Raw genomic sequence first — 60,948 nt, 5'->3', positions numbered from 1 at the left:
TGCACAAGGAGTACGTTTAACAGTATCGGTAAGTGTGCCAAATTTGGTTGAACTCGGTTCAGATTTAGATATAGCTACCATATATATCTTGCGCCCGATTTACACTCAAATGACCACGGGGGCCAGAGTTATACTCCCATTTACGTGAAATTTTGCAGAGATAGCAGAATTATTATTCTAACTATGCATGTCAAATTTAGTCGAAATCGGTTCAGATTATATATAGCTCCATATATATGTACACCAGAGTTGGGAAAATAGGGTAGACTATTTCATATTTTAGACCCATTTTCAATGGGATTTTCCTCCAATTGACTGCATAGTTTCCACGGAGAATATATTTAATATGATATTTAAGTGTGTCAAGTTTGATCTAATTGGGTTCAGAATTAGATAAGCCTCCATATATTCGTTCTTCCGGTTTATACAAATATGGCCAAAATTCCCTGACTTTATACAAAATTCTGTGATGATTTCCCCATATCTTAGTCATATCCTATACACTGTAATGCCAGAATTTCCACGGTTAAGTTTTAAATAAGGCTCCAAGTCGCCCGACTTGACCAAATAATATATCACAAACCACACTTGACCACATATCTTGGCGAGATCTAACCAATATCCTTGTAAAATCGCCACTGATGAGTAGCAAAAATTGTAAATATTACGTGGCACGTGTTCCTTTTTTGGGTCAGAATAGAACCCTGTTGATTTTGGAAGAAATCGGTTCAGATTTAGATATAGCTCCCATGACCCCAGAGGCCAATTTTTTTTCCGATTTAGTTGAAATTTTGCACAGGGTGTTAAATTAGCTTTGTTGCTATGCGTGTCAAATTTGATTGAAATCGGTTCAGATTTAGATATAGCTCCCATATATATATATATATATATATATATATATATATATATATATATATATATATATATATGTTTTTCTGATTTCGACAAAAATGGTCAAAATACCAACATTTTCCTTGTAAAATCGCCACTGCTTTGTCGAAAAGTTGTAAAAATGACTCTAAATTTCCTAAACTTCTAATACATATATATCGAGCGATAAATCATAAATAAACATTTGCGTAGTTTCCTTAACATTGCTTCAGATTTAAATCTATCCCATAATTTTTTTAAAAAACATTAGCCGACTTAAATTCATAAGCGTAGGAAGGCCTCTGGGGAGGGGGCTTAGACCCCCCCAGAAAAATTTTAGCCCCCCCCCCAGAATTTGAAACTCTATTTATGATTTTCCATTTTTCAATAAATGTCAATAGTTTTTTTTTTTAATTTTTATAAAAATTAAACAAGTATATACAATCGCACAAAGTTCCGCTAAAGACTTTCATGAACAATCGAATTACTTGGGTTGTGGTAGCAGTTGCCGATGGCAATGTTTCAAGTCAGATATTTATGAAATAAAGCTGTGGTTGAACTTATGATTGATTTAGTTTAGTCAATTTAATTAAACAAATATAAATTGATATTAAAACTATTTTTTCATAAATTAATATCTTAATAATGCTGCGAAAAAGCGTCGCCAAAAAAGTAGTGAAAATGTTCTTTTTGGTCTAGAAGTAGTGCAAAATTGGCGGAGAGGCAATGAATGTAATATGAGCTTGTCATGGGACAAATGTCCACCGTTTCAACAGCCGTTGCAATGAATTTGCATCACTTCTTAATGTGAGATCCGAATTCAGTGTTTTGAATGTGAATTAAAAAATTTTGTGAAATTTTCCTAAATAAATAATTTTTATATTGTTTTTATGATTTTAATGCATTCTGACTCTTGTTTGAAACGTTTTTCCTCGAACAATTTCCAAAATTATCGATTTTTCTGTAATGGATTTAGCAGTTTTGTGGCAAAACTTGAATAATTTGTACCAATTTATTTATTCTTACTCTTTTCAGTCCAGTTTTATTATTACAAGTTCGGTCCATAAATTTTTAGCTAGGGGGGCTATAGCCCCCCCCTAGGAAAATTGTCTAGCTACGCTAATGCTTAAATTTTGAGTCTATAGATTTTGTAGAAGTCTATCAAATTCTTCCAGATCGAGTGATATTTAAATGTATGTATTTGGGATAAACCTTTAAATATAGCACCCAACATATTTGACGGATGTGCTATGGTATCGAAAATTTATATCTACAAAGTGGTGCAGGGTATAATATAGTCGGCTCCGCCCGACTTTAGACTTTCCTTACTTGTTTTTATTAACATTGTGTTTCATTCCAGGGCGTTAGCCAATTTCAATTTTAATTCTAGAGATTTTGTAGAAGTACAAAAAATTGTCTCCATTATAAGTATTTGTATCTGGAGATGCAAACCTTTATATAGGCCTCCCAGCAAATTTGATGTAGTTGAGATGGTAACAGAAATGTTGGTGTATACGTGGTGGTGAAGGGTATAATATAGTCGGCCCCGCCCGACTTTAGACTTTATAAATAATAACAATAAACACAGGATGAGCGTTTTTCAAATGCAACAACTTTTCAGTTTGAAGGCCGGTATGCACCTCTAGCGAAAAATTTCATTCCCATAAGAAATGCATTGCTATTTATGCTAACGAAATTTTCGGTAGCGTTCGATTTCGTAAGCTGGTACGCACCTCTAATGAAAATAACAGGGTTGTCAAAAGCATATTTTGGAAGCAAACATTTAATTTATTACAATCATTGTGTGCGTAAAAGTATTAAAAGGTCTGTAAATAATAAACAATTTATTTGAGGAATATTTGGAACATATATTAACAATTTTTAAAAGCGATTAGCTGGTTTAAAATTTGTGTTCACAGCCCTGTTTTTTTGTTGTAGACTTAAATAAATTTTTGCTACCGAAAATTTCGCTAGAGGTGTATACCGGCCTTGAGGGTAAATATAATTTTCAACATAAATTCAACTTGACTTGATATAGCTCATCTTCAATACATCTTCAAATTGTTTGCGAATTACTTCCAATTTGCCAAAATGTTGACGAAATCTTTGAAAAGGTGTTGAAGATAATATGAGAAAACTTTGACAAAACACTACCCTAAAATGCAACGAAAAAACCATGTGGTTTTCAATACTTATTTGTGCAACGAAGTTCGTGGTCAATTGCAAGAAATAAAAAAAAATGAAAAATTTTAGACAAATAACCAAATAGTTTATAAAAATAGGTAAGTGAAAATAGGTAAGTGAAAATAAAAAATGAAATAAAACTTTAAGGAAGTCACTAAATGTATATCTATTTGCAGAAAACTAAAATTATGGATTCTACGTTCTTGAAAACATTAAAAAGCTGACCAATGAAAAAATGGTGGACAATTAACTGGAACTGCTTCAAATAGTTTCTAATAATTGGTACGTCAATATGAAAAATTAAATCAACACTTTAAAGAAGTCACTTAATTTAAATCTCTTAGCAGAAAACTAAAATCTTTGGATGCCACATTCTTGCAAACAATTAGAAGCTGACCAATGAAAAATGAGTGGCTTATCGACAAGAAAAAGTTTCCAGAAACATTACAAGTGCAACCAATTAAAATTGTTAAAAACAACAAATTGTTGAAATCAACAACAATGTGCATCACATCGTCAGTTTAATTCATATGCTATTATCAGTTTAAAATGGATATATTGTGACTTCCTTCTGCTGGAAATCAATTCTAACACGCGGTCCAGTACGTTCCTAATTTCAAATTGCCCTCATGTTAATAAATTTTAATGACACCAAAAGGAAGGAAATCGAATTATCAATGTAAAAGTGTTTACTAATAATGTTTAAGATATTTAAAGTTTTGTTGTTTGTTTTTGTTCTAATTTGTTGATATGTTTAATAAGATTATTATTTATCAATTGGTATTGTAGTGTACTATGTAGTGTAGTGTATTATTATATATTTTATTTTGATGAAAATGAATAAATTATACAAAATTCATAGAATTTTGGCTTTGACTTTCAATTTGAAGTGGGGATATCATTCATACAAATTTAGGTTGAAAAGTATTTGCAACGATGTTAATTTTGAATTTGACTCGCATCGAAAATTGTTTGACAAATTATTGAGTAGCGATGCATTTCAATTTGAGGATAACACTTGAGATATTATTGCTAATGTGTTGAATTTTACTGTTGAGGGTAATGTCTGTTTTTTGTTGAGAACGCGATTTTCTCAACAATTTCTCAACTTGAATATTACCCTAATCCTTTGAGAAAATGTTTGAAAAATTGTTGAAATTTAGCATTTTTCAAACGTTTGTGTTTATTGGGTACTTACTTGTTTTTACTAGCATTGTGTTTCACCCCAGTGCATTCATTAGCCATCTTAAATTTAAAGTCTATAGATTTTTAGAATTCTAACAAATTTTGTTCAGATCTGATCAGATTTAAACATATTTATATGGGAACACATTGGACGGATTTGATATGCTATCGAAAATGTGGATCTACAAAGACTTTCCTTACTTGTTCGTATTTATTTAATTTTGAAAAAATATCGGGAGTAACGGAGGGACATTAAGTTTATTGATATATGCCAAGATATTTTCTGTCTGCATATGAAGATTCTAAATTAAAGGGTGATTCTTTTGAGGTTAGGATTTTCATGCATTAGTATTTGACAGATCACGTGGGATTTCAGACATGGTGTCAAAGAGAAAGATGCTCAGTATGCTTTGACATTTCATCATGAATAGACTTACTAACGAGCAACGCTTGCAAATCATTGAATTTTATTACCAAAATCAGTGTTCGGTTCGAAATGTGTTTCGCGCTTTACGTCCGATTTATGGTCTACATAATCGACCAAGTGAGCAAACAATTAATGCGATTGTGACCAAGTTTCGCACTCAGTTTACTTTATTGGACATTAAACCAACCACACGAATGCGTACAGTGCGTACAGAAGAGAATATTGCGTCTGTTTCTGAGAGTGTTGCTGAAGACCGTGAAATGTCGATTCGTCGCCAATTGGGTTTGTGTTATTCGACCACATGGAAGATTTTACGCAAAGATCTTGGTGTAAAACCGTATAAAATACAGCTCGTGCAAGAACTGAAGCCGAACGATCTGCCACAACGTCGAATTTTCAGTGAATGGGCCCTAGAAAAGTTGGCAGAAAATCCGCTTTTTTATCGACAAATTTTGTTCAGCGATGAGGCTCATTTCTGGTTGAATGGCTACGTAAATAAGCAAAATTGCCGCATTTGGAGTGAAGAGCAACCAGAAGCCGTTCAAGAACTGCCCATGCATCCCGAAAAATGCACTGTTTGGTGTGGTTTGTACGCTGGTGGAATCATTGGACCGTATTTTTTCAAAGATGCTGTTGGACGCAACGTTACGGTGAATGGCGATCGCTATCGTTCGATGCTAACAAACTTTTTGTTGCCAAAAATGGAAGAACTGAACTTGGTTGACATGTGGTTTCAACAAGATGGCGCTACATGCCACACAGCTCGCGATTCTATGGCCATTTTGAGGGAAAACTTCGGAGAACAATTCATCTCAAGAAATGGACCGGTAAGTTGGCCACCAAGATCATGCGATTTGACGCCTTTAGACTATTTTTTGTGGGGCTACGTCAAGTCTAAAGTCTACAGAAATAAGCCAGCAACTATTCCAGCTTTGGAAGACAACATTTCCGAAGAAATTCGGGCTATTCCGGCCGAAATGCTCGAAAAAGTTGCCCAAAATTGGACTTTCCGAATGGACCACCTAAGACGCAGCCGCGGTCAACATTGAAATGAAATTATCTTCAAAAAGTAAATGTCATGGACCAATCTAACGTTTCAAATAAAGAACCGATGAGATTTTGCAAATTTTATGCGTTTTTTTTTTTTTAAAAGTTATCAAGCTCTTAACAAATCACCCTTTAGATTAAAACATTTCTCGAGTCAAGATAGACGTATATTGTTAATAATAAACGAATTAAAATAAAAATGTGGTCTCGTCAGGAAAGACAATCTAGGTCTCGAACATAATAATTCCCATGAACTAAACCAAAATTAAAATGTATTTGGTGCCACGGAGAGTTCATTTTTTTTTTTGTGCAAAATATTAAACCTCTTCAAACATTTTCAATCACATTTGATTTAGGAATCAAATATGAGTATTCTGCATAGAGAAAAACGGGTTACACACGTTTAAAAACGCCATAGCTGATAAAATTAAATTTTAGAATAAGTTTAGATTTCTTCGAATTGACTACCTTTGGCATGAATTATGGCCTTCAAACGGCCATGAATTATGACCTTCAAAAGCCACCGCACGCTACACAAAAGTGGCTCTGCGTCATTTTGGCCCTTTCCCTGCAAAGCACCATTTTGAGATGATCACTTTTAATATCTTTAGTGCCAATCTTACTCTCCAAATGCTCCAGGTGCAAAAATCCAATCTGGAGATTTTAGTGGCCATCGTACGGTACTTGTTGACGCGTGCTGATTGCGATATTGCTGAGGCCTGTTGGAATGTCCAGGGTCTGCTGCCGAAATGTTTGTTATCCCACGGCTTTAATACATTTTGACCCCACGGGCGACCATCGACCGTTACGCGTACACAATTACCGCATTAGCAAGTAAAACCAATCATTTTGTTTTTTTCACAAACTGCTCAGTTCGGCAGCTAGCCACTTTCATGCAAACGAGCCATCTCCTTGGTTCTTTTCAGTCTAACTTCAATGGCCTTAGTCCAAGCTCATTTTCCATTTTCGCGATATGTTCAGCTAATGAACAAGTTTTCTACCACATTTCGGATCTTTTCTAGTGTTGTTACCGTTTTTGTTTTGTCGACTTTTTGGACGCGATACAACACTGCCGGTATTGCTATTTGTGTGCTAGTGAGCTCTAACGTTGGTTTCCAGCCAAACACAAAGCAATCACACTATCAATTCCATCACTAACAACTTCGTTTCTGAATGCTTTAACTCAAAATTGTTTTGTAAACTTGTAAACAACGAAATTAACGGCCATAGGAATATCTGTTAGCTACCAGACGAGCACTTTAGAAATGATAGCAACTGAAGTTGGTTGCAATACTTATCAGTCATACCATACCTACATATATACCACACTCCATTAAGATCTGCTAAAAATTGCGGTGTCTGCCTTTTTAAAGTTACCGAAAGAGATAATCAAATATATCCGACTTACCACCACATCAGTCTGGAGGCAGCCTTATTCGCAGAATTCCACGACTTGAACACAAGTAACGCACACATAACGCCACACAAAATGAAATAAAAATCCAACCTTATTATTCCAACTTCAAACATTGTATGCTTTTGTCAATTTGCAAAAAAATCGGATTTTGAGGAAACAAGAAATAATTTTAATACACAGTGAGTTATTCCTATGTCTAGCAAGTAATTTCCGACTGGAGTGTTCTGACCAATTGCGCTAGCATTTATGTAAAACTCTTTAAATTTCTTATGACATGATGTAGTCTTTGGTGCAGTTTTAACGAAATCGTTTTTCGGTTTAATCATGTTTGTTGTCTGTAGATAGATGCTTCTCTTTTATATGAAGAGCGCATATAAACGGGTGGCCCAAAATAAACAAATTTCATAAGGTTAAATAAATTTTATTTATCTAAATAGAAAAAGAACTAGACTTTGGAATCAAATATTATGAAGACGATATCCACGGGGGCGTCATTGGAGCTGGATTCTGTAGATAAGACATAACTACAGCACTAACACTTAGCATGAATGATGAAAGAACCTAAAAGGTAAAATAATTTTATTGAAAATAACAATCGTAATAAAATTATTTCGGGACTATGGCTCTAACCTGCTTGGCATCATCGCTAACGCGAGAACTGGCGAAACTAATGCAACTACAGTATAATGCGAACCAGGCACACCACTTTAACTTCATCATAAGACCACACATGGAAAATATCATACCTTAAAAAGAAATTGTAAATTAATAAATTGGAATGTTAACTACACCATGCATACCCAATATATTCATGTAGTCCGGTGTTAAATCTTCATTTCCAGTACCACTACCATTCTGTCCTTGAGCCTGAGGAGCTTTGTACCGGTGAACCTTTTCCTTGCGTCTAGGATCTACCGTGGTATTCATTTTCAATAAATTATAAAAGTAGTACACTTATTTAATTAAAAAAATAAGGTCAGACGGCACTTGATACCACTGAGAAGATAGCAACGTCACAAACATCCGATAATTCTGTTATCAAACATTACACAGGGTGATTCGAAACACAATTGTACAAAAGCAACCCCATAAACACAAGTATTGGAGGAAAGCTTATATTCAACACGGTTTCAAACTTTTTGCCAATAAAAGTTCTCAGAGCATTTCGCCGTCATTGGTTTTAATTGAAATTAGTTAAAGCGCTTTACAGACTATCAGTTATTCCGGACGACAGTGCTCGTGTCGAACATAACCCATATATTGTGCACATTATAAGTTAAGTCCGAAGGCATAATCGACACTGCTGCATGTTTATGGGATCGATAACACATTTACCGATTATTTAGTCATCGCCGACAAGTCGTATCGATCCGACACACTGTAAGATTCTTTACAAACACCGACATTCCGTCCGGAATAACTGATAGTCTGTAAAGCGTACCTTAGACGGTCGGATAAACACACCGACAGAGGTTCGTCTATTTGTTGTGTGTTCGTTCAAGTTTTGCCCTTACACTGCACGAACAAATGTGATGACAACATGAAAAAATAAGAAGAAGCATAAACAAACAATGAAGTTGTACGAAGATTTATGGGTGAAACCATTTTTTACTGAAAAACTGGAAGAAGATAATAAAAAAATCCTGGTATATGTGTCAAAACAATGATTCCTGAAGTAATCCACATTTAATATATTACAAATTACTTGAATTTCAAAATACTTGTCGCCTGGTTTCCCATTGATTGGAAGTGAAATTTTTCCACGTTTTTGCCACAATACTGGTTTAGATTTATATGTTTCTTTAATTTAAATAAATAAAAAAATAAAACAAATGAAATGAAATGAAATTTTCAACCAGAATTGGCGATCCATCATTAATTTCATTGCATAAATGCCTGTTTTTAATGTAAAAATAAATTTGTCTTTGATAATGTTTGTCGAACATCCCCTTACATTCAATAATTTGTACCACCCAACCAGAAAAAATCAAAGTTGTTTTGATTTTATGCCAACACATCCCCGCGACAGCCGAACACGACCTTATACAATCGGATTTGTCGCCGCAACGTGTTGTGTCGCAGGGTTTATCCGACCGTATAAGGTGCCCTTAAAGCGCATAACCCAATAAACAAGAACATTTGAAAAATACTAAAATTCAATCATTTTTCCAAAGCATTAGGGTAATATTCAAGTTGAGAAATTGTTGAGAAAATCGCGTTCTCTACAAAAAACAGACATTACCCTCAGCAGTAAAATTCAACACATCAGCAATAATTTCTCAATTGTAATCCTCAAATTGAAATGCATCGCTACTCAATAATTTCTCAAACAGTTTTCAATGTGAGACAAATTAAAAAATAACATTGTTGCGAATGTTTTCTAAGCACATTTTGTGTGAAATTCAATCCCAGTTCTAACTAAAAGTCAACGCTAAATTTCTAGGGATTTTGTATAATTTATTAATTTTTTTCGGTGAAGAAATATAATAATATTAAAAATAATATTAATAATATAAAAAATACTATAATACCAATCAAAACATAATTATCTTATTAAACGTATTAATAAATAAAACTAGCAATACAAATTTAAATATCTTAAACATTTTTACATGTATATGCTAATTCGATTTCCTCCATAATGTTGGTGTCACATAACTATTAATTAATTAATTGTTAATTAATATGCTGCAATTTGAAATAATTACTATCGAGAAACTTGCTGGCCTGCGTGTTAGAATAGACGGGATGACGGGATGTAAATTGATGTAATGCACATTTTAATTCAGAAGTTCTTGATATGGGAATTTTTGCTCTTTGTTTTAATTGGTTGCACTTTGAAAGATTTCTGGAAACTTACCTTTGTTGATTCCCTCGCCATTTTTTCATCGGCCAACATCTTCCAAGAATATAGCATCCAATGATTTTAGTTTTCTGCAAAACAATCGAGTTTAGTGATTTCCATTACGTTTTCATTTCACTTTTTATTTTGGCTTACCAATTATAGTTAAATTCCCTGCCAACATTTTTTGAATTTGGGGGCGCTTTTGAGAATCCCCACTACGTCGAAAACAGTCGTATACGATATCCAAAACTCCTCGGAAAAGCGCCGTCACTATTGAGAAGTTGTACCACGCCAAGTTACTATTACAATTATTAGGTGCCCATCTGGATACATTTAGAAAGACACCAATAAGAGCCCCTTCAAAAAATCAGAGAAAGTGCATTTTAAGATAGTTGTAAAAGAATCATTGTGGTCAAGTAAAACACGATTGTTTAGATGATTATTAATTTTATTAAACATTTATAAATTCTCATAAATATAACATTTATACGACTATCACATCACATTTAAGATATTTTTATGCATTAATAAAAGATTGAAGTTGAGTTTCAAGTTGCAAGTTACATGTTGTAGCGTCTATCAGCCAGTGCTTTTATTCCCAATGGAGCCAGCCTGTCTGGAAAAATATTTGAAAAACTAACACTTTATTCCATTCGGAAAGTCAAAAATTGTTCACCAATATACCTTTCACAATTTTAAGCGAAATAACTATGTTTTCAGCACTTCATTATCGTTTTTATTTAAATAAATTATAAGAAGCTAGTTGTGCTTGGTGTTTCACAAAATATAAAATGGCTCTTGTAACAATAGTGATGGCAAACTACTTTCATGCGAATAGTGATGGCAAAATACTATCACAGTTGGCGATTGTTGCACTGTCACTTACGAGTCTGTGGTAGCGATGAGGATGAAATGGAACTTTGAAATGCTGGCAGGGAAGAGCCATGGAAGGATTTAACACGATCTAATTAGGGACTGTGCGCTTTACGTCAGTTTTTCAACTCGAAAAAAACAAAGTACCACAAATGAAAAAATATTTCGGTAGTTTTTCGCATTTTTGGTTTTGTATGGGATTTCGCTGCGGAAACCGAACATAGTACCTACCTTAAGGCGGGTACTCTGTTTGTTGGTGCGAAAAAAATTCCACTCAATCATTGTTTCGCGTTGAAAAATGATAGTGTTGACAATATATTTTGAGGGGGAAAAACAGCCATTTTGGGACTTTTTTGCGTTTATTTCGTCGAAATGTATTGACAACATCGCAGACTGTCACGAAATGATTGTATATGTAATCATTTCGTGACAGTCTGCGATACGCAACTAGTGGCTCGATTTACACACACACGCATACAAAATAAATAATTTGAAAAAGAAGAAGCAGGCGAAGTTATTTTACAAATATCTTTGGAATTAAAAAACTAATTTTACAGAGCTGCATTTTATTTTTTGGAACATAGCAATTAATTCTTGTGATTCCATTCATTGCTACCTCGGTACTATACATGTTGGTTGAAGTGCTAATGCTTGTTTTGGAACATCAATTGCTGTGCCTCCTTTTGTTTAAATTATGTTTTGTGTTTATTATCCCGATGCCCGGTACAAATGAAACGATTGTAAAATATAATTCACCAAATAAAGCTTTTATTTTGTTAACATTTGTGTTTAAATTTCATTATTTATATTCTACCATCCAGGGAGCGGCTAGATATTGTTGCTAGTTTATTATGGAAATACAACTCCATGTTATACTTTGTTTTATCAATCATCAGATTACATTTTTAAATAATAATCAGATCCACTTTTGTGTTATAAATTCACAAAAATCAGTTTAATAAATAAATTATTTCTTAATTCACATTGCAAATGGCGCCATGTTATGAAAATACTGACTACGCGAGTTACGTCAGTTTTTCAACTCGAAAAAAACAAAGTACCACAAATGGAAAAAAAATTTCGCTAGTTTTTCGCATGTTTTGGTTTTGTATGGAGTTTCAACGCGAAAACCGAACAGAGTACCGGCCTTTAATGCGCTTTACAGACTATCAGTTATTCCGGACGACAGTGCCCGTGTCGAACATATCCCATATATTGTGCACATTATAAGTTAAGTCCGAAGGCATAATCGATACTGCTGCATGTTTATGGGATCGATAACACATTTACCGATTATTTAGTCATCGCCGACAAGTCGTATCGATCCGACACACTGTAAGATTCTTTACAAACACCGACATTCCGTCCGGAATAACTGATAGTCTGTAAAGCGCATTAGTTAGTACCGACTTTGAACAACAAATCCGAAAAAGTGAAGGAACTTAGCTATTTTATCTTATCAACTGAGTGAATTTTTAACATTATGAAGCGTCCTGTGTTTGTATTGTTTCGTTTATCTCCTTATCGATATTTCGTACATTTGTTTACATGTGTTATTATTTTGTCTGAGTAAAGCGGTATATTGCACATTGCGGAGACCTACAATTTTCATAATCAGAACGTTATGGAATGCAAAGGATTGGCTCATAATCTGGACGTAGTTCAGCGAACAGATGATGTTCGGCTGAAGCAATTGGCGCCTTTCAGTAAAATGTTAATTTCCGAACACCTAAGAAAGGGCTTACATCAGGCCGGTTTCATATATCCAACGGTAATTCAAGCTACCGCTATTCCTGTGGGAAAGTCTGGAATGGGTAAGAAAGACATAAAAATTAAATAGAATTTACATATATATCTGATACATTATTATCACTTTTACTTTTAGACTTGCTAGTACAATCAAAGTCTGGCACTGGCAAAACGCTAATATTTTGTTCCATTGTTTTGGAGGCCTATACCAGTGAGATTCATGAGCCACAATCTTTAATTGTGGCTCCGACGCGTGAGATTGCCACACAAATAGAAGATACACTGAATAAAATTGGAAAGTTCTGTCCGGGCTTCAAAGCAGTATGCGTTATTGGAGGTATGGATGTTTCTGAAGACCGTAAACGTGTTCAGGGGGCCAAGGCTATTGTGGGAACCCCAGGTAGAATTTTGCATCTGATACAAAATGAAGTCCTCAATACGTCCAAAATAAGATTGTTAGTTTTGGACGAAGCTGATAAAATGTATACCCACACTTTTCGCCAAGATCTGCAACGGATACGTAATGCTTTACCTAATCGGAAGCAAACATTAGCCTGTAGTGCCACATTTGAAGATAATTTAGATCAGGAAATAGCAAAGGTTATGCAGAATCCCCTTCTTATCTCAACGGAAGAAAGATCTACTCTCTTGGTAGGCATCAAACAGTTCGTCTATGAATTACCCGAACAGAAGACTAGTATTTTGGAAATGCAATTGAAATTGGATGCTTTGAGGCACATATTTGGTCGAGTTTCTTTCAAACAATGCTTAATCTTCGCTGGATCCCAATCAAGAGCTGATTCTTATCGTAACTATTTAGAAAAAGATGGATGGCCTTGCGAACTAATATCCGGTGCTCAAAGCCAAAAGATACGCCTAGAGCAATTCCGCAAATTCCGGGAATTCAAAACTCGTATCTTATTGGCTACCGACCTAATGGCTCGTGGGGTAGATTCAGAGCATGTAAATTTAGTAATCAACCTCGAATTGCCCACAGACTCAGTTACATATTTGCACAGAATTGGACGTGCTGGTCGTTTTGGATCGCATGGTATCGCCATTAGCTGTGTGGCATCAGCCAAAGACCAAAAGACGTTTGGAAAGCTCATCACGGATGTAGGAACAGGAATGAAAGTTCTTAAATTTCCTTCAAAAATGGAAGAAGAGAAGGATCAACGTGATATTTGGAATTTCACACGTTTTGAGGATGATATTCAATATTTTGGTTTGTATCATGCTGAACCAATGCCAAAGGCTCCCTTAGCATCGCAGGACAATATATCGCTGACACCATCGTTGTCAGAAAATAAAGAAAATCTTTCGAATAATGCCACATCGCTACAACAGTCTTCGATCGATACCAACACATTCCTTATAAACTCCAAAGACAGTGCAGTAAATATGCCTCAATTCACAGAATCATCCCAGGACCCCAATAATATTCCCTTGAATGAAGTTCCAGTGACAATACCAGCAAATACTAACACACCTTGTGAGACCAACATTGATGCATCAACACATCAACTCATAACCTCCAATACAATAGACGATGCAAGTAGTATTGCTGCCGATAGCTTACGCAGTAGTCAACAAGACATATCCCGCTATCAGTCAGTATTAATGCAGAAGTCTGCTATACCCACTCTTGTGGAGTTCTTAGTTGATCGTCAATCGTCGCAGGACACACCAACGAAACGCAATCAAGATTTATTTGATGCCTACACAGAAGAAGTATTGAATAACACAAAGGAAACTTCAGAGGTAATGCGAAAAGATTTGGTTTGAAATTAATTTATAGTAAAAATTCCCTAAGAAATTATATGGAAACAATGTTTTTCTTCCTCCAAAGTAAAATAATGGACAGCCTTCAATGTATTATAAAATGGGGTACATTTTTGTTTGTTTTTTTTTTTTTAATTTTAAATTTTGTTTTAAGTTGGCAAAGTTTCTGAAATTGCAACATCAATAACTACAGCGGGATTTTTTTTTTAATATTTGGTATATTTTTTATATAAGTGTAACCTTCCGATATAACAATTAAATGACCCAGCTGTATCTATGTGTCAACACGGGCAATTTTCAATTGAAATTACTTTTTGGCAAGTATTGATTATAAATGCCAGTTCCAACTAACATATCAAATATGTACTAATTGAATGTCCTTAACCAAGCTTTAGAGAAAACTATGTCCATAGGGTATCATTTTCCCCCATTAGTTGTTTTGTTCGAATATCTCTATAATTACTACTTCTCCGATTTCAGGGTGAAGTAACAGTTGATGGGCCTATTATTAATTCGTCTAAATTGGCACAACTAAAGTCATTACTCATCGATAAGCCTACACCTAAAACTCCGGTAAACGACAACGTCGATTTATATACTGATTTTGCAAACTTCAAAGAGGAGGAGAGTTCAATTTCTTTATCGGAAGATGTTAATAAACAAACATTTATTATGTCAGTTACAACGCCATCGATTCAACATGATTCTCTCGAGGAATTACATAATAATTCCTCGGATTTGTATCCGGCTACGAATGAAACCACAGTCACAACCGAATCTCACGAATTAGAAAAAGAACCTAAACATTTTCCATCGCCTGCTCATAACAATACACAAGCAATAACCAGTTTTGTACCCGATGTGGTACAAGGAACAAATACACAAACTAGCACGCAGCATCAGCAAAGGCAAAAGTTGTCTATAAACGTTACGGCACACGTAAGTTTAATGCATTTAATCTCGGAACAATATTTCCCCTCATTGACAATTTATTTTACAGATTGAAATTCCACCCTATCAATCTCCGCCCAATTCTGTTTCACCTATTGTGAATGCTGTGGAAAATCTTGAACAATCTTCGCCTTCCACTACCGAAGAGTCTGTATCAAACAACGATGATGATGGTCACCATTCTGGTTCGGATACAGAGCGGTCTGGTGGTCGAGTTGGTGGAAGTAGTGGTTTTGATGAAAAAACAACCACTTCTGGTTCCTCAGGGATTGATACATCTGAACCAGAGAGTATCAGGGGTCGAAGGCAAATACCTGTGTATGAAACATCTAGCGACGAGGATGATGGTGAGTTATCGCTTTTTATTACAATAACACCTCGTCTACCTTGTCGATTCTCTACACTGATTTTCAAATATGAAAATTTACTAAAACAATTACAGCTTAGGCTTATAGAAATGTAGGTGTAATAGTTTAATTTAGTAATCGCCGAGACACGAGTAAACGATAATCAGAATATATTTTATTGATTACTATGTATCGTTTTACTCCAACATTCAACAACATCACAATGAAATATGACCTCGAAAAAAAAACCAAATGTGGTATGTTGGCCATTCTCCTTATATATGCGGCCTAGAGCGAAAAGAACGTTAATAATTGACCACACTGAAAATATACATTTTTTGATTAAAATTCTCGAAAAAATAATATTTTTAATAAAAACTTATTTTGGCCATATTTGCCTGAATATACGTCTTACTGCCATTTTCATGTAGCTTTGTTAGGATTTAACTGCCAGTCAACAGAAAGAAATATTTCCTCTCAGGTGAACTTTAACTGAAAAATTTTCAGCAGTTAAGTTGTTAACTTGCGTATATAATATATAGGTAACATGACAGGTATGTCCATAGTACGGATTAAAAGTTCGTTAGCTAACGTAGCACTAACGGAGCTTCATGAAAATGGGGGTTAGAGAGAAAAGGGTGTTAATTCGCAACCGCCCCAAAAATCAATTCATCGAAACATTAAAATTTCATTTCTAGTCTCCCAGAAGGAGACTAGATAGACACATGGTGTCTTTGGCAAAAATGCTCAGGGTGGGCTCCTGAGTCGATATAGCCATGTCCGTCTGTCCGTGAACACATTTTTGTAATCAAAGTCTAGCTCGCAGTTTTAGTCCAATCGACTTCAAATTTGGCACAAGTATGTTTTTTGCCCGATATGGACTTATATGGCCCCAGAAGCCAGAGTTTTACCCTAATTTACTTAAAATTTTGCACAAGAAGAACAATTAGTACTATAGTCAAGCGTGCCAAATTTTATTGAAATCGGTTCAGATTTAGATATAGCTCCCATATATATCTTTCGCCCGATATGGACTAATACGGTCCCAGAAGCCAGAGTTTTACCCCAATTTGGCTGAAATTTTGCACAGGGAGTAGAATTAGCATTGTAGCTATGCGTGCCAAATTTTGTTGAAATCGGTTCAGATTTAGATATAGCTCCCATATATATCTTTCGCCCGATATGGACTAATACGGTCCCAGAAGCCAGAGTTTTACCCCAATTTGGTTGAAATTTTGCAAAGGGAGTAGAATTAGCATTGTAGCTATGCGTGCCAAATTTGGTTGAAATCGGTTCAGATTTAGATATAGCTCCCATATATAGCTTTCGCCCGATTTACACTCATATGACCACAGAGGCCAATTTTTAACTCCGATTTAGTTGAAATTTTGCACAGGTAGTAGAATTAGCATTGTAGCTATGCGTGCCAAATTTGGTTGAAATCGGTTCAGATTTAGATATAGCTCCCATATATATCGTTCGGCCGATTTACACTCATATGACCACAGAGGCCAATTTTTTGCTCCGATTTAGTTGAAATTTTGCACAGGGAGTAGAATTAGCATTGTTGCTATGCGTGCCAAATTTGGTTGAAATCGGTTCAAATTTAGATATATCTCCCATATATAGCTTTCGCCCGATTTATACTCATATGACCACAGAGGCCAATTTTTTGCTCCGATTTAGTTGAAATTTTGCACAGGGAGTAGAATTAGCATTGTTGCTATGCGTGCCAAATTTGGTTGAAATCGGTTCAGATTTAGATATAGCTCCCATATATATGTTTTTCTGATTTGGACAAAAATGGTTAAAATACCAACATTTTCTTTGTAAAATCGCCACTGCTTAGTCGAAAAGTTGTAAAAATGACTATAATTTTCCTAAACTTCTAATACATATATGTATATCGAGCGATAAATCATAAATAAACTTTTGCAAAGTTTCCTTAAAATTGCTTCAGATTTAAATGTTTCCCATATTTTTTTCCTAACATTGTGTTCCACCCTAGTGCATTAGCCGACTTAAATTTTGAGTCTATAGATTTTGTAGAAGTCTATCAAATTCTGTCCAGATCGAGTGATATTTAAATGTATGTATTTGGGACAAACCTTTATATAGCCCCCAACACACTTGACGGATGTGATATGGTATCGACAATTTAGATCTACAAAGTGGTGCAGGGTATAATATAGTCGGCCCCGCCCGACTTTATTATTACTTGTTTATTATTTTTTATTTATTTTTATTTTTCATCGTTTTCTTTTAAATCAATATTACTATTGCGAGTTGTTATTGTCGTCTTCAGTGACACCGACTTCGACTTTTGAGATTATGGAAAATGTTGTAGAAAAAATATCAACATATAATATTAATAATTCAATTTTTTTCTCTCTTTTATGTTTGCGCATGATATCCAGACAACGAAGAAGATGATGATTTTACGTATGAAGAAGAAGATGAAGATGATGATGACGAAGGCGATGGTATGAATATATGAAATGATTAAAAATCCAATTTTTTCTAACCAATATATCTTTCTTTATTTATATGAAGAAACCGATGGGGAGAGTGATGAAGATGACAATCCCCAAAATGCCATTGGCCAGGTACTTTTCAGTCGTGCTCAGGATCAAACTAGAAAGAGTTCATCATCGAATACAATCACAAATAATGAAGAGAGCCCTCTTAATGTGGCCTATCATACGGCATATTCCCGTTGGGTTGATTTATATTGGAACCAGATGACAATAATACAGGATTACGTCAATTTCTTTAAGTTCACACAACAACAACGACAACGTGAATAGAAGTAAAATAGTTTATTTGATATTTGAAACAATTCTTAATAGTCTCACAAACACAATCTCTTGGCATGATTGTGTGCCATACGAACTATAAGTTAACTATACTGTAGAAAGCCGGAATTTCTCAATGTGTATGAATTATCTTTAGATTTAAATATGTGGATTTGAACTTAACTGAATAGAAAACTCAACTATTAAATATGCAGAGTATTGATAACAAGAAATGTTGATATTTTCTTTGAAAAATTTTTCTGAATTACTTTCTTCTCTAGCAGGATACATTAATGTCCCAATGTAAATAAATAATCTAATATGAATCATTTCTAATGAATTGAACTTAAATTTATGCTAAATATTTCATTTATTTATTCAACAAATTAATATAAAGACCGATCAGTATCTAAGGCCCAATTTTACATCGCTCTAGAATGGAAAAATTTCATATAAGTCTACAGATAATAAATACAACTATTTGCACTTCTTAGCAACAGGCTACCGAATGTAACCCTACACGGCTTTAATCATAACAAACAGAAATCTTAAATGTATTGGGAACGCAAATTAAAACTAGAGCAGTTATTTCAAATGTTTGAGAATTTATTGCGAAAAATTGTAACAGACTGATCAATGGAAGTATTGTCCATCGCTAGCCACTATTTATTCATATATTTCCGCTCTTAAAGGGAAAGAAGAAATCACAAGGAATTGTATGTCCATAGCCGAGATAAAATAAAATTTCAACATAACAAATATGGTAAGTTATTAACATTATTTACCATAAAAACGGCAACGAAAATTATAGCCGCAAAAAATTTGGAAGTTGTTCTAAAGGCACAATTTTCAATAATGTCCTCCCAAAGATGTTCTTTATTTAACAACACAGGAAGTTCTTTTAATTAAATTTTTTATAACTAGCTGATTTCATAGTTTTAATGAGTATTTTTTTTTAATTTTATCGAAAACAATATGCTAAATCTATTCTAGAAAAATTGCGAATCTTTGAAAATATTTGAGATCAAAAGTTTCAGACAATTATGCATTCATAATCAAAACAAAAAAAAAAAAAACACTGAATTCGGATAACACCTTAAGAAGTGATCCAAATGCTGTGTAACGGCTGTTGAAATTATGGACATCCATCCAATGACATGCCCATGTTAAATTCATCGCTTCTGCGCTAATTTTGCACCACTTCCGGATTCAAAATTAACGTTTTCATTACTTTTTTGGCGATGGCTTTTTATACCCTAAACCATATAGTGGTCAGGGTATAATAAGTTTCATCGGCCAAATATATACCGATCGACTCAGAATCACCTCGATCTAGCGCTTGGTGTCCGTCCGTCTGTGCATGTATTTGTTGTTCACAGGATTCCGGTCGCAATTATTAACCGATTTTGATGAAATTTGGTACAGGGAGTTTTTTGGGAACAAGGACGAACTATTGGACTATTGAATTTGGAAAAAATCGGATCAAATTTAGATATAGCTCCCGTATATATGTATCACCCGATTTTCCCAAAATTTGGCCATAAAAACCTTATTTATTAAGCGATCTTACTAAAACTTGGCTTACTCTAATCTTTTATGGTAATCGAAATCGGTTCAGATTTAGATATAGCTCACATATATATGTACCACCCGATTTTTCTAAATTTGGCCATAAAACCCTTATTTATCAACCGATCTTACTCAAATTTGGCTAAATATAGTCTTCTATAGAACTAACTATATGTGCAAAAAATTATCGAAATCGGTTCAGATTTAGATATAGCTCCCATATATATGTATAGCCCGATTTTCCCAAATTTGGCCATAGAACCAGTGTTACCGTTGGAAATTTTGAAAAAGTTGCATATTGAAAAAAAGGTCGCACAAAAAAGTCGCTTACATTTGTGAGGTCTTTTTATTACAAAAAATGTTCTATAAAACAACACAAAAACAATAAAGGAACAGTCTCTTTAACATACAAAGATATTTTGCCAACATAAAATCCAGTAAAACGGAAACTTTCAATAGAGTAAAAATGGATATTTTTCGCTTTGCTAAAATTACCAGAAATGTACGCGAACGCCGTCCTGTACCAATTTACCATCAGCCAATTTGAAGCTTCTTAATCAATTAAAATAATAAATAAAATTATTTTTTATATTACATTTTTAATAACCTCTACGAAATATATTGCACATATGATTTGTTTATGACAAACTCTTGCAAGTTTTTACTGGCAAAAAATCCCTAGCAAAAACTTGCAACTTCTCTATATCTCAAATGTCACATTTGAAGTCTCTCTGCTCTCTTTTGCAGACTTTTTGGAGTAAACGTACGACTTCCAGTAAAACCTTGTGATAATTATCAAAAATTATTTGGTACTAGAACGGACCTATTGTTTGAATACTATATGCAAAAAACAACAACTGAGCAAACCATAACACCGTGTAGGTTAGATATCGTAGGTTAAGTTCCATTGTGATACTATACGTGATTTACTTTACTTCTCTCTTATTAATGAGTGCTTTTATGGGAAGCTCAATGACCAGTGAACTCCTTTTTATAACCGAGTGCAAACGGCGTTTCACATTGCGGTGAAGTACTTAGAGAAACTTTGAAACACTCAGCATCCACCGCTGAAAACATTTTGCTGTTTGAACGAAACTGGGGATCAATACATGACCATTGCACAACAGTGGCTCCCACGCAAGGTGTACGGTGATGAATTCCCATTTATAAAAATTGCTTCAAATTGAAACACTTCCCTTTTGTGCGACTTTAGTCGCATGCGTGCGATTTTGAAAAATTCGCCCCTAATAACCTTATGTTTGACCATACAGACCTCATTTCTTAACTGATCTTACTCAAATCTTGCATAAGGTAACCTTTTGTGGAATTAATCAAACTCGCAAAATATTATGCAAATTGGTTCAGATTTAGATATAGCTTCCATATATATGCATCGCACGATTTTCCCAAATTTCGCCATAATACTCTTATTTATTAACCAATGTTACTCAAATTTCAAATTTTAGCTCTTACATAAGAATATTGCTCAAATTTTACAAATTTGGATTTATTACCCACACTAATTGAACGATTTTCTCTTTTTTAATAACGGGCTCAATATTAGTGGTATACTAACTCCGTAGGTGCAATATCAACTATAGCCAGTGATGCTAGAAGTAGGGGAAATTCGCTATATATAGGGGTTTTCTAATATTTAGCGTCTTGTAGGCACGTTGGACCACAATGTAGGGACATTTTCACTCAACACAATTTGTAATAATTTTTACATTTTGGTGGCTCTAGGAAATTAGAAGCCGGCAAGGCTTGATCTTTAACAATGTGTGGTAACAACAGATACCACTCGTCCAAAAAAAAATCTAACAAAATTTGAAGATTACCACAAATCTACCAAGCAAATATTTCTATAGAAATTTTTGTCAACATTTTATTTTTATAGAAAATTTTGTCAAAATTGTATTTCTATAGAAATTTTTTTCAAAATATTATTTCTATAAAAAAAAATTTTCTCAAAATGTTATTTCTATAGAATTTAGTGTCAAAATTTTATTTCTGTACAGAAATTTCTCACAAAAATTTGTTTATAGAAACTTTTTCCAAAATTTTATTTTGTAGAGATTTAACAAAAAAAAAAAATACTATTTTGGTTACAATTCTACCAACTGTGGCAACCGTGGTGGTAATACAAATTTATATTCTAAGTTATATGTTATACGTTGCATATTCATGTATTAAGATAATAAAGTACTTAGAACCATTTTTGTTTTATAAAATTTGTTTCAATTTAACGAAAAATATTGTAGGGAAAATTGTTTGGGAATGTATGGGAAAGTAGGGAACTTTTTTTGTCCTTGTAGGGTAAACCGAACATTTTCCCTGGCAACACTGACTATGAGCTATAGTCAGATTGATACAAAGCACCCATAAACATGTACCCCTTAATTTTCTTAAATATGCAACTGCGGTTTATCTCCCATACCTACCCAGCGTCGCCAAAAAAGTAATGAAAATGTTCTTTTTGGATCCGGAAGTAGTGCAAAATTGTCGCAGAAGCGATGAATTTAACATGGGCATGTCATAGGAAGGAAGTCCTCCATTTCAACAGGCGTTGTACTGAATTTGCATCACTTCTTTAGGTGTGATCCGAATTCAATGTTTTGGATGTAAATTAAAAAATTCTGTGATATTTTGTAAAATAAATAATTTTTATAATTTTTAATGGATTCTAACGGTTGTCGGAAATGTTTGACCTCATATATTTTCAAAAAATCACAATTTTTTCAGATTGGATTTATCATTTATTTCGACAAAATTTAAATGATTTGTACCATTTTATGAATTCTTACTCTGTTTTTAACCTTTAACTGGGTACGTGGTGGTAAAATTTACCACCTCGAACACTCGTTTACATATATTTTAAAAAAGACGTGTGAAATAAAGTATATGTTAATCATTGAAAGAACATATAATATTTCGAAATATTGTTTTATTTTCGATAAATACAATGTTTACTAATCAACAAATATAATAATGATACAAAAAAAAACATTTTTTTACAGAAAAAATATTAATGTAAAAGAGGGGGTAAAATTTACAACACGTCGCAAATTACGCAAAAAAATTTCACCTCACCGGTTAAAGGTTAACCTATTTGAAACAAAAAAGTTAAAACCCTGCCAGCATTTCAAAGTTCCATTTCATCTTCATCGCTACCACAGACTCGTAAATGTCACTACAACCATCCTACTGTGATGGGGGGCAGCATATCATAAAGTACAAAATGTACTTCATACATGTATTTTGCCATCACTACTTTTACAAAAGCCATTTTATTTTTTGTGAAACGCCAAGCGCAACCAGCTTGTTATATTTTATTTAAATAAAAACGAAAATAAAGTTCTGAAACATAGATTTTACGCTTAAAATTGTGAAAGGTATATTGGTGAACAATTTTTGATTTTCCAAATGGAATAAAGTGATTGTTTTTCAAATATTTTACAGACACGCTGCCTCCATCGAATAAAAACACTGGCTGATAGACGCTGCAACATGTAACTCGCTACTTGTAACTCTACCTCATCATTAATGCAAAAAATTATGTTAAATGTGATGTGATAGTGGTATAAATGTTATATTTTTAAGAATTTGTAAATAATTAATCAAATTATTAAATATCTAAACAAACGTGTTTTACTCGACCACAATGATTATTTTACCACTATCTTAAAATGTGCTTTTTCTGATTGTTTGGAGGGACTCTTATTGGCGTCGTTCTAAATTGATCTATAAAGGCACCTAATAATTGCACTCATGCGAAACCTTTTTGTAGTACCTTGGCGTGGTACAACTTCTCAATAGTGACGGCGCTTTTCCGACGAGTTTTTGATATCGTATATGATTGTTTTCAACGTACTGGGGATTCTCAGAAGCGCCCCCAAATTCAAAAAATGTTGGCAGGGAATTACCCATTAAAAGTATAAAAAAACAGGTTATAAAAATTGAATTAAAAGAACTTTCTGGGTAGTTAAAATAAAGAACATCATTGGGAGTGCATCATCTGGAAGTGCTTTTAAAGTTGTGCATTTGGAAGAACTTCCAAATTTTTTTGCTGGGTATATCAATGTTACCCCACAAATGCTTATGTTTACTAATTCAGTAAGGGTGGTTTAGGGTATGATATAGTCGGCCCCGCCCGACTTTCTGCTTTACTTACATGTTTGATTTGGGTGTGTATAGCACTATAGCGATAGAAATGTTTTCCAAAAATGGTATCCAGATATTTCGAAAATTGTGCTGGAAAAAAGTTTGACACTCAGTTTCATCAAATATTTGCTTAGTGTGACCAAACCTTTATCCTATATTTGAAGCTTTTTTACCTTTAATCTAAAATCAATCACCCTTATTCCTGAAGTCGCCCTCGCTCTCGCCGTCGCTTTTTGTCGTCTGTCGCTTTTAAGTCGTCTCGTCATTCAATTGGTATTCCTGTGAAGTGGCGACGACGACGATTACTTTTTGTACCAATTACAATACTCGGTAATAAAAGTCCGATGTCACTAGAAAACAATCAGCTGATCAAAAAAATTTATTTTAATTTTTTCGGTTTAAAATATTTTTATTTCCGACGCAATTCTATGTCGGTAAATCAAGAAAAATATTTAATTTGACGCGGGAAAAATGTGGATATATATTCAAGGACAGTAAAAGCTTCCAAAACTATAAAAATGGAGACGACGCTGAGATCAATGGCACAAGGATCATCATGAAAGAAAACAATCAGCTGATATACAAAACTGAATTTTAATTATTTGCGTTTAAAATGCTATTTGTTTGTAATCCAATTTTGACTTCGAAAATCAAAATAAATGATAAATTTGACTCGGGAAATGATTTAGATATCTACATTAGGACAATAACAATATCCGGCATATACAATTGGAACGACGTTGACATTATGTGTCCAAGGATCATTCAAAGTTCGACACAATTGTTACCTAAGTTTGGTGCGAAATAAAATACATTGGCCTTGAAGGATTTCTATTAAAAATAAATGGAATTGAAAATCAACACTTTTACTTTAATTGTAAAACTTCTTCAAAAATTAAACACTAAACTCGTCGCTGGTAAATTTAAAGGCGACAAAAAGCGACGATGTTGGCGACAAAAAGCGACACCAGCAATACATATTTTCTTCGATAGCAGAATATATCGACGAACGGAATACCAATTAGTGGCGACTGACGAAAAGCGACAAAAAGCGATGGCGAGGGCGACTTCAGGAATAAGGGTGAATATCTAACTTAATTTAAAAATTAGAACAATTAAAAATTAGAACAAAAATGGTTTTCTTTATTTAAAAAAATTGCCTTAAATCAAAGGTGAATCTAACGAATTAAATCGTGGTTTTAATTTAAAGAAAAACTTGTTTAAAGCAAAAATTTTTATTTTATTTATTTAGAAATTTTATTTATTTATTTAGAAATTTTATTTATTTTATTTAGAATTTGTCCTTAATTTGGTTAAACTGCGTGACCTGAGATTTAGGATGCATATATATCACAATGGACTGAATAGTCTAAGTGAGCCTGAATCTTAATCGGGCTGCCACTTTAACCTAACTTTAACCTAGGATGCATATTCTTTCATATCTTCAAAATAAGTCTTAGCATATATTTATAGCTTTTTTTATTTTTAAACTAAAAATTCAATATATCCGATAATTTAAAAATTATTTTTTTTAATAAAAAATGTTTTTTTTTTTTTTACTTTAAGGAAAAATTGCCTGACTTGGATTTAAACGGAGAGAAGAAAATTTCAAAACATTTGTTTAAAACTGAGATTATGAATTTTCGTTTATTTAGAATTTGTCCTCAATATTGGGTGAATTGAGTGTCTTAAAATGTATTTAGGTAGCATAATCTTTCATATTAGGTTAATATTTCCGCTTTCTTTCATAGTGGGCTCTCATTGTTTTTTTGGGTGTAGATTTTATCTTTCTTATACATTGTAATAGGCTCTTTCTTCGATAGAAAATGTTTTCGAAGACAAACACTAGGATGGATAACAACATTCCAGTGAACCACAACAAGAGGGATTGTTTAAAAAAATGAAAATTTAATAAACCTCGCCTGGGTTGCTGATGATCATCAAAAAATCGAATTTCGCCACTATTAATACCTTCCCACCATGATTCATCTTCGAACTTCTCCAATAATCCCGATGAGGATAAGTGTCCCAAGAATCTATTAAATTGTTCGATATAAGGTAAATCTTTGCGAACAGTGTAAGATGATTGAACCGTATAAACAACAATATCGAGTTTATGGATCAACGGTGTAGATAAATATTTCTGTTGAAAGAAAACATAATCCAATTGATTTTCTAGAGCCCCATGAATAAACGAAGTATTCAAATTGCGGCGAGCATGATAGAGCGATTTAAAATCGACCACTTTAATACGTTCCAAAATTACTTTGGGTAGATCGGGTATTTTATCAATATAAGTTTTATCTACCCTGCTGACTAGGAACAATAGATTGGTGGATTTGAGGTCGTCCAGCGTTTCGATTTTCGATTCATAAATATTAATGGTCAGAATACTTGCAAGGCGGGCTTGGTACATATTTATAGCGACAAAGCCATAAAATAACATTGAAATTGTACACATTTTCCCCCAGAAAGTCTTAACTTTAATATTGAATTGATATTGGTAGAGTACACAATTGTGGACGTACAAAAGAGCTCGAATGAAATCGCTTGAATTTAGAGGAGTTTCCTTGCTAAGAATATAGGTCAGCGTGGCTGCCATTGTAAATAATCCGATATAATTAAATAACCATAGCCCCTTTGAGAAAGGTTTGCGAATGTACTGCTCCACAGGTATAATTTTCGGCGATGGGACAGTTATCAAAAAATTCACATTTCTCATAATGCGACTGTGCGTCACATTGTTCCAACCATAAACTGAAGATGGTAAAATGTCGATTTTTTTCTCACGGATCGCATGAACTATGGTCTCATAATCAAATGAATCATATTTGTAGACGAATTCATTGCTCTGAAAATTGTATATATCTATAAAAAGCTGCAAGGGTTTCCATAATGTTCCCGTGGTAATTATCGCGCCCTTGGAGTTCGTATATTTATAGCATCCGGGGGGATTTTGTATAACTGCAGTTGTCAGGGGATAGCTATGATAATTTGTTATAGGTTTCCGATTGTAATAGTCTTCAACCGTAAGTAGCTTCTTTACATTGAATCGTGGTACTGGTGAATACGAATATAGGTCGCCATTCACAAAGTATAGGGTGTTCATATAACCTGCTATCCATTGGGACTTTGCAAAAAATTCCAAATCTGTGCTATTAGCCATTTGATATATCCACAAAATATCAATAAAGTGTAAATTATCCATAATAGAATTTCTCAATCTCTCCACTTGCTTCCTATTATTTTCCCTTTGCCTTATATCCTCACCAATAACATAGGCTATTGCCAGGAACTTATGTTTGTGTTGTATTCCAATATTTCTCCATTCCATATGCTTATCATTATTTGTGGCTATAAGTAATTTTGGAATTTCTATGGGCTTCAGTAATAACTCGATTTCATTATTAATTTCAGTTGTTAACAATAAATTCCACTGCATACGTAGGTTTTCATTTAATTCCTCTATAACAGTAGCCAAAGATTGTTTCGCCGTTAGGACTCTTGAAATTAGAGTTATCAACACTATACAAAATTTTACTATCTTCATAGAGATTATCGCTTATTTTCCGTATTTATAGGAGTTTCTGCTTTCCGTTACTGATCTAATTTGAAGGAACTAACTGTGTAAAATATGGACAATTTGTTGTTCGTTGTGGTTCTAATTGCCACTTGCCAAGCATGTTTTCATTTAGAAAACATGTTTACAAGTACGGTTCTGCTCCCAAAGAAATTTATTAGTAAAAAAAAAACGAACGTAAACTGTTTTATGGGATAATGAAATGGCGAGAAATTGTAGTACATTTTTTTTTGAATATTCATATTCGAATTTTTTTAACTACCATTTATGAATTTTTTCCCGAATAAAATAAAAGTAAACATTAGTGGTAAAATAAAAGTAAACAAAATATTCAATTAAAAAATTTATTTATTGAATTAATGTTTAAATTAAATCAAAAATTAATCACAAAATGTATTATAGCATTTAATTTAGTTTTTATTGACGATGGTATATTAACTTTGTCATTCCGTTTGTAACACATCGAAATATTGGTCTAAGACCCCATATAAAGTATATATATTGTGGGTCGTTGTGAAATTCTGAGTCGATCTGAGCATGTCCGTCCTTCCGTCTGTTGAAATCACGCTAACTTCCGAACGAAACAAACTATCGACTTGAAACTTGGCACAAGTAGTTGTTATTGATGTAGGGCGGATGGTATTGCAAATGGGCCATATCGGTTCACTTTTACGTATAGCCCCCATATAACTGGGCCCCCAGAATTGGCTTGCGGAGCCTCTAAGAGAAGCAAATTTCATCCGATCCGGTTGAAATTTGGTACATGGTGTCAGCATATGATCTCTAACAACCATGCAAAAATTCGTCCACATCGATTCATAATTATATATAGCCCTCATATAAACCGATCCCCAGATTTGGCTTGCGGAGCCTCTAAGAGAAGCAAATTTCATCCGATTCGGCTGAAATTTAGTACATGATGTTAGTATATGGTCTTTAACAACCGTGCAAAAATTGGTCCACATCAATCTATAATTATATATAGCCCCCATATAACCTGATCCACAGATTTGACCTCCGGAGCCTCTTGGAGGAGAAAAGTTCATTCGATCCGGTTGAAATTTAGTACGTAATGTTAGTATATGGTCTCTAACAACCATGCAAAAATTTATCGATATCGGTCTATAATTATATATAGGCCCCATATAAACCGATGCCCAGATTTAACCTCCGGATCCTCTTGGAGGAGCAAAATTCATCCGATCCTGTTAAAATTTGGCACGATTTGTTAGTAAATTTTCTCTAACAACCATGTAAAAATTTATCCATATCGGTCTATAATTATATAGAGTCCCCGCATATATGTAGTCCGATCCCCAAATTTGACCTCCGGAGCCTCGTGGAGGAGCAAAATTCATCCGATCCTGTTAAAATTTGGCACGTGTTGTTAGTACATTTTCTCTAACAAACATGTAAAAATTTATCTATATCGGTCTATAATTATATAGAGTCCCCGTATATATATATAGTCCGATCCCCAAATTTGACCTCCGGAGCCTCGTGTAGGAGCAAAATTCATCCGATCCGGTTGAAATTTGCTACATGGTGTTAGTATATGGTCTCAACCAGGGATCCGGAGCGGAGCGGAGCGTGGAGCGGAGCAAGCCCTTTTTAAGCCGGAGCGGGAGCGGAGCGGTTTCCAAATGAAAAACCGCTCCGCTCCGAATAAAATATTACTTGAATGAAATGTGTAACTTTGAAATTACACTGTGTAGGTAATTTCAAATTTAGCTAGTACTTAGCGTAGTGTGAGCAAACGTTTAAAATGTACGATATGTATTTTTGTACGTACGTACATTGGGGAAAACACAACGTGTTTTTTTAGTAATTGTTTTCAAAAACGACAAATGTCAAAATATATCTCTAGTATGTGTTGTAAAAGTAACAACAGTACTTTCGATCAATTTCATCCCGTATTACTACAAAGATGGTTGTAATGAACGTCAAATAAATGCAATTAAACGATCTTATTTATATTTAATTTTTTAGTTTTCTACACTGAAAAAAATATTGTCGTGAAGTCAAAGATTCCATGTCCTTAGAATAAGAATGCAAATTTTGCTTAACATGGAAGACGCATTTCTGTAAAATAAAGTTTTTTTCTTGTCCAAAAGGCAATAAACTTTTGAATGAAGTTGTACTGTCCTTATAATTAAGTGATTTTACTTAAAAATGTGTATCATAACATGAAAGATAAAATTTTTGAGGTAAGGTCAACGTGACTTTAATAATTAAGAAAAATTCTTTAAAATTAATAAAATTGTCTTTAAATTTGTTTCCTTTTTGCATCTCAAAAAATCGTTAAAAAATAAGACATGTTTTTCAACACTTTATTTTAAAGACGCTTTTTACTTGAAACATAGCATAATTTCTACTGGAAGTCGAGTCTTAATATGAAAAAAAAAAAATAACTCGTTAACTCGTTTTTAAAGGATTTTGATAACAACTGACGAAAAAAATCTAAAAAAATGAAAAATTAACATTTGCTTCCTAGAAGCAAGTACATAACCCCCAAATTTAAAAGAGAATTACGTCTTTAAAGTATCCTTACTTGTATTCTCCGCTTCTTTGGCTCGGAATTAATACCCAAACTGTTAAAGTAAAGACAAAATCTTTGGAACCGGGCATGCTTTTCTCATTCACATTTGCTTTACTATTGTACTATATCCTAGCATTCTCTTATTTCTGATATTAGTTCTCGAAAATTTAATTAAAATTATGGATAGTTTCAATTTTGGTTGAAAAATGTGCGCATATACATTTATTATACAATAAAGGGGAAAAAAGCGAAATTAGGTAACACTAGATCTGAGTAAGAATATTCGTAGGTATACCACGGACTGGGGCCAAATCACCGCATTCGTCATCGAGTTCTGTTTCGTATAGAGAAACATTTCGATCGTATTAAATTTTTGGATCACCGCATTCGATCGTAATTTATTTTGTCTACTACTTTTTTTTACATTGCTGTAAACATATGGTAATAAGAAAAGAGAGTACAATTTCAAAATAATGTTTTGTTATCAAATTATGTTATTTCTGAGATATTTATATTGTTTTTGTATGTTAAAATATATGTGTAAAAATATATTATGAATCCAAGTGTTTTTTTCCTCGTTTTCGGATTCAGACGATGAGTACAAAGTGGCATTAATAAGGAAAAATATTCGTGACAAAAGCAGTCCTTTAGCATTGCCTGAAGTAGAGTAAGAGTAAATTGTGTTTTTAATATCCATAGATTTAAAAGGCGTTTTCATATGTCAAAAGAAGCTTTTAAATATGTTTCTTGAAAAAATAAGTTTTTTTGAAGCGGCTACTGAGCATTCCTTTCTTTGATCCGATTCCCTAAATGCAAGTAATATTATATTTTCTTAAATGTATTTTGCCAAAATGGAATAATAATTACATTTTCACCAACTTTTTTCTTTTTGTTTACCTTTTTTCTGCTCAAAAATCACTACCTACTTCGTTTTCGATAGCATGCTACCTATCGTGTTCAACTTCGAGTAGAAACAATTCGATAACGACTGCGGTGATCCGCGTAAACTGCATTACGATGACGAAGTACTCGATTTCGACTGCGGTGATTTGGCCCCTGATGTCGATGGAGGTTGTTGCAAACATAAACATACACACACACATTACAAATATAACAAAAACATTACAAATATAAAAAACTTTCGGAGAGCAGTTACTTCTACTCTGTGTATAGACTTTCAATTCCAATCAGCGTTGCCGTTTTGGTCCGATCGGGCCAAAATTGGTCCAAAAGATTTCTAATTTTTAAAAGTGGTCCGATGGTCAGACCAAACAGAATTTGGTCCATTTTCATAAATTTGGTTTCTATCACATATTAAAGAGTAGATGGTGCACCGCAAAGAATATTGTCGGGAGGCCAAATACTTCACATGCTTCAAATACGAATTTTGCTTAGAATAGAAGACGTATTTCTCTGAAAAAAAGTTTTTCCTTGTCTAAAAGTCTCTAAACTTTTCAATGAAGTCTGTTTATCCTTATAGCTAAATGATTCGACATAAAAATGTGTATCCTAACATGAATGCAAATTTCGTTTTAATGAAGTCAAAATGGATTTAATATTTCTGAAAAATCTTCAAAATTAATAAAATGTTTCAACACATTGTTTTAAAGTCATTATACCCTAAACCACATAGTGGTTAGGGTATAATAAGTTTAATCTGCCAAAAAATGTGCCTACAAGAAATATTGATTTTAGACCCCATAAAATATATACCGATCGACTAAGAATCACCTCCTGAGTCGATCTAGCGCTTGGTGTCCGTCTGTCCATGTATTTGTTGTTCACAGGATTTCGGTCGCAATTACTAACCGATTTTGATGAAATTTGGTACAGGGAGTTTTTTTGGGCACAAGGACGAACGTTATTGAATTTGGAAGAAATCGGATCAAATTTAGATATAGTTCCCATATATATGTATGCCCGATTTCGACAAATGGGGTCACGTTGCACTTTTTTACTAACCGATCGTCGTCAAATTTAGCACAAAATAATCTTCTGTATCACCCTTTAAGTCTGAAAATTTCATAGAAATCGGTTAAGATTTAGATATAGGTCCCATATATATGTATCGCCCGATTTTGCCAAATTAGGTCATATTTATCAACCGATCTTACTCAAAGTTAGCGAAATGTAATCTTCTATAGCACTAACTATATGTGCAAAAAATCATCGAAATCGGTTCAGATTTAGCTATAGCTCCCATATATGTACCGCCCGATTTTTCTAAATAAAATAAAACTCAATTGAACAAATAATACAATGTTTGTACTATAATTTTCTCGAAGAGGAGCGGAGCGGAGCGTGGAGTGGAGCGTGGAGCGGGGCGATTTTTTTTTCTCGGAGCGGAGCGTGGAGCGGAGCGGTTATTTTTCTCCGGAGCGGAGCGAAAAAAATGGACCGCTCCGGATCCCTGGTCTCAACCAACCATGCCAGAATTGGTCCATATCGGTCCATAATTATATATAGCCCTTATATAAACCGATCCCCAGATTTGACCTCCGGAGCCTCTTGGAAGATCAAAATTCATCTGATCTGATGCAAAAATTGGTCGAAATAGGTCCATAATTATATATAGCCCCCATATAAACCGATCCCCAGATTTGACCTCCGGAACCTCTTGGAGGAGCAAAATTCATCCGATCCGGTTGAAATTTGCTACATGGTGTTACTATAATGTCTATAACAATCATGCAAAATTGGTCCATACACAAACTATTTAGGAAATTATTATAATTTTATTTTATTATGATATATTGGTATTATTCAATTATGTGTTGAACAAAATATGGGCCAAATGGGCGCCGCGACCTCGGTGGCACACCTTCATCCGATGGTCTAAATTTTCGATGACGCTGAGGCATAATGGAGGTTCTATGCCGTTAATGTGCCGAATTATCTCATCCTTTAGCTCTTGAATTGTTGCTGGCTTATCGACGTACACCTTTTCTTTCAAAGAACCCCAAAGAAAAAAGTCCAACGGTGTCAAATCACATGATCCTGACGGCCAATTGGCATCGCCATTACGTGAGATAACACGGCCATTGAATTTGTTGCGCAAAAGAGCTATTGTTTCGTTAGCTGTGTGGCAAGTGGAACCGTCCTGTTGAAACCACATATCGTCCACATCCATATCTTCCACTTCGGACCATAAAAAGTTCGTTATCATCTCACGATAGCTAGCACCATTCACAGTAACTGCCTGACCGGCCTCATTTTGGAAAAAATGCGGCCCTCATTTTGGAAAAAATGATGCCGCCAGCCCATAAGCGCACCAAACAGTCACTCTTTGTGGGTGCATTGGTTTTTCGGCAATCACTCTTGGATTCTCATTCGCCCAAATGCGGCAATTCTGTTTATTGACGAATCCTCTGAGGTGAAAATGTGCCTCATCACACGGATGAAAAATACTGTTTTTCATATGTTTGGCTATAAACATTATATGTTTGGAACACAAATTTTTAAACACAATATTTTTGAGTGCAAGCATAAACTAGCATAACATGTTCATAAACTAGCATAACATGTTTGGGACATATATGTTAATATGTTAGAACACATTATGTTTGGGACATAAAACGTTTGTAACTATAATATGCTTGGATGCAAACATATATTAATTTAGAAATAGCCTATAAACATATATGTGTTTAGTAGCTTGGAGCGCTATTTAACAGGGAGCGATATTGAATTAAGTTGGTGGTTGTTGCTTGTTATTACAAAATTAACATTTTATTTTTCCTTGGGCAATTGATCAGCTACTTCTTTGATCCTTACAAACTGTGTGGTCCGCTGTTCGAATCCCCGTCCGGCAAAAGGTAAAATTAAAATAAAAAAATCATACAATTGAATAATTTCTTCTACAATGTTTGCATTACAGAAAAAGGTGCTAAGAACTAAAAAATCTCGTGGAAGTGAGAAAGATATGGGGGAATATACAATTGGGCAGAAACTAAATTTTGAGCATTTAGGTCGAAAACCTATGTTGTTAGCAGCTATATTACCTGTTTATTTTCATAATTCATTATGATTGTAAATATATAAATAAATAAATAAATAAAATTTTGAGCACAAAATTGTTTGGGAGAATTTTTTTTAAGCATATAATATTTTTGGGTGCAAAATGCTTCCAAACATATTATATGTTCACATAATAACATATTGTTTTTTGGAAGACAACATTATTGAATTTGGATGCAAAAATACAAAATGTTTGGAACTTAGACTACCCAAACATATATTGTTTAGACCAATATGCTTTCAAACATATTATATATTGGAAGAGATCAAACATATAAATGTTTGGGCAATACCCAAAAATGTATATGCTTGAAGCAAAATATGTTTGGGAGTATATGTTACAGAAGCGATTTTTTGTGAGCGTGCACTGAAGATGATTTTCTTCGAAAATTGATCATCCAATATTGCCATTTCTTGGAACCATTTAACACGTTGTTGGATTGTGTATCTCTCCATGGTTCAAATTGAATAAGTCTGAAATAGAGAAATGTCAAATAAAATTCGGAAAAAAACTTGGCGTTTAGGTGTGGTTCACATTCAACATCGGCCCTTACAATTTACCCTTTGTTTTAGTTGAAATTTCATCAATCAAAAAATTAATAAGAAATAAAAACTATACTTGATTAAAAAATAAATTGACTTCTTCTGTAATTATTTATTGTATAATTTATCTTTAGAAGAAATAATTTTATACTTTTAAATTTTTATTATACCCTAAACCACAAAGTGGTCATAATACCTTTGATCTGCCAAAAAATGTGCCTACCAGAAATATTGATTTTAGACCCCATAAAATATATACAGATCGACTCAGAATCATCTCCTGAGTCGATCTAGCGCTTGGAGTCCGTCCGTCTGTCCCCCTGTCCATGTATTTTTGTTGTTCACACACCCAAAAAAAAAGTGAACCCACCGTGGGAGAAATTGAAGGTTTATTTAAAAAAAAATTTTAACTAAAATAGTTTTCTAATTGCAACATGTTATAACATAAATAAGTTAATACTTTTGTCAAACTGAAGAAATTTTTTTAAAAATAATTAATTTTTTTCTGTTGTTTAAGAAAATTTGCTATGTTTAAAGAAAAAATTGGATTTAAAAATTGTTTAAATGTCTTTAGCGCAGTACGAAGTTCAAGACAGGTACAATTTTAGTAAAATTTACTCATTTTAGAGACTTATGAACTCAATTTAAGCAAACTTCTGCCATTTTAGAAAAATATGAACTATTTTATTTTGTAGTAAAATTGTGCGTTATATTTATATACAACTTTTTTCTTATTTTTAGTTCACGTCATTAAAGTTAGCACAAAACAAGTAAGGAAAGTCTAAAGTCGGGCGGGGCCGACTATATTATACCCTGCACCACTTTGTAGATCTAAATTTTCGATACCATATCACATCCGTCAAATGTGTTGGGTGCTATATATAAAGGTTTGTCCCAAATACATACATTTAAATATCACTCGATTTGGACAGAATTTGATAGACTTTTACAAAATCTATAGACTCCAAATTTAAGTTGGCTAATGCACTAGGGTGGAACACAATTTTAGTAAAAAAATATTTAAATCTGAAGCAATTTTAAGGAAACTTCGCAAAAGTTTATTTATGATTTATCGCTCGATATATATGTATTAGAAGTTTAGGAAAATTAGAGTCATTTTTACAACTTTTCGACTAAGCAGTGGCGATTTAACAAGGAAAATGTTGGTATTTTGACCATTTTTGTCGAAATCAGAAAAAGATATATATGGAAGCTATATCTAAATCTGAACCGATTTCAATCAAATTTGGCACACATAACTATATTACTAAAGGGTGATACGGTCAAAATTTGGTCAAGGGAAAACGAGTGTAAATCGGTGAAATCGTTTATTTAAAAAATCAAATTAAATTTCGTTTTCAAGTTCAACTAGTATAAAATTCAGGAAAAATATTCAGTTAGGACTTCGCTTTTCCAAATCCGAATTGCCGGGCCTCACGCTTGACACCTGCCATCCGATTTTGTACAGCCACCTTGTCCACCTTCTTCGCCGCAGAAAGCCAGTTTGCCTTGAACTGCTGCTCGTCCTTAGCAGTTTTTTGGTCTTCTTTAGGTTCCGCTTGACAATAGCCCAGTATTTCTCAATTGGGCGGAGCTCTGGCGTGTTGGGAGGGTTCTTGTCCTTGGGAACCACCTGCACGTTGTTGGCGGCGTACCACTCCATGGCCTTTTTACCGTAATGGCAAGATGCCAAATCCGGCCAAAACAGTACGGAACAACCGTGTTTCTACAGGAAAGGCAGCAGACGTTTATTCAAACACTCTTTCACGTAAATTTCTTGGTTGACAGTCCCGGAAGCTATGAAAATGCTGCTTTTCAAGCCACAGGTACAGATGGCTTGCCAAACCAGATATTTCTTTGCGAACTTTGAGAGTTTTATATGCTTGAAAATATCTGCTACCTTTCCCCTTCCTTTTGCCGTATAAAACTCCTGTCCCGGAAGCTGCTTGTAGTCGGATTTGACGTAGGTTTCGTCGTCCATTACCACGCAGTCAAACTTCGTCAGCATCGTCGTGTACAGCCTCCGGGATCGCGCTTTGGCCGTCGTATTTTGCTTATCATCGCGATTTGGAGTCACTACCTTCTTGTAAGTCGATAGTCCGGCTCGTTTTTTGGCTCGATGCACGGTTGTAGACGATACACCCAGCTTATTTGCGGCATCTCGGAGAGAGAGGTTAGGGTTTCGCTTGAAACTACCGGCAACTCTCTTTGTCGTCTCAGCGGCTTCCGGTTTTCGATTTCCCCCCGATCCAGACTTCCTGGCTATCGACAAACGTTCCCCAAACACTTTAATTACATTTGTAACGGTTGATTTGGGAACTTTTAGCGATTTTGCCAGCTTTGCGTGCGAGTAGCTCGGATTTTCGCGATGCGCGAGCAAAATTTTGATACGCTGCTCTTCTTGCTTGGACGGCATTTTGACAACTGAAGAGTGAATTCCAAAATCAAAATAGGAGCAACATTCTACATTTTTTAAATGCAAAATTGAAAGAAATACGTCAAGTTTATATTGACCAAATGTTGACCGTATCACCCTTTATGTGCAAAAAATCATTGAAATCGGTTCAGATTTAGATATGGCTCCCATATATATTAGCCCGATTTTCCCAAATTTGGCCATAGATCCTTATTTATTATCCGATCTTACTCAAAGTTGGCTAGATCCAGTCCTCTATAGTACTAACGGTACGTGCAAAATTTCATCGAAATCGGTTCAGATGTAGATATAGCTCCCATATATATATGTATCGCCCGATTTTGAAAAATTTAAATTTAATAACCTTATGTTTGACCATAGAGGCCTCATTTCTTAACTGATCTTACTCAAATTTAGGACAAGGTCACGTTCTGTGGTTTCAATTAAACCTGGGAAATATCATCTAAATCGGTTCCGATATCTACACTGAAAAAAATATTTACGTGATATTAAAGATTGCGCAACCTCAATTTTAGGATGTGCAATTTACACACTATTAAGGACAAATTTCTTTAAAATAATGAAATTTTAATTAAAAGAAGGTTTATAATCTTTGCTTCAAAAATTTTTTTCATTAAATTTAGGACACACATTTTGAAAATTTGCGTCCCTTCGTTAAAGTTGCATGTCTTTAAACCAGGGATCCGGAGCGGTCCATTTTTTTCGCTCCGCTCCGCTCCGAGAAAAAAAAAATCGCTCCGCTCCTATTCGAGAAAATTATAGTACAAACATTGTATTATTTGTTCAATTGAGGCGATACATATATATGGGACCTATATCTAAATCTGAACCGATTTCGATGAAATTTTCAGACTTAAAGGGTGATACAGAAGATTATTTTGTGCTAAATTTGACGACGATCGGTTAGTAAAAAAAGTGCAACGTGACCCCATTTGTCGAAATCGGGCAATACATATATATGGGAGCTATATCTAAATTTGATCCGATTTCTTCCAAATTCAATAACGTTCGTCCTTGTGCCCAAAAAAACTCCCTGTACCAAATTTCATCAAAATCGGTTAATAATTGCGACCGAAATCCTGTGAACAACAAATACATGGACAGACGGACGGATGGACGGACGGACGCCAAGCACTAGATCGACTCAGGAGGTTATTCTGAGTCGATCGGTATATATTTTATGGGGTCTAAAATCAATATTTCTTGTAGGCACATTTTTTGGCAGATCAAACTTGTTATACCCTAACCACTATGTGGTTTAGGGTATAATAACTTTAAAACAATGTGTTGAAATATTTTATTAATTTTGAAGATTTTTTCAGAAATATTAAATCCATTTTGACTTCATTAAAGGAAGCATTCTAGGAAGCATATGTTAATTTTTAATTTTTTTAGATTTTTTTCGTCAGTTGTTATCAAAATCCTTTAAAAACGAGTTAACGAGTTATTTTTTTTCCATATTAAGACTCGACTTCCAGTAGAAATTATGCTATGTTTCAAGTAAAAAGCGTCTTTAAAATAAAGTGTTGAAAAACATGTCTTATTTTTTAACGATTTTTTGCTTTGTAGGCAAGATGCAAAAAGGAAACAAATTTAAAGACAATTTTATTAATTTTAAAGAATTTTTCTTAATTATTAAAGTCACGTTGACCTTACCTCAAAAATTTTATCTTTCATGTTATGATACACATTTTTAAGTAAAATCACTTAATTATAAGGACATTACAACTTCATTCAAAAGTTTATTGCCTTTTGGACAAGAAAACAAGTATATACAGCACTAAATTCGGCCGGGCCGAACCTTAAATACCCACCACCATGAACCAAATATTAGGGTTTCCTTTGAAATTTTAGGAGGGCTTGAGGACTTGAGGACACTTCCCGAAGATAAATTTAAAGATTTCACCTATGAGGACTATATCAGATTCTGGATTTATAAGAACCATTTTTGTTTGAGTTTTAGAGGAATCATTAACATCTCTTGTAAGTGTGCAAGAAAATTATAAAATAACGTCTTGATTTGAAATCTTAAATATGTAGAAGTAAAATCTGGAAATTTTACATTGAGTTTCAAGCAATTCAAGTGAAGTCGGTCTATATGGAGGCATTACCAAATGGACCGAGAATAAAATACCAGAATATTTACAATTTCAGGCAAATCAGATAAAAATTACGGTTTCTAGAAACCCAAGGAGTTAAATCGGGAGATCGTTCTTATGGGGACTATACTAAAACATGGACCGCTACTCCCTATTTTCGGCACACCTCTTTATGACCCGAAAATACCTCTAGATTTCCAATTTCAGGCAAATAGGATAAAAACTTCGGATTCTAGAAGCCCAAGAAGTAAAATCGGGAAATCGGTCTATATGGGGGCTATACCAAAATATGGACCGATACTCACCATTTTCAGCACACCTCTTTACGGTCATAAAATACCTCCAGATTTCAAATTTCAGGCAAATTGGATAAAAAATACGATTTCTATAAGCCCAAGACCCCAAATCGGGAGGTCGGTTTATATGGGGACTATATCAAAACCTGGACCGATATAACCCATCTTCGAACTTGACCTGCCTGCAGACAAAAGACGAGGTTGTGCAAAATTTCAGCACGATTGCTTCATTATTGAAGACTGTAGCGTGATTACAACAGACAGACAGACAGACGGACATCGTTATATCGTCTTAGAATTTCTCCCTGATCAAGAATATATATATACTTTATATAGTCGGAAATCGATATTTCGATGTATTACAAACGGAATGACAAACTTATTATACCCCCGTCACCATTCTATGGTGATGGGTATAAAAAACCTTATTTTAGAGAAATGCGTCTTCCATGTTAAGCAAAATTTGCATTCTTATTCTAAGGACATGGAATCTTTGACTTCACGACAATATTTTTTTCAGTGTAGAAAACTAAAAAATTAAATATAAATAAGATCGTTTAATTGCATTTATTTGACGTTCATTACAAACATCTTTGTAGTAATACGAATGAAAAACCGCTCCGCTCCGGATTTTAGAAATGTCGCTCCCGCTCCGGCAAAAAAAGGGCTTGCTCCGCTCCGCTCCACGCTCCGCTCCGGATCCCTGCTTTAAACTAAGGCAAATTTTCCTTAAAGTAAAGAAAGACATTTTTTAGTTAAAGAAATCGTCCTTAAATGAACTGAAATATTGAATCTTTAGATTTAAGATGAAAACGCTTCAAATATAGGCTAAGACTTATTTTAAGGACTTAGCATCTTTGGTTTAAAGTTTTTTTGGAATTAAGAAAATATTTTTTACTTCGAAGTATTCGTCATAATATTGATTTGTAAACTGGCATTTGTTTGTACGTGAATACCTTTATTAATATACCGGAAAAATAGAATGAAAATTCGATAATTTTAATTTTATAGATCCTAGATTTAAAGCCAGATAGGTCGCAAACAAATTTCCTTATTTTAAAGAACCCGCATCTTTGGCTCGGAATCAATACCAAAATCCTTAAAGGAAGGTCAAAATCTTTGGATACAAGTAAACCTTTTTTTGAGTGTACAGAGTTAGGTTAGGTATAGTGGCAGCCCGATATATCTGGCTCATTAGACTATTCAGTCCATTGTGATACCACAGTGGTGAACTTCTCTCTTATCACTGAGTGCTGCCCGATTCTGTGTTAAGCTCAATGACAAGGACCTCCTTTTTATAGTCGAGTCCGAACGGCGCACAGTGGTTCCAAATCGATTTTTTTTGAAATAATTCTGTAACTTTTGAACGGATAAATACATCAACAAAATTTTTCTGTGTGTGACAGCTGAAGTGTTTTCCTCTAGGTTAGGTTAGGTGGCAGCCCGATGTATCAAGCTCACTTAGACTATTCAGTCCATTATGATACCACATTCGTGAACTTCTCTCTTATCACTGAGTGCTGCCCGATTCCATGTTAAGCTCAATGACAAAGGACCTTCTTTTTATAGCCGAGTCCGAACGGCGTTCCACATTGCAGTAAAACCACTTAGAGAAGCTTGAAACCCTCAGAAATGTCACCAGCATTACTGAGGTGGGATAATCCACCGCTGAAAAGCTTTTTGGTGTTCGGTAGAAGCAGGAATCGAACCCACGACCTTGTGTATGCAAGGCGGGCATGCTAACCATTGCACCACGGTGGCTCCTCTAAGTTTGCCAATTTGTGGGTTCCTAGTGGGTCCACGGGCTGAAAGTTGGTCACCTCGGTGGTATGAAATTTTGTTTTAGCTGTAAACTCCGCAATTTTGAACCGATTTCGATGATTTTTTCTTTGCTGAATAGAACTTATAACAAAAAAGTTCGCGTGCGTGTGCCATTATCTTTTACCGTTTGCGAGATATGGGCCCCTACAATTTATTTTTTTGCAAAAATTTTAAAAATGAGGTCAGTATTTTGAACCTAGAAGTTCTGTTTTTGAGTGGATTCGTAATTGTTCTTCTTAACTGCATTCCCTACAACATTCTAGGAATCCTAGAAGAAAACAAGTATATACGGCCGTAAGTTCGGCCAGGCCGAAGCTTATGTACCCTCCATCATGGATTGCGTAGAAACTTCTTCTAAACACTGCCATCCAGAATCGAATTACTTAAGTTGCGGTAACGCTTGCCGATGGCAAGGTATCTTAAAACCTCCTAACACCATCTTCTAAATTGTATGTAAGTCCATACGTGGTATATATTAAATCAAAAAAGATCGATCCAATACGTTATAATTCAGTTTGACAAAGTAGACATAAAATTTTGACAAAATTTTCTACAGAAATAAAATTTTAACAAAATTTTCTATAGAAATAAAATTTTCACAAAATTTTCTATAGAAATAAAAATTTTGACAAAATTTGCTATAGAAAGCAAATTTTGACAAAAATTTCTACGGAAATAAAATTTTAACAAAATTTTCTATAGAAATAAACTTTTGACAAAATTTTCTATAGAAATAAAATCTTGGTAAATTATTTTTGGCTCGAGTGGCAACCATGATTATGAACCGAATAAAATTTGAACAAAAATTTTCTATAGAAATAAAATTTTGACAAAATTTTCTATAGAAATAAAATTTTGACAATGATGAAATTTTAATAAAAATTTAACAACATTTTATCTAGAAATAAAATTTTGACAAAATTTTCTATAGAAATAAAATTTTGGTAGATTATTTTTGGCTCTAGTGGCAACCATGATTATGAACCGATATGGACCAATTTTTGTGTGATTGGACCAATTTTGGTATGGTTGTTAGAGACCATATACTAACACCACGTTCCTAATTTGAACCGGATCGGATGAATTTTGCTCCTCCAAGAGGCTCCGGAGGTCAAATCTGGAGAACGTTTTATATGGGGGCTATATATAATTATGGACCGATATGGACCAATTCTGGCACGGTTGTTAAAGATCATATACTAACACCATGTTCCAAATTACAACCGGATTGGATGAAATTTGCTTCTCTTGGAGACTTCGCAAGCCAAATCTGGGGATCGGTTTATATGGGGGCTATACATAATTATGAACCGATGTGGACCAATTTTTGCATGGTTGTTAGAGACCATATACCAATATCATGTACCAAATTTCAAGCGGATCGGATGCAATTTGCTTCTCTTTGAGGCTTCGCAAACCAAATCTGGAGATCGGTTTATATGGGGTCTATATATAATTATGGACCGATGTGGACCAATTTTTGCATGGTTGTTAGAGACCATATACCAACATCATGTACCAAATTTCAGCCGGATCGGATGAAATTTGCTTCTCTTTGAGGCTCCGCAAGCCAAATCTGGGGATCGGTTTATATGGGGGCTATATATAATTATGGACCGGTATGGACCAATTTTTGCATGGTTGTTAGAGACCATATACCAACATCATGTACCAAATTTCAGCCGGATCGGATGAAATTTTCTTCTCTTTGAGGCTCCGCAAGCCAAATCTGGGGATCGGTTTATATGGGGGCTATATATAATTATGGACCGATGTGGACCCATTTTTGCATGGTTGTTAGAGGCCATATACCAACACCATGTACCAAATTTTAGCCGGATCGGATGAAATTTGCTTCTCTTTTTGGCTATGCAAGCCAAATCTGGGGATCGGTTTATATGGGGGCTATATATAATTATGGACCGATGTGGACCAATTTTTGCATGGTTGTTAGAGACCATATACCAACACCATATACCAAATTTCAGCCGGATCGGATGAAATATGCTTCTGTTGGAAGCTCCACAAGCCAAATCTGAGGGTCCCTTTATATGGGGGCTATACGTAAATGTGGACCGATATGGCCCATTTTCAATACCATCCGACCTACATCGATAACAACTACTTGTGCCAAGTTTCAAGTCGATGACTTGTTTCGTTCGGAAGTTAGCGTGATTTCAACAGACGGACGGACGGACGGACGGACGGACATGCTTAGATCGACTCAGAATTTCACCACGATCCAGAATATATATACTTTATGGGGTCTTAGAGCAATATTTCGATGTGTTACAAACGGAATGACAAAGTTAATATACCCCCATCCTATGATGGAGGGTATAACAATGTGTACCCATGTTTTAATTAAAATAAAGTTAAATAGAAAATTATTGAAAATTGTTAACATTTTTAATAAAAAACAAGTAAGGAAAGTCTAAAGTCGGGCGGGGCCGACTATATTATACTCTGCACCACTTAGTAGATCTAAATTTTCGATACCATATCACATTCGTCAAACGTGTTGGGGGCTATATATAAAGGTTTGTCACAAATACATACATTTAAATATCACTCGATCTGGACAGAGTTTGATAGACTTCTAAAAAATCTATAGACTCAAAATTTATGTCGGCTAATGCACTAGGGTGGACCACAATGTTAGTAAAAAACAAGTATATACGGCCGTAAGTTCGGCCAGGCCGAAGCTTATGTACCCTCCATCATGGATTGCGTAGAAACTTCTTCTAAACACTGCCATCCACAATCGAAGATGCCTTGCCATCGGCGGTAACGCTTGCCGATGGCAAGGCATCTTAAAACCTCCTAACACCATCTTCTAAATTGTATGACAAAAATTTCTACAGATATAAAATTTTAACAAAATTTTCTATAGAAATAAACTTTTGACAAAATTTCTATAGAAATAAAATCTTGGTAGATTATTTTTGGCTCGAGTGGCAACCATGATTATGAACCGAATAAAATCTGAACAAAATTTTCTATAGAAATAAAATTTTGACAATGATGAAAATTTTATTATGAACCGAATAATATTTTAACAAAATTTTCTCTAGAAATAAAATTTTGACAAAATTTTCTATAGAAATAAAATTTTGACAAAATTTTCTATAGAAAAAAATTTTGGTAGATTATTTTTGGCTCTAGTGGCAACCATGATTATGGACCGATATGGACCAATTTTTGTGTGATTGGACCAATTTTGATGTGGTTGTTAGCGACCATATACTAACACCACGTTCCTAATTTGAACCGGATCGGATGAATTTTGCTCCTCCAAGAGGCTCCGGAGGTCAAATCTGGAGAACGTTTTATATGGGGGCTATACATAATTATGGACCGATATGGACCAATTCTGGCACGGTTGTTAAAGATCATATACTAACACCATGTTCCAAATTACAACCGGATTGGGTGAAATTTGCTTCTCTTGGAGACTTCGCAAGCCAAATCTGGGGATCGTTTTATATGGGGGCTATATATAATTATGAACCGATGTGGACCAATTTTTGCATGGTTGTTAGAGACCATATACCAATATCATGTACCAAATTTCAGCCGGATCGGATGAAATTTGCTTATCTTTGAGGCTCCCCAACCCAAATCTGGGGATCGGTTTATATGGTCGCTTTATATAATTATGGACCGATGTGGACCAATTTTTCCATGGTTGTTAGAAACCATATACCATTACCATGTACCAAATTTCAGCCGGATCGGATGCAATTTGCTTCTCTTTGAGGCTTTGCAAGCCAAATCTGGAGATCGGTTTATATGGGGGCTATATATAATTATGAACCGATTTGGACCAATTTTTGCATGGTTGTTAGAGACCATATACCAACATTATGTACCAAATTTCAGCCGGATCGGATAAAATATGCTTATCTTTTAGGCTCCGCAAGCCAAATCTGGGGATCGGTTTATATGGGGGCTATATATAATTATGGACCGATGTGGACCAATTTTTGCACGGTTGTTAGAGACCATATACCAACACCATGTACCAAATTTCAGCCGGATCGGATGAAACATGCTTCTCTTAGAGGCTCCACAAGCCAAATCTGGGGATCGGTTTATATGGGGGCTATATATAATTATGGACCGATATGGACCAATTTTTGCATGGTTGTTAGAGACCATATACCAACATCATGTACCAAATTTCAGCCGGATCGGATGAATTTTGCTTTTCTTTTAGGCTCCGCAAGCCAAATCTGGGGATCGGTTTATATGGGGGCTATATATAATTATGGACCGATGTGGACCAATTTTTGCATGGTTGGTAGAGAGCATATACTAACAGCATGTACCAAATTTCAGCCGGATCGGATGAAATTTGCTTCTCTTAGAGCAATCGCAAGCCAAATCTGAGGGTCCCTTTATATGGGGGCTATACGTAAAAGTGGACCGATATGGCCCATTTTCAATACCATCCGACCTACATCGATAACAACTACTTGTGCCAAGTTTCAAGTCGATAGCTTGTTTCGTTCGGAAGTTAGCGTGATTTCAACAGACGGACGGACGGACGGACGGACGGACGGACATGCTTAGATCGACTCAGAATTTCACCACGACCCAGAATATATATACTTTATGGGGTCTTAGAGCAATATTTCGATGTGTTACAAACGGAATGACAAAGTTAATATACCCCCATCCTATGATGGAGGGTATAAAAATTAATTGAAAGTGCCATAAGAAATTAATTAATTTTTAATCAAGTATATTTTTTATTTCTATAATTAATTCTGTGATTGAAACAATTTCAATAAAAAAATTAATTGGGCCAATTAATTTCGAGATTGAATTAGAAAAAAATTTTTTTCTGTGTACACACACAAATGATTTACATGGGTCCATATGAAAAAAATCTGACTCATTAAATACTAAAGCGGTAGTTATAGGTCCATAGTCTGCTATATTTACATATGAAACTGTTACATCGGCCTTTGTTGTTTCCGAAAACATTTATCTGGGAAGACTATTTTGTAAATGTTATTTTGACTTTATAGATTGTGCATAACATTTTTTGAGTGTACATTGAGGGATATTTAATTATTACCAATGGGGCTTTCGGTATAGACAAAAGTTGTATGAACAAAACTAATTGCAAAACCAATACTTTAAAAAATCCCAAAAGAATTAAACAGTTTATATTAATAATATGTTGGTAGTATTTATTAATCATATGTCCATAGCCATTTTAGAAAATTAAAACTTGCACCCAAAATATTGGTTTATTTTAGAAACTGTTAAATAAAATATTTTATTTGAAAGTCAAATTGAAGAAAATTTCTTAAAACAAAAAAATACTTTTTTGGTGTCTAAGAAAATGTCATATTCTGAAGAAAAACATTGGAGTTAAAAATTTGTTAAAATGTCTTTAGCGCTATCTGACAGATACAATTTAAAGAAAATTTACACCTTTCAGAAACTTATGAAAGTAATTTAAGTAAACGTCACCCATTTTAGGAAAATATGAACTATATTTAAATTTAGTAAAATGTTGTACTTCATTTGTACATAACTTTTTCACATTTTAGTTCACATCAATAAAGTAAGCAAAACATTATTACGACAATAATTTTTCTAACATTTGGCAAAATTTAATTAAAATCAACAAATTTTCTTGAATTAAAATAAAGTTAAATCGGCTATAAAAATTGTCGATCACTTTTTTTCTGAGAGCATTGGATTTCACTTAAATATAAGAAATTCATGAGTCTTCAGTTGCAGTTTTGTCCGATTCTCTAGAAGTTCGACATGTGAAGTCATTGAACATCTATATAAAATATGGACTATATCGGTCCAGAAATAATTGTATAGCTTCCGTATAAACCGATCCAAAAGTTGACTTCTTACCCGTTTCATATCTTTGACTGACACCGACTGTGTGACCTACTCTAAAAGTGAGTCCGTTTTGTGACTGATGCGTTCATAATTTGCTTCTTAGTCTTTATTTCTTCTTGGGAAACATTTTTTCGTTGTGAATAGAAGTATAAACTGTGAATTGCATAATAAATCATTGAATTGCAATATTGTCGCCGAATTGATTTCATGGAAACAAGAAAAGTACCATAAATGTGTGTGCCATGGACTTTGCACTCTCCGCGCGTATTGTATTTGGGCTTTTGTTAAATAATGGTGCAACATCATGATTGAAATTCATGTGTGGGTTTCAACAATGCAATCTGCTGGGGTTCATATAGAGGTGATGGTTTGCTTCCTTCAGTACTAACAATCAATTGGTAGGACCAGAAAACATCCGTCCATTCATCTCTCCATGATAGTTTATTTTGACCATTCGTAGTATTTTGCGAATGAATGAATTTCACTGTATAGAACACAGGTGGACATATTTATGCCATGAGAATGGCCTTTTAAGCTTATAAATATCTTGAGTTTATACTGAAGACTAATATGCACCAAAATAAGTACAACAAATCACAAAGTCCGAGTCCGGTCTGATCTACGTGGAAATGTGCCTACCACAGAAATATTAGTTCTAGCTAGACCCCATAGTGTATTGAGCAACCTTGAATCATCTCCTGAGTTAACTAAGCTCTTTGTGTCCGTCCGTCCGTCCATATATATTTTTATACCCACCACCATAGAATGGTGATGGGGGTATGGTTAGGTTAGGTTATGTGGCAGCCCGATGTATCAGGCTCACTTAGACTATTCAGTCCATTGTGATACCACAGTGGTGAACTTCTCTCTTATCACTGAGTGCTGCCCGATTCCATGTTAAACTCAATGACAAGGGACCTCCTTTTTATAGCCGAGTCCGAACGGCGTTCCACATTCTAGTGAAACCACTTAGAGAAGCTTTGAAACCCTCAGAAATGTCACCAGCATTATTGAGGTGGGATAATCCACCGCTGAAAAACTTTTTGGTGTTCGGTCGTAGCAGGAATCGAACCCACGACCTTGTGTATGCAAGGCGGGCATGCTAACCATTGCACCACGGTGGCTCCCTGGTGATGGGGGTATAATAAGTTTGTCATTCAGTTTGTAATACATCGAAATATCGATTTCCGTCTATATAAAGTATATATATATATATATCCTTGATCAGGGAGAAATTCTAATACTATATAGATTAAGGTTAGGTTAAAGTGGCGGCCCGATTAAGATTCAGGCTCACTTAGACTATTCAGTTCATTGTGATACCATATTAAATAAAAGTACCTAACAGGTTGGCTGATAAGTCCCCGGTCTAACAAAGAAAAACACTTTTTTTTGTCAAAATTCGTTTTTTCAATTCAACATAGTTCCCTTCAGGAGCGATACAACGATTATAACGACCTTTCAATTTTTTGATACCATTTTGGTAGTACTCCTTCGGTTTTGCCTCAAAATAAGCCTCAGTTTCGGCAATCACCTCTTCATTGCAGCCAAATTTTTTCCCTGCGAGCATCCTTTTGAGGTCTGAGAACAAGAAAAAGTCGCTGGGGGCCAGATCGTGAGAATACGGTGGGTGGGGAAGCAATTCGAAGCCCAATTCATGAATTTTTGCCATCGTTCTCAATGACTTGCGGCACGGTGCGTTGTCTTGGTGGAACAACACTTTTTGCTTCTTCATATGGGGCCGTTTTGCCGCGATTTCGACCTTCAAACTCTCCAATAACGCCATGTAATAGTCACTGTTGATGGTTTTTCCCTTCTCAAGATAATCGATAAAAATTATTCCATGCGCATCCCAAAAAAGAGGCCATTCCTTTTCCAGCGGACTTTTGAGTCTTTCCACGCTTCGGAGACGGTTCACCGGTCGCTGTTCACTCAGCCGACTGTCGATTGGACTCAGGAGTGTAGTGATGGAGCCATGTTTCATCCATTGTCACATATCGACGGAAAAACTCGGGTGTATTACGAGTTAACAGCTGCAAACACCGCTCAGAATCATCAACACGTTGTTGTTTTTGGTCAAATGGGAGCTCGCGCGGCACCCATTTTGCACAGAGCTTCCGCATATCCGAATATTGATGAATGATATGACCAACACGTTCCTTTAATATATTTAAGGCCTCTGCTATCTCGATCAACTTCATTTTACGGTCATTCAAAATCATTTTGTGGATTTTTTGATGTTTTCGTCGGTAACCACCTCTTTCGGGCGTCCACTGCGTTCACCGTCCTCCGTGCTCATTTCACGACGCTTGAAGTTTGCATACCAATCAATTATTGTTGATTTCCCTGGGTCTGCCCCAGAATCTCATTATCAAGCCAAGTTTTTACTTCCACCGTATTTTTTCCCTTCAGAAGACAGTATTTTATCAAAACACGAAATTCCTTTTTGTCCATTTTTTTTCACAATAACAAAAGTTGCTTCACAAAAGACGCTCTATCTCACAAACAAATTGACTTACAGACGTCAAATTTTGACACGAATCATTTGAAGGTTGGTGCTATATAAAAATAATACGCATTTAATACTAGCGACGCCATCTATGTGTCAGACTGGGGTCTTATCAGCCAACCTGTTATTACATATGGACACTTCTAGTTTTAACCGCTGAACCTTCTCGATTATTTTCTTCTGTTGAACCAACCAGATTGTTCCAAAAACATTAGAAGACTGCTACAGAAGTTTTCCAGGTCCGCCAGTAATCTAAAGCTATATGCCCCTAAAATTTGCTTACGACTCACACAAAATGCAGGACAGTCACACAAGAGGTGTTTAATTGATTCCTTTTCCTCCGCATCATGACAGCTCATACAATAGTCATTATACTTCGCGCCAATAGTTTTTGCAAAATCGCCTATCAGACAGCGACGCGTTATAGCAGATATCCGACATCTCGAGAACACTAGCATATCTAGTGTGCGATTTAAGTTTAAATGGGGCCATATTTGCTTGGTGTCGTTACAGCCCTTGCAATTCTCCCATCGAATATTGGCCGTATAACATCCTTCTCACGCAGCATGAGCTTGCAGGTACCCACGGACATACCAACAGATTCTAGTTCCCCTGGAAAATGTAAGGTAGTCCTTAGCCTTGCCAACTTATCCGCTTCGCAGTTCCCCGGTATGTTCCTATGGCCAGGCACCCATATTAGGTGAATATTGTACTGCTCAGCCATCTCATTGAGAGATTTGCGGCAGTCGATGGCCGTTTTCGAGTTGAGGAACACAGAGTCCAAGGATTTTATTGTAGGTTGACTGTCTGAGTATATATTAATACCCACATTTTTTGGAACATTACTTCTCAGCCAATTCGCCACCTCTCTTATTGCTAATATTTCAGCCTGAAAAACACTACAGTGATTAGGTAATCTTTTCGCTATTCGAAGTTCCAGATCATTAGAATATACTCCAAAACCCAATTGTCCATCCAATTTGGAGCCATCAGTGTAGAAATCTGTATATCGTTTATTTCCCGGGCCTGTGTGCACCACGCCTCACTGTTGGGAATTAGAGTTTCAAACTTTTTGTCGAAAAGTGGTGTCGCCAAAGTATAATCCACTACGTTAGGCACATCTGGCATTATTTTGAGGACCGAACTGTGACCGCGCATTTTTTCCGACCACAGCGATAGCTCGCGCAACCGCACAGCCGTTGTTGCTGCTGACTGCTTGGCCAAAATGTCTAAAGGCAATAGATGCAGCATGACATGAAGGGAACTTGTTCCTGTTCCATGGGCCTAACCGTGGGAGTTTTGCGATCTTTGCAGTACATGACTAGTTCTGTCTTTGCAGGATTTATCCCAAGACCATTATCTTTCGCCTATTTGTCAGTCATCCGGAGGGCTCTCTGTATTATATCTCTGATTGTGGATGAGAATTTTCCCCTGACTGCTAGCGCCACATAATCTGCGTATGCCACTACTTTTATCCTTTCTTTTTCTAAGGAAACCAGAAGGTTGTTTATAGCAACATTCCAAAGAAGAGGTGATAGAACTCCCCCTTGGGAGTGCCTCTGTTCACATACCTTTGTATGTTTGCTTGTCCTAGTGTGGCTGAAATACGTCTCTTTATTAGAAGTTCGGCTAACAGCCTTAGTATACCTGGATCAACATTCAGAGTTGTCAGTCCATTCAAAATCAAGCTCGGATGGACGTTGTTGAACGCCCCTGCGATGTCTAGAAACGCCACGATTGTGTATTCTTTGGCAGATAGTGAGCGTTCAATAAAGCTGAGTAGTTCATGTAATGCGGTCTCAGTAGACCTGCCCTTGGGGTATGCATGCTGTCGTTTCGAGAGCAAACTTGAATCAACGCTAGTTCTAAGATAAATATCTATCATCCTCTCCAGAGTCTTAAGGCCGGTACTCTGTTCGGTTTTCGCGTTGAAACTCCATACAAAACCAAAAAATGCGAAAAATTTGCGAAATTTTTTCCATTTGTGATACTTTGTTTTTTCGTGTTGAAAAACTGACGTTTATAGCACGGCGCCATTTGCAATGTGAATTAAGAAATAATTTATTTATTAAAAACTATTTGTGGGGGTTTATAAATCAAACACGGACCATATTTTTGTTCCGAAACTATACAAAGGATCAAAGGAATAGCAGATCAATTGCCCAAGGAAAAATAAAATGTTATTTTGTAAAAACAAGCAACAACCACCAACTTAATCCAATATCGCTCCCTGTAAAATAGCGCTCCAAGCCTTAAAGGCCGGTACTATGTTCATTCTTGCGAAAAATTTTTAAGGAAACCATTATTTCGCACATAGAAAGCGGCGTTTTTTTAGGTAGCTTGGAGCGCTATTTTACAGGGAGCGATATTGGATTAAGTTGGTGGTTGTTGCTTGTTTTTACAAAATAACATATTATTTTTCCTTGGGCAATTGATCTGCTATTCCTTTGATCCTATGTATAGTTTCGGAACAAAAATATGGTCCGTGTTTGATTTATAAACCCGCACAAATAGTTTTTAATAAATAAATTATTTGTTAATTCACATTGCAAATGGCGCCGTGCTATAAACGTCAGTTTTTCAACACGAAAAAACAAAGTATCACAAATGGAAAAAATTTCGCAAATTTTTCGCATTTTTTGGTTTTGTATGGAGTTTCAACGCGAAAACCGAACAGAGTACCGGCCTTTAAGTAGGAATGAGGATAAGCTGATTGGTCGGAAATCCTTCGCACTCGAGTGAGAGGCTTTTCCCGCTTTAAGGCCGGTACTATGTTCATTCTTGCGAAAAATTTTTATGGAAACCATTATTTCGCACATAGAAAGCGGCGTTTTTTTAGGTAGCTTGGAGCGCTGTTTTACAGGGAGCGATATTGGATTAAGTTGGTGGTTGTTGCGTGTTTTTAGAAAATAACATTTTATTTTTCCTTGGGCAATTGATCTGCTATTCCTTTGATCCTTTGTATAGTTTCGGAACAAAAATATGGTCCGTGTTTGATTTATAAACCCGCACAAATAGTTTTTAATAAATAAATTATTTCTTAATTCACATTGCAAATGGCGCCGTGCTATAAACGTCAGTTTTTCAACACGAAAAAACATAGTATCACAAATGGAAAAAATTTCGCAAATTTTTCGCATTTTTTGGTTTTGTATGGAGTTTCAACGCGAAAACCGAACAGAGTACCGGCCTTTAGGTATGAAAACTATATAACGATGTCCGTCTGGACAAAAATGGTCAAAATCCCAACATGTTAAACATATATGTGTTTAGTAGCTTGGAGCGCTATTTAACAGGGAGCGATATTGAATTAAGTTGGTGGTTGTTGCTTGTTATTACAAAATTAACATTTTATTTTTCCTTGGGCAATTGATCAGCTACTTCTTTGATCCTTAAAAACTGTGTGGTCCGCTGTTCGAATCCCCGTCCGGCAAAAGGTAAAATTAAAATAAAAAAAATCATACAATTGAATAATTTCTTCTACAATGTTTGTATTACAGAAAAAGGTGCTAAGAACTAAAAAATCTCGTGGAAGTGAGAAAGATGTGGGGGAATATACAATTGGGCAGAAACAAAATTTTGAGCATTCAGGTCGAAAACCTATGTTGTTAGCACCTATATTACCTGTTTATTTTCATAATTTATTATGATTGTAAATATATAAATAAATAAATAAAATTTTGAGCACAATATTGTTTGGGAGAAATTTTTTTAAGCATATAATACTTTTGGGTGCAAAATGCTTCCAAACATATTATATGTTCATATAATAACATATTGTTTTTTGGAAGACAACATTATTGAATTTGGATGCAAAAATACAAAATGTTTGGAACTTAGACTACCCAAACATATATTGTTTAGACCAATATGCTTTCAAACATATTATATATTGGAAGAGATCAAACATATAAATGTTTGGGCAATACCCAAAAATGTATATGCTTGAAGCAAAATATGTTTGGGAGTATATGTTACAGAAGTGATTTTTTGTGAGGGTGTAGTTCTTCATGCAAAATTGAATGGACTCGATCATTTGAGATGTCCATAATATTAGCAAATTTCACGCACTTTTATTCGTCGATCATTTAATACCATATCATGCACTTTGGCTACAATTTCTGTTGTGCTGTTTTCGGACATCCACTACGTGGTTCATCTTCAATGCTTGTACGACCACATTTAAATTCAGCAACCCAATTTTTATACCCTGCGCCACACTGTGGAACAGGGTATTATAAGTTAGTGCATATGTTTGTAACACCCAGAAGGAGACAAGATAGACACATGGTGTCTTTGGCAGTAATGCTCAGGGTCGGTCCCTGAGTCGATATAACCATGTCCGTCTGTCCGTCCGTCTGTCTGTGAACACATTTTTGTGATCAAAGTCTAGGTCGCAATTTAAGTCCAATCGCCTTCAAATTTGGCACATGTTCCTAATTTGGGTCAGAATAGAACCCTATTGATTTTGGAAGAAATCGGTTCAGATTTAGATATAGCTCCCATATATATCTTTCGCCCGATATGGACTAATATGGACCCAGCAGCCAGAGTTTTACACCGATTTGAAATTCTGTACAAACATAACACTTAGCCGTATAGTCAAGTGTGCAACATTTGATTGAAATCGGTTCAGATTTAGATATAGCTCCCATGTATATATTTCGCCCGATATGGACTTATATGGCCCCAGAAGCCAGATTTTTGGCCGAATTTGGTTGAAATTTTGCACTAGGAGTACAGTTAGTAGTATAGTCAAGTGTGCAAAAGTTGATTGAAATCGGTTCAGATTTACATATAGCTTCCATATATATCTTTCGCCCGATATGGACTAATATGGTCCTAAAAGCCAGAGTTTTGGCCCACTTTGGTTGAAATTTTGCACAAGGAGTAAATTTAGCATTTTAGCTATGCGTGGCAAATTTGGTTGAAATCGATTCAGATTTAGATATAGCTCCCATATATATCTTTCGCCCGATATGGGCTAATATGGTCCTAAAAGCCAGAGTTTTATCCCGATTAGCTTGAAATTTTGCACAAGGAGTACAATTCATAGTATAGTCATGTGTGCTAAATTTGATTGAAATCGGTTCAGATTTAGATATAGCTCCCATATATATCTTTCGCCCGATATGGACTAATATGGTCCTAAAAGCCATAATTTTGGCCCACTTTGGTTGAAATTTTGCACAGGGAGTAGATTTAACATTGTAGCTATGCGTGCCAAATTTGGTTGAAATCGATTCAGATTTAGATATAGCTCCCATATATATCTTTCGCCCGATATGCACTTATATGGACCCAGAAGCCAGAGTTTTATCCCGATTAGCTTGAAATTTTGCACAAGGAGTACAATTGGTAGTACAGTTATGTGTGCCAAATTTGATTGAAATCGGTTCAGATTTAGATATAGCTTCCATATATATTTTTCGCCCGACATGGACTTATATGGCCCCAGAAGCCAGAGTTTTGGCCCAATTTGGTTGAAATTTTGCACTAGGAGTACAATTAGTAATATAGTCATGTGTGCCAAATTTGATTGAAATCGGTTCAGATTTAGATATAGCTCCCATATATATGTTTTTCTGATTTCGACAAAAATGGTCAAAATACCAACATTTTCCTTGTTAAATCGCCAATGCTTAGTCGAAAAGTAAAAATGACTCTAATTTTCCTAAACTTCTAATACATATATATCGAGCGATAAATTATAAATAAACTTTTGCGAAGTTTCCTTAAAATTGCTTCAGATTTAAATGTTTCCCATATTTTTTTACTAAAATTGTGTTCCACCCTAGTGCATTAGCCAAATTAAATTTTGAGTCTTTCAAATTCTGTCCAAATCGAGTGATATTTAAATGTATGTATTTGGGACAAACCTTTATATATAGCACCCAACACATTTGACGGATGTGATATGGTATCGAAAATTTAGATCTACAAAGTGGCGCAGGGTATAATATAGTCGGCCCCGCCCGACTTTAGACTTTCCTTACTTGTTTACTGTTGCATATGAAGGAGCACTCTCACCTAACACATTCATCATATCATTATGCATTTCTTGTCCCGATAAACCTTTTTTATGTAAATATTTAATGACAGCACGCATTCCTAATTTTTCCATTGTGACAAAATTGCGGATGCGTCTTTTTTGAACACCTGTTTCTATATGAAGGAGTTGCCAGATCGAAACAAAATTTAACATGTGTTCATAACAGAGATGAAAATTTCCAAAATACTTAATTTTTTTTCTGTTTATACCGCGCTTTTTGTGCTAGGCTAAGAAGTTTCCGAACTGCCCTTGTATTTTAATTAATTCGATTGTGAACGATTGCCTTTAGAAGCATTTTGTAGAAAACCTTTGGATTTGAGTGCGAGTTGGCTTAGGGTATCAAACAGACGGCTCCGCCCGACTTTAGCATTTTCTGATTTTTTTACTACAAAGTCATCTTTACAACTTATATAAATTTTGGAGATGAACGAAAAGCGAATTGCCACATGAGTTCCTAATAATGGAGGAGTACATAAATTATTACAACTTCATAAGTTCACATTGAAAATGAAATTATTTCATGCAAGATGTTGAATAACCCCAGCATATGACCCACGCATTCGATAATCGAATCGATTGTTATGTTGGAGTTTCATACCTAAGCTATAGTATTTGCTTCCTTTGATTTCTGGTAGTAAAGCCTGTACTATAAGCTGCATGTGGGTTGCACTTTTTTCTGCTGGTAGTTTGTTTTTTTTTGTTTTTTTTTTTTATTGTACCATTGTTGCCTCTATGATGCGCCACTTAAAGTCAAAAAGCCGCTTTAAGTCAACAAAGATCATACCATGGAAGAGTCATGCATAGATTGGTAGTAAAACTGGGACAGACAGACGGACAATTGAAGTTATACGGAGAGGCAAGCTATAAAAACTAAACAGCAGTATGTAGTAATTTGCAAAATACATATTCCACTACTGATTCCATGGTTTAAGGTATGTGCTGGAGCTATTGCCATTGTAACATACTCGCGAATACCTCGATTGTTTGTTAGAGTTGCAAGGAATGTGAGTGTGTGTCAGGCTAAACATGAGCTACTAAGTTCATATACGAGGGCTTAGTAGGGATTATATCAACGATGACCCATACCCAGAGGCAAAAGGGAAACCGCCATGACCAAAATGTATTAACTGCATATGGTGTACTATGAGCTTCTGCAACCGAGTGAAACTATCACAGGGATTTTGTATCGAACTGATGTTTTTGAGACGGGCATTGCGTGATAAACACGGATTTTGCAGTACTATAACGCTCGGCCATATGTTGCAAAACCCATAAAAACCTTTTTGGAAACACTCCAATCGGAAGTCCTATCCCATCCGTCATATAGCTCGATTGACCTGGTTGATCGGCATTTTCGGTCTTATGAGGAAGTCAAAAATTGTGTCGATTCCGCGGTTGAAGACATTTTTACCACATATTTACCAAACAAATATTTCCAAAATTTTATTTCTATAGAAAATTTTGTCAACATTTTATTTCTATAGAAAATTTTCTCAAAATTTTATTTCTACAGAAAATTTTTCTCAAAATTGTATTTCTGTAGAAAATTTTGTCAACATTTTATTTCTATAGAATAAAATTGTATTTTTATAGAAAATTGTGAAAATTTTATTTCTATAGAAAATTTTGTCAAAATTTTATTTCTATAGAAAATTTTGTTAAAATTTTATTTAAAATTTTATTTATATACAAAATTTTATATAAAAATTATTTCTATAGAAAATTTTGTCAAAATTTTATTTCTATAGAAAGTTTTGTTAAAATTTTATTCCATTAGAAAATTTTGTCAAAATTTTATTTCTATAGAAAATTTTGTCAAAATTTTATTTATATACAAAATTTTGCTAAAATTTTATTTCTATAGAAATTTTTGTCAAAATTTTATTTCTGTAGAAAATATTGTCAAAATTTTACTTCTATAGAAAATTTTCTCAAAATTTTATTCCAATAGAAAATTTTGTCAAAATTTTATTTCTATAGAAAATTTTGTCAAAATTTTATTTCTATAGAAAATTTTGTCAAAATTTTATTTCTATAGAAAATTTTGTCAAAATTTTACTTCTATAGAAAATTTTGTCAAAATTGTACTTCTACATAAAATTTTGTCAAAATTTTACTTCTATAGAAAATTTCTATATCAAATTTTCTTAATATTGTATGTCTATAGAAAATTTTCTCAAAATTGTATTTATATAGAGAATTTTCTCAAAATTGTATTTCTATAGAAAATTTTCTCAAAATTTTATTTCTATAGAAAATTTTGTCAAAATTATTTCTATAGACAACTTTCTCAAACTTTTATTTTTATATAAACAATTTTCTCAAAAAAAATTTTTTTTCTATAGAAAATTTTCTCAAAATTATTTCTATAGATATTTGAACCGTCAAAAGTGGTTTGTTTTTTTTTATACCCTCCATCATAGGATGGGGGTATATTAACTTTGTCATTCCGTTTGTAACACATCGAAATATTGCTCTAAGACCCCATAAAGTATATATATTCTGGGTCGTGGTGAAATTCTGAGTCGATCTGAGCATGTCCGTCCGTCCGTCCGTCCGTCCGTCCGTCTGTTGAAATCACGCTAACTTCCGAACGAAACAAGCTATCGACTTGAAACTTGGCACAAGTAGTTGTTATCGATGTAGGTCGGATGGTATTGAAAATGGGCCATATCGGTCCACTTTTACGTATAGCCCCCATATAAAGGGACCCTCAGATTTGGCTTGTGGAGCCTCTAACAGAAGCATATTTCATCCGATCCGGCTGAAATTTGGTATATGGTGTTTGTATATGGTCTCTAACAACCATGCAAAAATTGGTCCACATCGGTCCATAATTATATATAGCCCCCATATAAACCGATCCCCAGATTTGGCTTGCGGAGCCTAAAAGAGAAGCAAATTTCATCCGATCTGGCTGAAATTTTGTACATGGTGTTGGTATATGGTCTCTAACAACCATACAAAAATTGGTCCACATCGGTCCATAATTATATATAGCCCCCATATAAACCGATCCCCAGATTTGGCTTGCGGAGCCTCGAAGAGCAGCAAATTTCATCCGATCCGGCTGAAACTTGGTACATGATGTTGGTATATGGTCTCTAACAACCGTGCAAAAATTGGTCCACATCGGTCCCTAATTATATATAGCGCCCATATAAACCGATCCCCAGATTTGACTTGCGGAGCCTCAAAGAGAAGCATATTTCATCCGATCCGGCTGAAATTTGGTACATGGTGTTGGTATATGGTCTCTAACAATCATACAAAAATTGGTCCACATCGGTCCATAATTATATATAGCCCCCATATAAACCGATCCCCAGATTTGGCTTGCGGAGCCTCGAAGAGCAGCAAATTTCATCCGATCCGGCTTAAACTTGGTACATGATGTTGGTATATGGTCTCTAACAACCGTGCAAAAATTGGTCCACATCGGTCCATAATTATATATAGCGCCCATATAAACCGATCCCCAGATTTGGGTTGCGGTGCCTCAAAGAGAAACAAATTTCATCCGATCCGCCTGAAATTTGGTACATGTTGTTGGTATATGGTCTCTAACAACCATGCAAAAATTGGTCCACATCGGTTCATAATTATATATAGCCCCCATATAAACCGATCCCCAGATTTGGCTTGCGAAGTCTCCAAGAGAAGCAAATTTCATCCAATCTGGTTGTAATTTGGAACATGGTGTTAGTATATGATCTTTAACAACCGTGCCACAATTGGTCCATATCGGTCCATAATTATATATAGCCCCCATATAAAACGTTCTCCAAATTTGACCTCCGGAGCCTCTTGGAGGAGCAAAATTCATCCGATCCGGTTAAAATTAGGAACGTGGTGTTAGTATATGGTCGCTAACAACCATACCAAAATTGGTTCAACCACACAAAAATTGGTCCATATCGGTTCATAATCATAGTTGCCACTAGAGCCAAAAATAATCTACCAAAATTTTATTTCTATAGAAAATTTTGTCAAAATTTTATTTCTATAGAAAATTTTGTCAAAATTTTATTTCTAGAAAAAATTTTGTAAAAATTTTTTTCGGTTCATAATAAAATTTTCATCATTGTCAAAATTTTATTTCTATAGAAAATTTTGTCAAAATTTTATTTCTATAGAAAATTTTGTTCAAATTTTATTCGGTTCATAATCATGGTTGCCACTCGAGCCAAAAATAATCTACCAAGATTTTATTTCTATAGAAAATTTTGTCAAAAGTTTATTTCTATGGAAAATTTTGTTAAAATTTTATTTCTGTAGAAATTTTTGTCAAAATTTTTTTTCTATAAAAAATTTTGTCAAAATTTTTATTTCTATACAAAATTTTGTGAAAATTTTATTTCTATAGAAAATTTTGTTAAAATTTTATTTCTGTAGAAAATTTTGTCAAAATTTTATGTCTACTTTGTCAAACTGAATTATATACGTATTGGATCTATCTTTTTTTATTTAATATGTACCACGTATGGACTTACATATAATTTAGAAGATGGTGTTAGGAGGTTTTAAGATACCTTGCCATCGGCAAGCATTACCGCAACTTAAGTAATTCGATTGTGAATGGCAGTGTTTAGAAGAAGTTTCTACGCAATCCATGATGGAGGGTACATAAGCTTCGGCCAGGCCGAACTTACGGCCGTATATACTTGTTTTTAATACACTTTCTTTATATCAGCTTGTGTGTGTCCATAAATGTGGTCTATAAACTGCTTGACAGTGTGGGTTGCTTGGGCGTTGGTGGATATAGAGATAACTGCTTGTTGATAACAATAAGAGCTACGCGGACCATACTGTGTTTAAAAACTTTATAGTCCGCGGACCGATTCTCCATCTGGATGAAATGTAAAATTTGGAAAAATTAAACAAATCGAATAATTTTGCCACTTTGTTTTGCAGAAAAAAGTGCTGAAAAAACACGTAGTAATGAGAGATATGAGATTATGATATGAAAATGTTAGTTA

The 60,948-nt window shown here is 34.8% G+C and overlaps 3 protein-coding genes across 3 annotated transcripts; 1 reads left to right on the top strand and 2 right to left on the bottom strand.

The window, feature by feature from the left end:
• Window positions 1-7,530: 7,530 nt before the first annotated feature.
• Window positions 7,531-8,157, bottom strand: LOC142235269 (protein Asterix). The gene is made up of 3 exons (XM_075306522.1): window positions 7,931-8,157; window positions 7,761-7,876; window positions 7,531-7,691 (listed from the first exon to the last, which is right to left on the bottom strand). Exons 1-3 carry the CDS (start codon window positions 8,055-8,057, stop codon window positions 7,596-7,598), a joined length of 339 nt encoding a protein of 112 aa, XP_075162637.1. The 5' UTR covers window positions 8,058-8,157; the 3' UTR covers window positions 7,531-7,595.
• A 4,217-nt stretch (window positions 8,158-12,374) lies between these two features.
• Window positions 12,375-18,705, top strand: Gem3 (Gemin 3). Its single transcript, XM_075304605.1, has 6 exons — window positions 12,375-12,662; window positions 12,734-14,358; window positions 14,860-15,318; window positions 15,380-15,677; window positions 18,095-18,160; window positions 18,231-18,705. Exons 1-6 carry the CDS (start codon window positions 12,473-12,475, stop codon window positions 18,482-18,484), a joined length of 2,892 nt encoding a protein of 963 aa, XP_075160720.1. The 5' UTR covers window positions 12,375-12,472; the 3' UTR covers window positions 18,485-18,705.
• Window positions 18,706-25,788: 7,083 nt separating this feature from the next.
• Window positions 25,789-27,806, bottom strand: LOC142233941 (uncharacterized). The gene has a single exon (XM_075305001.1). It carries the CDS (start codon window positions 27,750-27,752, stop codon window positions 25,929-25,931), a length of 1,824 nt encoding a protein of 607 aa, XP_075161116.1. The 5' UTR covers window positions 27,753-27,806; the 3' UTR covers window positions 25,789-25,928.
• Between the last annotated feature and the right edge of the window lie 33,142 nt (window positions 27,807-60,948).

This window comes from Haematobia irritans, chromosome 4 (assembly GCF_050003625.1).
Source record: "Haematobia irritans isolate KBUSLIRL chromosome 4, ASM5000362v1, whole genome shotgun sequence".
NCBI lineage: Eukaryota > Metazoa > Arthropoda > Insecta > Diptera > Muscidae > Haematobia > Haematobia irritans.
Note: the sequence above shows the minus strand (reverse complement) of the source record. Positions and strands in the feature narration are given on the sequence as shown.

What these genes read in the sequence shown, in the direction of transcription:
- Gem3 (XM_075304605.1), top strand. Translation starts at nt 12,473, where the DNA reads ATGGAATGCAAAGGATTGGCTCATAATCTGGACGTAGTTCAGCGAACA. An exon ending in ACACAAAGGAAACTTCAGAG is followed by an intron (nt 14,359 to 14,859) that starts GTAATGCGAAAA and finishes CTCCGATTTCAG; the next exon opens with GGTGAAGTAACAGTTGATGG. An exon ending in ATCTAGCGACGAGGATGATG is followed by an intron (nt 15,678 to 18,094) that starts GTGAGTTATCGC and finishes CATGATATCCAG; the next exon opens with ACAACGAAGAAGATGATGAT.
- LOC142233941 (XM_075305001.1), bottom strand. Translation starts at nt 27,752, where the DNA reads ATGAAGATAGTAAAATTTTGTATAGTGTTGATAACTCTAATTTCAAGA.
- LOC142235269 (XM_075306522.1), bottom strand. Translation starts at nt 8,057, where the DNA reads ATGAATACCACGGTAGATCCTAGACGCAAGGAAAAGGTTCACCGGTAC. An exon ending in GGACTACATGAATATATTGG is followed by an intron (nt 7,877 to 7,930) that starts GTATGCATGGTG and finishes TTTCTTTTTAAG; the next exon opens with GTATGATATTTTCCATGTGT. An exon ending in TTAGCGATGATGCCAAGCAG is followed by an intron (nt 7,692 to 7,760) that starts GTTAGAGCCATA and finishes TTTACCTTTTAG; the next exon opens with GTTCTTTCATCATTCATGCT.